The sequence below is a fragment of the Dendropsophus ebraccatus genome, chromosome 13 (genome assembly GCF_027789765.1).
Source record: "Dendropsophus ebraccatus isolate aDenEbr1 chromosome 13, aDenEbr1.pat, whole genome shotgun sequence".
NCBI lineage: Eukaryota > Metazoa > Chordata > Amphibia > Anura > Hylidae > Dendropsophus > Dendropsophus ebraccatus.
Genome location: NC_091466.1, coordinates 10,017,211 through 10,085,243, shown reverse-complemented (window position 1 = coordinate 10,085,243; position 68,033 = coordinate 10,017,211). Strand labels below are relative to the sequence as shown.

Below are 68,033 nucleotides of genomic sequence, written 5' to 3'. Positions count from 1 at the left end.
GCTGAGAACTCCTGGATGAGAAGGATCCAGGCCTCGCACCCGCTCCCCGCATTATTACATTATTTATCGGGGCAGATTGCTCCCGGCTCAGCTGTTCGGCTTTCCCAGGATATATATATACTGGACGCTGGATGCTTGAGTGATAGCAACTTCCTATTCTCAAGATCTGGGCAGCTTTATCATATACAGATAGCATTCATAACCTGTAGCGTAAGGGTTTTATTAGCTTCATGTGCACAGTTTAGGCAGATTTCTACTTTAGTGTGGTTATGATTTACTCTTACACCTTCCCCCGCATTAAAAGTCAGAACTTTTTTTATTTTTCATAAGACAGGGTCATATGAGGAGTATTACTTTGCAGGTTAAGTTGTACAGAAGCTGCAGCAGCATGGAGGACATTATACAGAAGAGGGGGCAGCAGCATGGAGAACATTATACAGCAGCAGCATAGAGAACATTATAGAGCAGAAGCAGCATCAGCAGCAGCATCGAGTGCATAATCGAGCAGATGCTGCATCAGTATGGAGGACATTATAGAACAGAAGCAGCAGCAGCAAGCAGGACATTATATAGTGGAACCAGCAGTGACTTGGAGGATATTATACAGCAGAAGCAGCAGCAGCATGGAGAACATTATAGAGCAACAGCAACACAGAGGATATTAAAGTAGAAGTCCAGGGGAAAATATTTATTAAAGTATTGTATTGTCCCCCAAAAGTTATACAAATCACCAATATACACTTTTTTACGAGAAATGCTTATAAAGGGCTTTTTTCCCTGCACTTACTACTGCATCAAGGCTTCACTTCCTGGATAACATGGTGATGTCACTTCCTGGCTAAAATGGTGATGTCACTTCCTGGATAAAATGGTGATGTCACGACCCGACTCCCAGAGCTGTGCTGGCTGTGGCTGCTGTAGAGGATGATGGCAGAGGGATGCTCATCATCTTCTCCAGCAGCCACAGCCCGCACAGCTCTGAGAGTTGGGATGTGACATCACCATGTTATCCAGGAAGTGACATCACCATGTTATCCAGGAAGTGACATCACAATTTTATCCAGGAAGTTATCATCACCGTGTTATCCAGGAAGTGACATCACCATGTTATCCAGGAAGTGAAGCCTTGATGCAGTAGTAAGTGCAGGGAAAAAAGCACTTTATAAGCATTTCCCATAATAAGAGTACATTGGTGATTTGTATAACTTTTGGGGGACAATACGATACTTTAATAACAATTTTTGCTGGACTTCTCCTTTAAACAGCAGAAGCTGCAGCAGCCTGGAGGACATTATAGAGAAAAAGCAGCATCAACAGCATGGAAGACATTATAAAGTAGAAGCTTGGAGCAGGACATGGAGAACATTACAGAACAGAAGCAGCATCAGAATGGCGAACATTGTAGAGCAGAAGCAGCAGCAGCAGCATGGATAATATTATAGAGCAGAAGTTGCAGCAGCATGGAGGATATTATAGAACAGCACAAGAATTTATTTTTTTTTTACTAAACTGGAGGATATTTAGAGTATTCAATTCTGGAAATTTGTTTTAAAGTATTGTTAAAAATATTTTTTTAAAATTAATTAATTACACTTTTGTCATCACTTCTACAGTATACTGCAATACTAATGTATTGCATTATACTGTCGCTTTGCCTATGGAAAGAGTACAAAGCCCCTGGCTGAAATGACGACTCTGCAGTACCCCACAATCAGATTGCATTGATTGGGGGACTCCTAACTGCCTAGATGCCATGACTGCTAGTGACTGCAGCATCCACAGGGTTAAACAGCTGGGATCTAAGTGATCTCTAATCCCAGTCACTGATGTTAGGTGTAGCTACCTGCTGTATATGGAGCAGGGTGATCTCCTAGGCCTACTCCATACTCCCTTATGTACGTCTTGTCAGGTAGAGGTTACACGCATCACATGTCCATCCAGCTCCCTTAACCTTTCCCAGATGACTTGTACATTGTTCAGCGGTGAATTATTCATGGGTGTGAAGGCCGGCACGCTGCAAATGATGCTGACGCTCATGTTGGTGGCGGCTAAATCTATACAGAGAGGCAATGTTATCCTGGGGTTACGGCTTCTAACCCCTCTTGTTACACACCTAAGGATCACATGGGCCTTTGCAGCTGCTGCCTGACATTGAGCACTGCTGCTCACTCCATTGTGTTTGCAGGCTGGAATTCCAGTGCAGACGCTCTCTGGGAGGGAAGGGGTTACTGTAAGGGGTTAGTACATCCATGTACTTTATATTACACATGTGTAATAAGGTCCTCCTGTATGTTACACGGCCGTGCACATGTGTAATAAGGTCCTGTATGTTATACGGCCGTGCACATGTGTAAATAGGTCCTGTATGTTACACGGCAGTACACACGTGTAATAAGGTCCTGTATGTTACACGGCAGTGTATATATGTAATAAGGTCCTGTATGTTACACGGCAGTGCACATGTGTAATAAGGTCCTGTATGTTACACGGCAGTGCACATGTGTAATAAGGTCCTGTATGTTACACGGCAGTGCACATGTGTAATAAGGTCCTGTATGTTACACGGCCGTGCACATGTGTAATAAGGTCCTGTATGTTACACGGCAGTGTATATATGTAATAAGGTCCTGTATGTTACACGGCCGTGCACATGTGTAAATAGGTCCTGTATGTTACACGGCAGTGCACATGTGTAATAAGGTCCTGTATGTTACACGGCAGTGCATATATGTAATAAGGTCCCGTATGTTACACGGCAGTGCACATGTGTAATAAGGTCCTGTATGTTACACGGCAGTGCACATGTGTAATAAGGTCCTGTATGTTACACGGCAGTGCACATGTGTAATAAGGTCCTGTATGTTACACGGCCGTGCACATGTGTAATAAGGTCCTGTATGTTACACGGCAGTGCACATGTGTAATAAGGTCCTGTATGTTACACGGCAGTGCACATGTGTAATAAGGTCCTGTATGTTACACGGCAGTACACATGTGTAATAAGGTCCTGTATGTTACACGGCCGTGCACATGTGTAATAAGGTCCTGTATGTTACACGGCCGTGCACATGTGTAATAAGGTCCTGTATGTTACACGGCAGTGCACATGTGTAATAAGGTCCTGAATGTTACACGGCAGTGCATATATGTAATAAGGTCCTGTATGTTACACGGCCGTGCATATATGTAATAAGGTCCTGTATGTTACACGGCAGTGCATATATGTAATAAGGTCCTGTATGTTACACGGCAGTGCACATGTGTAATAAGGTCCTCCTGTATGTTACACGGCAGTGCATATATGTAATAAGGTCCTGTATGTTACACGGCCGTGCACATGTGTAATAAGGTCCTGTATGTTACACGGCAGTGCACATGTGTAATAAGGTCCTGTATGTTACACAGCAGTGCATATATGTAATAAGGTCCTGTATGTTACACGGCCGTGCATATATGTAATAAGGTCCTGTATGTTACACGGCCGTGCACATGTGTAATAAGGTCCTGTATGTTACACGGCAGTGCACATGTGTAATAAGGTCCTGTATGTTACACAGCAGTGCATATATGTAATAAGGTCCTGTATGTTACACGGCCGTGCACATGTGTAAATAGGTCCTGTATGTTACACGGCAGTGCACATGTGTAATAAGGTCCTGTATGTTACACAGCAGTACACACGTGTAAATAGGTCCTGTATGTTACACGGCCGTGCACATGTGTAAATAGGTCCTGTATGTTACACGGCCGTGCACATGTGTAATAAGGTCCTGTATGTTACACGGCAGTGCACATGTGTAATAAGGTCCTGTATGTTACACGGCAGTGCACATGTGTAATAAGGTCCTGTATGTTACACGGCCGTGCACATGTGTAATAAGGTCCTGTATGTTACACGGCAGTGTATATATGTAATAAGGTCCTGTATGTTACACGGCCGTGCACATGTGTAATAAGGTCCTGTATGTTACACGGCAGTACACATCTGTAATAAGGTCCTGTATGTTACACGGCAGTACACACGTGTAATAAGGTCCTGTATGTTACACGGCCGTGCACATGTGTAATAAGGTCCTGTATGTTACACGGCAGTACACATCTGTAATAAGGTCCTGTATGTTACACGGCCGTGCACATGTGTAATAAGGTCCTGTATGTTACACGGCCGTGCACATGTGTAATAAGGTCCTGTATGTTACACGGCCGTGCACATGTGTAATAAGGTCCTGTATGTTACACGGCAGTATCAGGAGAGGTTTTCTATGGAGATTCGCTGCTGCTCTGGACAGAGGATTTTTCTAAAGTGTCAGAAAGAACTTCAGATTGGACTTTATGGGGGGGGGGGGGGGGGGGTGTTTGCATCTATTCTGTAGAGTAATAACAGTATTATAAAAGTAAGCCATTACTAGACTCCTCAGGCGGTGGCTTATCTCCCCGAGAACAATAATGTCCACTTATTGATAAAGCTGCCCTATAGAATACAATGATCCCGACATTCACGAGAACAATGTCGGTGCTGGTTGTCAGCTGCCATTCGTCTAGACTTCTCGTCCTGCAATGTTCTATAGACGGCAAAACATCATTCAGGATACAAATCCATTTGTGGCGAGTGGATACACCGTTCTTTCCTGTAAACTTCTACAGAAGAATTAGTGGGAATGCAGTTTTTGCTTCCTATTTGCTTTTTTTTTACAAAGCCACAGGAAAAGCAACAGGAAAACAAGCCCCCCCCCCCCCCCCCCCCCCCCCCCCCCCGCGTCCCCCCCCCCCCCCCCCCCGCGTCCCCCTCCTCCCCCCGCCACTACCCCAAACATGCTAATTTTATCAAGTGCAACAAGTGTATTTTAGGCTGAAAGTGCAGAGCGGTTTATAATACGTTCACTTAACTCCCTCACATCCACAGTCAGATATTACCGCAATTATTTTCTTATTATTACTGCATTGTGCTTATAATGGTGCAACATATATATAGCTTCCTTCCTGCAACCTGCAAGTCCTCACACCTTGTACACTTTGCTTTATCATGGTTGGTTTGGTCTCCAGCACTAATCTCTGCTTTCCTGAATGATGAACTGAGATGTGGTTGAAATTAAACTTAGAACAGGGGCAGGGACCCCTTGGCTATACAGCTGTTGTAAAACTACAACTCCCATGATGCCTGGGCAGCCAAAGCCATATCTTTGGTTCTTCAGGCATTATGGGAGTTGTAGTTTTGCTGGAGTGTCAAGGTTAGCCATCACTGATATATGATGTCTTAAATTTTTGTCTGTAATGCGCAAATAAATTAATCCATAATCCATATTTCTTGCAGATCAGCAAAGAAGAGGAAGCTGAAGATAAATAAGCATAAAATGGCTTACAATGATTACTCATCCATAACGTGTATACATTTATGGACGTGCTAAAATTACGGACATTCCCATAGACTTCTATGGAACTATCCATGCTGCAGTTATGGTTTGTATTACAGCTTGTCAGTAATTTTTGTGGATCTGAAAGTCGTTGGACAGTGGGAAAAGCTCAATAGAAATCAATGGGCTCTGGGATGAGAAGTCCCTTAAATCTGGGCCCCATGGGATGCTTCCTATGAGTTGTCCCATTCCATCTAAGCCGTGTTGTTCATCCTACTATAGCTTAATCCTATTGTGTCTGTCCAAGCTCTAAATGTGTCTCTAATTGTGGATCCACTTACGGACCGTGTGAATGTATCCTAAATCAGTACGTACATTGATGGGTAATCGGTTTGTGGATGCCACGGACACGTTTGCTCAAAATGTGCAACTTTTTGATTTGTTCAGATTTTCTATACTATGAATGAAGATCCAGAAACAGCGCCACCCTTGTCCTCAGTTTGGGTCAGGTTTAGCAGCTCAGGTCTATTGAATGGAGCTGAACTATAATACTACACACAACCCGAGGACAGGGGCGGTGGTGTTTTTGAGAAACCTTAGGGTCCATTTACACAGAAAGATTAGCTGACAGATTATCTGCCAAAGATCTAAAGCCAAAGCCAGGAATGGATTGGACAAGAGGAGAAATCTCAGGCTTTCCTTTATGACCTGATCTCTGCTTATAGTCTGTTTCTGGCTTTGGCTTCAAATCTTTGGCAGATAATTTGTCAGATAATCTTTCTGTGTAAATCGACCCTTATGGTGACAGATTTAGGAAGCCAAAGCCAGGAATGGATTTGAAAAGAGGAGAAATCTCAGTCTTTCCTTTATGACCCGTTCCCTGTTTATGGTCTGCTCCTGGCTTTGGCTTAAAAAAATCTGTCAGATAAATCTGCCTGTGTAAACGCACCATTAGTAACCAGTTTAAGGTCCTTTTGCACTGGGCAATTATTGGCTGAAAAGACCGGCGTAGCCCTGTGCAATAGACCAAAAAAACAGGAACTGGTTGTCCTGTCTAAAAAAGCCCATATAGGGGGGCAAATGTATCCCCCCACATGCTGTTACTATGAGCTGGAAGTCAGTAAAAAAAGGGGTGCACGACCTGCATCCCTCAAACTGTGGCAGAACTACAATACCCATCATGCCTGGACACCTTTTAGTTATGCAGGCATGAGAATTGTTGGAGGGTCCCTGCAAGAAAGAAAAATAATACACACTTAAAGGGGTCGTTAGGCTTAGAAAAACATGTCCGCTTTCTTCCAGAAACAGCACCGCTCCTGTCCTCAGTTTGGGTGTGGTGGTTTTGCAGCTCTGTTCCATTGAGGAGAATGGAGCTGAACTATAAATACCACACACAACCTAAGGACAGGGGTGGCGCTGTTTCTGCATGAAAGTATCTCTGTTTATTCTAATCCTACATAGCCCCTTTAAAACAACAATTTTTGTTTTATTGCCTCTCTACTTTCTGGGTTAGTGGCAGACGGGTCATTGTTCTCCCATAGACCCCCATTGTTGTATTTTGTATTTAATGTGTTGTTTTTTGTGGTGGTTTGAATCAAAACACCATAAAAAATAACTATTCTGCAAAAAAAAAAAAAAATTAGATAAAAAAAAAAAAGAAAAAAAAAAAAAAAGGAGTGTGCGAATGAGGCCTAAAAAAGTACACCCAAAGTCGATCAACAGCTTAGAGGAAATAAGAAGGAAACACTAAAAATAAGAATTAAGGACAGGAAACGACAAGTAGTTGGAAGAATTTTTGTTTTGAAAAATAAAAAATAAAAATAAAATAAAACTCAAACTTTGTTGGTTAAAACAGGACGGTAAATATTTACATTTGTTTTGATTATAAATATACATTATATACAAAACAAAGATATAAAAAAAAACTTCAGTGCTTTTGATTCCATGTTAAATTATTGAAATGATAGATTTAAAGAATTAAAAAAAACAAAAAAACAATCCAGAAGTTTCCCCTCAGGCTCTGTGGTCTCAAGGTGAGAAAAGCTGCAGGCGACATCTGGGACTAATGGTGCGTTTAGATTTATCTGACAGATTTTGGAAGCCAAAGCCAGGAATGGATTTAAAAAAAAGAGAAGAAATCTCAGTCTTTCCTTTATGACCTGATCCCTGTTTATAGTCTGTTCCTGGCTTTGGCTTCAAAGATCTGTCAGATAAATCTGTCTGTGTAAATGCACCATTACAGGAGCCTGGTACGAGCTGGCTTGAGCAGAACTGATTGGTACGGATCACTGGAGGGGGCTTGCAGCCTAGGGCTGTGTTCACACATCAGAATTTTTTTTTTTTCAACCAAAACTGACAGGGCAAAATTATAATGGAAAGATTTGCACATCTTCTGTGTTTTTAATCCACTCCTGGTTTTGGCTGAAAAAAGACTGACAGAAATGCTATGTGTGAACAAAGCCTTAAAGGGGGTTATCCAGGACTGGGACAACCATAGCTGTATTCTTCCAAAAAGCAGCGCCACTCTTGTCCCCTGTCTGTGTATGATATTGAAGCTCAGTTCTACTGAAGTGAATGGAGCAGGATGTAATACCACACACAGCCTGAAGAGAGGTGTGGTGCTGTTTTGGGAACCTTAGGGTGCCTTTACACAGACAGATTTATCTGACAGATTATTGAAGCCAAAGCCGGGAAGGGACTATAAACAGAACAGGTTATAAAGGAAAGACTTCTCTTTTCAGAAACATTCCTGGCTTTGGCTTCACTAATCTGTATGTGTAAAGGCAGCCTTAAAGGGGTTATCCAGTGCTACAAAAACATGGCCACTTTTGACTCACTCTTGTCTCCAGATTGGGTGGGGTTTCAAACTCAGTTCCATTGAAGTAAATGGAGCTTAATTGCAAACCACACCTGACCAAGAGAGGGGGAAAAGTGGCCATGTTTTTGTAGCGCTGGATAACCCCTTTAAATATGGAAAAAGAATTGCACCCACATTGCTCTCATCTGAACCTCATTCTTACGTTGCGCTCTGCATCGAAATGCAGAAGCCTGAGGACTGGTGTGAACACACTCCTACTGAATTCCAGTCTCTGGTCTATAGTGTTCTTGAAGGCCGGAGTGTAATATTCAGGGGATAACAGGTACAAGATGGGGAACTGGGGGGGGGGGGGTGTCAGGTGTGTCACGGTCACAGTTCAGTAGTTGTAGTTCACCATTATGACATATGACAAAAGGCCGCTACAGACAAGATGAATGAACATGAATTCTGGGTGTATACAGTGTATAACATATATACACCTACATTCACATCTCTGAAATGGTTTAAAGTAGTTAAAATTTTTCTGCAGAAATCAATAGTCCAGGCGATTTTACGAAACTTTGTAATTGGGTTTATTAGCTGAAAAATGCTTTTTTATCATGAAAAAGCAGTTTGAAGCTCTCCCCCCTGTCTTTATGGTTCTCTATGGAGAGGGGAGGGGTGGAGGGAGATGAGGCACCAAAACAGAACAAAGAGTTAATTTACAGCTACATCACCGGGCTATCTCCTCTGACAGTCAGCACTGACCTCTCAGATTTCTGAATAACGGCTTTCACACAGTTTCCGCTGTGTAATCCTTTGTTCTCTGCTGCCGACTAATCTCCTCCCCCCTCCCCTCTCCATAGGTTACACAGGGCTTGACTGATGTAAAAAAGTCGAGATTTCCTGATAATGAGCAGTGGATAAGAGAGAGGAGGAGGGGGACCTGGGGAAAGGCTTTGTGAATGCAGATAATGGCATATTTGCCTAATAAACCCAATTACAAAGTTTCTTAAAATCGCCTGGACTATTGATTTCTGCAAAAAACAAAACGAAACAGTGACACTTTAAGAAAACCCGCTAGCCCTTTAACTTTAAATTCAGAGCAGTCAATGAGCTAGAATTAGGTTATCCGACTTCCCCATTATGCACAATACGCCAATATGACCCAATCTGCGGCTGCAAACTACAACTCCTATCATGCCCTGACAGCCTTCGGCTGTCAGGGCATGATGGGAGTTGTAGTTTTGCAGCCGCAGGTTGGGTCACATTGCAACACACCATATATATATATATATATATATATATATATATATATATATATATATATATATATATATATATATATATATATAGATAGAACGCACTTAAATGGAATAACCTTACATTTACATACGTCAGGACGGACATCTGATGCCTTTATATAAATTACTAAGTCTGTGTAAAACCACGATAGCAAAAATTATTAAAGTCTGTGTTCTGGATAAAAAAAAAAAACGATTCTCAGTAGTGCAAAATGAATTATTACTAAAAAATAAAATAAAATAAAAATCGGAATGGCCGTCTGTATTAGGTTGTCATGCAGTGTAAGGCTGTGACTAGTCGCTGGGATTCGTAGAAAGTCCCCCACATTCGCTTTAGAAAAAAAAACCGAGTCTGGGACAAATCCTAGCTTAATACTGTTCCGGTATGACGTAGAATCAGAGCAGTGATCGGCCAAGGCTCAGCCTCTCTCTCTCTCGGGAAGGCTTTTAGGCACTTCTAAGACGTAGGACGATATCGTAAGTCATCGTTCTGCATAGCAAACCAGTAATCCCATCCGCTTTGTAGGAGTGTGTATTCTAAGGCAGGAATAGTCGATGGCCATCGCTGGATAAAGGACACTTGTCATTGCGGAAGTCTCTTTAACGTTTCCCGTTCGCTCCGGTTTCTTCCAGTATTGTTACATTCAGTCGATCGGACGCTAGAGCTGGTGCTCGGAGTCTATTGCCTTTCTGGCTGAGCCACAATCCATTCCCTCCGCGCGGGGTGGTTTGATCTCTCGGAAGCAGCGAGTTTCACCGTTTGTGCTCAGATTCCCTCTCCAGTCATTGTAAACATAGGTACATGGCATGCCTTCCACGTGTGGCCGGTGAGGAAACATTCACGTTCTGGAGGCTTCAGCTTTACACCTGCGGGAGAGAACAGAAGGGTATGAGGGTGAGTATAACGTGAGACAATATCGCACATATACAATACAGGTCCGTCTAGCCGCACTGAATGGTCACTGTATTAGAGCCCGCTGCCCTCTCATGTCCGGTCCTCCCTGTATGGAAATCTGTGACCCCGGAGGGCAACATAAAATCCAGTGATCAGAGGGATTGGTGTGAGGACTGGTCATCGAGGTTAGGTTAGCCGGGGTCAGGAGGTCACTAGGGTTTTATCATGTAGCAGAGAATAGCGAGATACAGGAAAGACTTCCAGAGAAAGGAGATCCAGATCCAGGGATACTGAAAGGCGAAACTATCGCTGAGCAGAGGAGAAACATGGCGGTCAGATGGATCCAGATCTGTGGGGTGAAACATGGCCGATCAGATGGATCCAGATCTCTATGAAGAAACATGGCCGGTCAGATGGATCCAGATCTCTGTGGAGAAACATGGTCGGTCAGATGGATCCAGATCTCTGTGGAGAAACATGGCCAGTCAGATGGATCCAGACCTCTGTGGAGAAACATGGCCGGTCAGATGGATCCAGATCTCTGTGGAGAAACATGGCCGGTCAGATGGATCCTGATATTTGTGGAGAAACATGGCCGGTCAGATGGATCCTGATCTCTGGGGTGAAACATGGACGGTCAGATGGATCCAGACCTCTGTGGAGAAACATGGCCCGTCAGATGGATCCAGATCTCCGTGGAGAAACATGGCCGGTCGGATGGATCCAGATCTCTGGGGTGAAACATGGCCGGTCAGATGGATCCAGATCTCTGGGGTGAAACATGGACGGTCAGATGGATCCAGATCTCTGTGGAGAAACATGGCCGGTCAGATGGATCCAGATCTCTGTGGAGAAACATGGACGGTCAGATGGATCCAGATCTCCGTGGAGAAACATGGACGGTCAGATGGATCCAGATCTCCGTGGAGAAACATGGCCGGTCAGATGGATCCAGATCTCCATGGAGAAACATGGCCGGTCAGATGGATCCAGATCTCCGTGGAGAAACATGGCCGGTCAGATGGATCCAGATCTCTGTGGAGAAACATGGCCGGTCAGATGGATCCAGATCTCTGTGGAGAAACATGGCCGGTCAGATGGATCCAGATTTCTGGGGAGGAACATGGCCGGTCAGATGGATCCAGACCTCTGTGGAGAAACATCGCCGGTCAGATGGATCCAGATCTCTGTGGAGAAACATGGCCAGTCAGATGGATCCAGACCTCTGTGGAGAAACATGGCCGGTCAGATGGATCCAGATCTCTGTGGAGAAACATGGCCGGTCAGATGGATCCTGATATTTGTGGAGAAACATGGCCGGTCAGATGGATCCTGATCTCTGGGGTGAAACATGGACGGTCAGATGGATCCAGACCTCTGTGGAGAAACATGGCCCGTCAGATGGATCCAGATCTCCGTGGAGAAACATGGCCGGTCGGATGGATCCAGATCTCTGGGGTGAAACATGGCCGTTCAGATGGATCCAGATCTCTGGGGTGAAACATGGACGGTCAGATGGATCCAGATCTCTGTGGAGAAACATGGCCGGTCAGATGGATCCAGATCTCTGTGGAGAAACATGGACGGTCAGATGGATCCAGATCTCCGTGGAGAAACATGGACGGTCAGATGGATCCAGATCTCCGTGGAGAAACATGGCCGGTCAGATGGATCCAGATCTCCATGGAGAAACATGGCCGGTCAGATGGATCCAGATCTCCGTGGAGAAACATGGCCGGTCAGATGGATCCAGATCTCTGTGGAGAAACATGGCCGGTCAGATGGATCCAGATCTCTGGGGAGAAACATGGCCGGTCAGATGGATCCAGATCTCTGTGGAGAAACATGGCCGGTCAGATGGATCCAGATCTCTGTGGAGAAACATGGCCAGTCAGATGGATCCGGATCTCTGTGGAGAAACATGGCCGGTCAGATGGATCCAGATCTCCATGGAGAAACATGGCCGGTCAGATGGATCCAGATCTCCATGGGGAAAATGGCCGGTCAGATGGATCCAGATCTCTGTGGAGAAACATGGCCGGTCAGATGGATCCAGATCTCCATGGAGAAACATGGCCGGTCAGATGGATCCAGATCTCTGTGGAGAAACATGGCCGGTCAGATGGATCCAGATCTCTGTGGAGAAACATGGCCGGTCAGATGGATCCAGATCTCTGGGGAGAAACATGGCCGGTCAGATGGATCCAGATCTCTGTGGAGAAACATGGCCCAGGCATAAGCCGTGTGAATTGGTGACCCCCTTGTCAGGTGAGAACACTTCCGGCTGGTGGAGGAGATGCAATGGGGGGGTGTTTTCTTGGCTTTCCCCCGTCCTCTGATATCAGTGTATAGATGTTTGGACAGTAGAAATTATCTAAGCAAGTTCATTCCTCCATGGCAGCTGTTTCCTCTGGGGCAGGAGGAGACAGTCAGCAGGACAATGCACTGTCCACAATAGTCGTATTGTCATAGATTGGGAACAATCATGGATTTCCTTCCTTGGCCATCGCAGTCTCCAGGTCTTAATCCTATAGACGTCTCTGGGATAAGGTACAGGACCTCCATGTAATGTGCAGTGACTGTGGGGAGTGATCCTGTCCACGTGGGCCGATATTCCTGCAGAGCCGTCTCATCACCTGGTGGAGTTTGTGCCAGGACGAATCGCTGCCGTTCTGATGGCCAATAGACGTCCAATGTGCTTGTAGATGGCGGCTCTAATAAAGTGGTCATCCCGTGTATTATAGATAAAGCTACTTATGTTACGTACATCACACTATGCCTAATGCAGAGGTCTGCTGCGGATCTAGAATATAAGGGAAACTCCCAGCAATAACCCATCTCTTATATGTGGACGGTTACTATTAGATCTCCAGGTGACCTGGTTGTGGCCGTGATCCATGGAGAAGCTATAACCCATCTCATTGCTTATATGTGGACGGTTACTATTAGATCTCCAGGTGACCTGGTCGTGGCCGTGATCCATGGAGAAGCTATACATTACAATCTAAGAGCATCATCTGTGGCATTAGAAAAAGGATCGGCCTGCTGAAATTCTAGCCGTCGGCGGTGACGTCCTTACCTCTGTAGCTATCACACATTCGTTCCGTTCTTCTGCTATCACATAAATAGACTGGTACATTGAATCTCTCGGGGAACATATAGTGGATATTCTACATTGTGGCTTTTCACTGTATTAGAAAAGATAATTGGGGGAAAAAAAAATATATATATAAGCATAAAAGAAAGACTGGTTTAAAGTTCATGATGTTACTGGTCGAATATAACACATGTCAAGATACAGCCCTATTCACACACACATAATGGACTTACCATAACACAAGGCCACTAACACACAAGCTTAATATGGCTGCTGTTGTGCATCCTTATTATAGCTGCAGATCCCATATCCCAAACTGATATAGTTCCCTATGATTCTTTCAGATTAGCTGATCTGCACCTGCAGTAAGGATGCACACACATGGCCATATCCAGCCTGTATGAACCTGGCCTTACAATGTTTAACACAACTGAGTATAGCATGGTCACCCTACTCCAGTATACATGGCTTAAAACATGGCCGCTTTCTCCCACAAGCATTACCCCTTCTGTCCTCAGTTTGGCTGAGGGTTTTGCAGTTTACTTCCATAGTGAATAGAGCTGGACTGTCATACCACACACAACCTGAGGACAAGGGTGGCGCTGTTTTTGCAAGATAATACTTTTTTTCTAATGCTGGATAACTCCTTTAAGTCCTGGCATCATCACATGACCCCAACTTTTCTTCACTATGCCATATAATGTGTTCAGATGAACAGACAACATTTCTTTTAAAGCCACATAGACTGATGGTGTCCTATAAATGGCCGCCTCTGTAGAGAACTCAGTTCGGCCAACAAACTTAGAGCGGGAACATATAGAGCGGGAAAGATGGTGGCCCAAAAGGGTCTTACAATGAATCATTGGGAGCAGTGTTCCCCAGCCTGGAGCTGTTGTAGAACTACATCTCCCATCATGCTAAGAGTTGTAGTTTTGCAACAGCTGCTGAGTGGCAGGTTGGAGAACACTGCACCGAGGGAGTCTAGGTGGCAATTGGACAATTGGACCAGTCAACCATCCAACGTGCATGTGGCCTCCCAGATCTTTCCTGGTGGCAGATGTCAGACTTCAATGGCCCAATCCTTTTATTCTTAAGGCGTAAGCCGCCATTAGAGTCTGACAGCAGCTTTCTCTCCCCACTGAGAACATATGCACACTCAGCCAAACTGAGTGTGTATGAAGACTGGGAGAGATGGCCGTCTTGTGTATAATGGGGGGTTGGGAGGGATAGAAGTCTAGTGTATATTGGAGGATTGGGAGAGATGGCCGTCCTGTTGTTGGGGGATATACTGTATATTGGAGGATTGGAAGGGATGGCTGTCCTGTGTATATTGTGGAAGGACTGGGAGAGATAGAAGTCTAGTGTGTATTGGAGGATTGGGAGAGATGGCCGTCTAGTGTATATTGGGGGGTTGGGAGAGATAAAAGTCTAGTGTGTATTGGAGGATTGGTAGGGATGGCCGTCTAGTGTATATTGGGGGGTTGGGAGAGATAGAAGTCTAGTGTGTATTGGAGGATTGGGAGAGATGGCCGTCCTGTGTATTGGGGGATATACTGTATATTGGAGGATTGGAAGAGATGGCTGTCCTGTGTATATTGTGGAAGGACTGGGAGAGATGGCCGTCTAGTGTATATTGGAGGATTGGAAGGGATGGCCGTCTAGTGTATATTGGAGGATTGGAAGGGATGGCCGTCTAGTGTATATTGGGGGGGTTGGGAGAGATAGAAGTCTAGTGTATATTGGAGGACTGTGAGAGATGGCTGTCCTGTGTATATTGGGGGGGGGGGGGTTGGGAGAGATAGAAGTCTAGTGTATATTGGAGGACTGTGAGAGATGGCCGTCCTGTGTATTGGGGGATATACTGTATATTGGAGGACTGGGAGAGATGGCCGTCCCATCCGTGGCTTGCTAAGCTTCTGCCATGACAGTGCAGCGTGTCTCACCTGTGTAGACGGAGAGGGAACTTTTCTTCCTCTAAGCACTTTTCACTATTGTGAAACTTGTCGGCCTTCCCCACCCCGTAGATGACCCCCCCGATGAGGCCATTGGCGAGGTTACAGTCTAACGGGTGGTTTTTCAGCTTATAGTTGGATTTCTCTAGGCCGCAGTCCACCTCCAGCTCCTTCTTTTTGTTAATGTTTTTGAGCTGTGAAGCCGGGATTAAGTTATCTTTCTGGAAATCCGATAAGTTATTCATCGTCCTCGTGTCCTCCATCGGCTTCTGGCGGAAATGCCTCACCACGATAAAGATCATACACAACAAGACCAGGAGCCCCACCATCCCGGCCCCCAAGAAGACCGCCAACCAAGGGAAGTCCCAGTCCTTCTGACGCTTCTCCACTGGAAACTCGCAGTGGCTTCCCATGAAGCCGGACGCACAATGACAGGCGATGTTATTCTCGTAAGGCGTAACGCTGCACGATCCTCCGTTCTTGCAGGGGTTGGCGCCACATTGGTCGGTGATTTTGATGTTGCACGTATTCCCGGTGAAGCCTTGAGGACAGATGCAGCCGTAGTTGCCGCTGTCGTCGTAGCAGGTCCCTCCATTGGAGCAGGGATTCCTCGCGCATACGTTCATATTGGTTGCACACGTCGGGCCGGTGTATCCTGAGCGACAGCGGCAAAACTGCTTGTAATTTAGGATTTGGCACTGACCCCCTGTATGGAGAAACAGATGTATTAATGGACAGTTCTGTGCTCTGAACGACAGAAGATCTGCTGTGAAATAAAAGGTATATTAAAGTACATTACGATTACATTTTTTCTTTTTGCAGAAACCACTAGTCCAGGCGATTTTAAGAAACTTTGTAATTGGGTTTATTAGCGGAAACATGTATTTTTATCATGAAAAAGCAGTTTGAAGTTCTCCCCCTGTCTTCATGGTTCTCTATGGAGAGGAGAGGGGTTGAGGGAGATGAGGCACCAAAACAGGACAACAAAGAGTTAATTTACAGCTACATCACCGGCTATCTCCTCTGATGTCAGCACTGACCTCTCTGACCTCTGAATACCGGCTTTCACACAGGTCCCGCTGTGTAATTCTTTGTTCTCTGCTGGCGACTAATCTCCCCCCTCCCCTTTCCATAGGTTACACAGGGCTCGACTGATGTAAAAGAGTCGAGATTTCCTGATAATGAGCAGTGAATGAGAGAGGGGGGGAGGGGGGGGGACACCTGGGGAAAGTGTTTTTAAATGCAGATAATGGCATATTTGCCTAATAAACTCAATTACAACGTTTCTTAAAATCGCCTGAACTATTGATTTCTGAGAAAACAAACAAAAAGACAACAGTGACACTTCCAGTACTTATCAGCTGCTGTATGTCCTGCAGGAGGTAGTGTATTCTTTCCAGTCTGGAGAGCAGGAGAGGTTTTTTATGGGGATTTGCTGCTGCTCTGGACAGTTCCTGACATGGACAGAGGTGGCAGGAGAGAGCACCTAGTCAGACTGGAGAGAATAAACCACTTCCTGCAGGACATACAGCAGCTTATAAGTACAAGACAACGGGAGATTTTTAAAGTAGAAGTAATTTACACATCTAATTTTCTGAAACCAGGTAATTTGAAAGAAAAGAAAAAAAAAAGTACCCCTTTAAGAACACAAACCAAATGCAATGTAGCATGCTGTCTTATAGGCCCATATGGATCAATGTATATCAGGGATGGGGAACCTTTAGCATTTTAGCTGTTGCAAAACTCCAATTCTCATCATAACCATAACTCGGGAATTGTAGTTCTGCAGCAGCTGGCGGGCCGCAGGTTCCCTGATGTGATGGTATATGAGCAGTACAATGTGAGTACGTACCGTTCAGACAGGGATTGCTGATACACCGGTCCATTTTCTTTTCGCAGTTAGAACCTGTATACCCCAGCGGGCACTGACAGGCATAGCTGGCCCCCATTTCCCGCTCTCTGCATGTGCCGCCATTAAAGCAGGGGGAATCGGCACAATTCAATACGCTGTGCTCGCAGTGGGTTCCGTAGTATCCTTGGGGACATTCGCAGACGTAGCCGCTTTCTCCATCCTAGGAAGGAGTGAGGAGGATTTCATGTATGAGTGTGGGGGAAACACTATCAGTAAGGTTCAATAGGAATCACAGCGCAGTGAGGCAATAGCTCAGAGGGTATAAACACACCAGACTTACCCATACATCACACAGGCCAAGTGTTGTGAGTGCAAACACAAGCAAAAGAATTTCTAGTTCTAACAAGCTGACGGTATATGGAGCCAAATAAACAGGCGAGGGAGAGAGCAAGGACAATAACCCCTATCCGTAGTTTATTGTTCCGTAACAAGTGACGTTACCCGAACAATCGCTGAAAGTTGATTGCAGATACTAGGGAATAGGTTCGTGACTCCATGCTGGTGTGAAGATCATTGTCGCAGGGGGTGCAGCAAAGGGTTGACTGCTGCCAGTGTCTCTGGACTATATATGTGGCCTCAGGTGGCCGTTCTAGTTGACTATCATGACAGAGCAGACAGCCACTGGCTCCCAGCACTGTTATATGGTCTTCTATGCTGCTTTGTTATTGCGATCACCTAAACACATAACCTTTCCAGGACATGAGGAGGGGGATCTACTACAGTGTGGGGGCTCATAAGGGGCCTACTACTCTGTGGGGGCACAAAGAGCAAACTACTACAGTGTGGGGGCACAAAGAGGGAGCTACTACTGTGCGGAGGCACAAAGAGGGAACGACTACTGTGTGGTGGCACAAAGAGGGAACGACTACTGTGTGGTGGCACAAAGAGGGAACGACTACTGTGTGGTGGCACAAAGAGGGAGCTACTACTCTGTGGGGGCACAAAGAGGGAACTACTACTGTGTGGTGGCACAAAGAGGGAACGACTACTGTGTGGGGGCACAAAGAGGGAACTACTACTGTGTGGTGGCACAAAGAGGGAACGACTACTGTGTGGGGGCACAAAGAGGGAACTACTACCGTGTGGTGGCACAAAGAGGGAGCTACTACTGTGTGGGGGCACCAAACGGGTACTACTACTAGTGTATGGAGGCACAAAGAGGCAACTACTACTATGCAGAGGCACAAGGAGGCCACTACTACTATGCGGAGACACAAAGAGGGTACTACTACTGTGTGGTGGCACAAGGAAGGAACTACTACTGTGTGATGGCACAAAGAGGGAACTATTACTGTGTGGTGGCACAAAGAGGGAGCTATTACTGTATGGAGGCAAAATAAGGGAACTACTACTGTGCAGGGGTGCAAACTGGGGCTTACTACAGTGAAAGGGGAACATGGGGGTACTAATCTGGAGACGCCAGTTTGCCCTAGGGACCAGGAGTCTAGTAGTGCCCATCTCTCAGCTCTTATCTATTGTGAGCTCTAAAGTCACAATCCCCAAACTAGCTCTGTCCCCCTGGACTGCTTAGACCTTGTCCTTGCTGTCACCTTACATATAGTTTACTGTATATTGTATATGAAGGATGTCTGTGGCCACTTCTTACCGTGCAGCTGCCACCATTTCTGCAGGGATTACTGTCACATTCATTGATCTTCTCATCACAATTCACCCCGGTGTATCCAGGCCGGCAGGAGCAGGTGTAACTCCCCTGGCCGGTGTTCATACAGGTGGCTCCGTTTTTGCAGGGCTTATGGTGGGTGCAGTAGTTTAGATCTGCGAGGAATAAAATCAGTCATTTATCAGTATTAATAAATGGACACGACCCACGTATAGGAAGCTACAAAGTACATATTCCATATAACCATGCCACGTTACTGGAGCCTACTCACCCTGGTCGCAGAAGAGACCCCCCCAGCCTTCATCACAGGTGCACTGCCATGGGACTTGGCACGTTCCATGTCTACAGCCATTATGGGGAATACACTCATTGCAGTATCGGCCCTGCCATCCTGGGCGGCAACTAGAAATTGTAATCAGATTAGAAAACAGGTCAACAACATGCGGAAAAGCAGATGCCAGGGTATTGTAACTTTGTACTACAATTGTACTACAGGGTATGGTTACTGCTGGTTACTACAGGGTATGGTTACTGCTGGTTACTACAGGGTATGGTTACTACAGGGTATGGTTACTGCTGGTTACTACAGGGTATGGTTACTGCTGGTTACTACAGGGTATGGTTACTACAGGGTATGGTTACTGCTGGTTACTACAGGGTATGGTTACTGCTGGTTACTACAGGGTATGGTTACTGCTGGTTACTACAGGTCACTGTGGGGTATGGTTACTGCAGGGTATGGTTACTGCTGGTTACTACAGGGTATGGTTACTGCAGGGTATGGTTACTGCTGGTTACTGCAGGGTACGGTTACTGCAGGGTATGGTTACTGCTGGTTACTACAGGGTATGGTTACTGCTGGTTACTACAGGTCACTGTGGGGTATGGTTACTGCAGGGTATTGTAACTAAAGGTCACTGGTATTGTTACCACAGGTTCCTGCCGTACTAATACAGCTGTGGATTGCCTATAGCACATTTATCTATAGCACCTGTAGCCCTCCAGCTGCACAGCATGATGGGAATTGTAGTTCTGCAGCAGCTGGGAGGTGGCCGCTCTGACACTTGTGGCCTATAGGATACATCAGTGACATGTGAGATGGATGGGGGTCCGGGTGCTGAGACCCCCCTGATGGCAGAAGGCAATGTATCCTCTGGAGATACTCACGAGCATTCCCCGGGGCTGTTGCAGAAACCATTTTGCTCGCTGCAGCCGTCCAGACAGATTGCTGTGGAGACATAATGCATTGGACATTGTGAGCGGATTACAGATAATCAACACGTGAGGACGTCGTACATCACCAAGTACTGTGCGGACGTCATAGAGAGTCCAGGAGACGAGTTATCGCCACATCTGGACCCACTAATTGTGGGGGTGCAGGAGGAGCGGTCACACAGAGGTCACACGGCCCCTTTAAGGAAACATGGTCGGGGGAGGGGCAGTGACCTGTTACAATACGCCATTACCACGTTTATGGTTCACAAATCACTATAGTCTTGAAAAAGAAAAGAGCTTTTCTCATTGGTTGCTATGGACATGTTTCTTACATAGCAACCAATCAGCACAGCTTTTCTATTTAAAAAACTGCGAACAGTTGCTATGGGCAACAGACTGAAGCGAAAAACTGCCGCATTTATCATGTGTTCTAATAGGTTGCTATGGGCAACAGTTTCTTAGTTTTCTAACCAATAGCAACCCAAGTTCTAGTGTAGACCACAAGGTGAAAGCTGATTGGTTGCTATGGGCAAGGAAGCCTGGAGCCACTTAGAAGAAAGCTCTGTTGCCCATAGCAACCAATCAGCGTGAAGCTTTCACTTTGTATTCTGGGCTGTGATTGGTTGCTATGGACAACAGAGACACTGGCGTCACTTAGAACGGTCACCCTAAGTGTCGCACGTTGTCGCTCCGTGTCTGGGGTTCTCATCCCCGGCCAACAAGGCCTCATTTAACGCCTGGATGACTCGGAACAAGGAGGCCGGCCGCCCAGAGAGAGGGAGCAGCTGCCGCCCCCTCCTCCCTACAGCTGTTCTCTGCACTTTGTCCCCTGGAGCTAAAGCCAAGGATAACAATTAGGACGCGTGCCGCCCCCCCTGCCTGCGACATTACACTTGACCCCGGAGCGCGACAGAAGCGCGCGGCACCGCATCAAAGTCGCAGCTAACCACGCAGCACAACTACCGAGGAGGCCGTAGTGGAAAGGCGTCCAATCAGAGCGCAGCTTACATGCTGGTGCGCCACGCACTCGGGAGAGCTGCAATCTGATTGGTTGTCTTTCTCCGAGTTCACCTGTTGCACGACGGGAAGTGTAGTTTCATCAAAGAGGGGGGAAGCCGTAAGTTGTGTAACCAGGGAGCTATGAACAGGCCTGACTGATGAAATATATATATATTTATTATGAGCTCTATATTGGGAGTTGTAGTTTGGGGCCAGCAGGAGGGTCCAGGTTGGCGGATGTGTGCTGTAGGGTATGCTGGGAGTTGTAGTTCCCTCTCCAGCACGGTCCGTCCTCTATCCTCCCAGCACTCTCCTTCCTGTTTGTTGGCTGTGATTACGTGGGAGACCTGGGAGCCTTCGGAAGCCCTGGAATGCTTTACGTCCCGCAGCACAATGTGTTTGGTGTTTTTTACGCTTTTCCTTTGTTGTTGGAGCCTAAACTTATAAAAAAAATGCCTTGTGTCCCTTATAAAAGCCAGAAAACCATGGCGCGGGGCCACAGTCATCCCAGCCAGGTCCTGAAGGGGTTAAAGTGACATAACAGCAGGTGTCCTGTACGGGCTCCTGTAGCGCATTAACCCCTTGTGGCCGCTGGGTGCGAGGGTTACACTGCTTTCCCAGATTGCTTCACCGCACATCATTCCTCTGTTGTGACAAAAACATGTTTGTAGCTAACAAAGCGTATTGCGTATTCTCTGCCCGGAGACCTGGAGACGAGATTTACCCCGAAACACCATCCTCCGCGTCCAAGCCGCAACGGCCAAGGACAACGCTTCTCCTATCTATCCATACAGGTATATTCACACCAGGTACGAAACTACAACTCCCTAAGGCTAAAGCTTTGGCTGTCCAGGGATTATGGGAGTTGTAGTTCTGCAACAGCTCGAGGGCCAAGGTTCCCCCTACCTCTGCAATACACTGAAGCTACCATGGGCCTCAATGGAACGCACCTATGACTTCTCTGTCATTGGTTACCTAGGCATAGAAAAACATGGCTGCTTTCCTACAGAAACAGCGCCACTTCTGTCCTCAGGTTGGGTGCCGTATTGCAGCTCAGTTCTATTGAAGTTAATGGAGCTAAATTGTAATACCACACACAACCTGAGGACAGGGGTGGCGCTGCTTTTGCAAGAAATTAACTGTGCTTTTTCTAATTCTGGATAACACTTTTGAAGTTTAAGTGTTTTCACCGTAAAATTTTAGTCTTTTCTTCATACTCCCCCATTATTACCCTGCTAAAAATCCTGAACCTGTGAACACACCCTTCATGGGTGTCACTGCATCATCTATTGCCATAGCACTTTTAATAGCATAGTCCTCTAGCAAACACACCTAGGATCCCCTTAAAGACCTAGAACAATCAGAAACAGCACCACTCTTGTTCTCAGTTTGGGTGCAGTATTGCACCTCAGTTCCATCAAAGTGAATAGAGCAGAGTTGTAATACCGGACACAATCTGAGGACAGGGGTGGTGCTATTTTACTATGTTTTTATAAGCCTGGCTAAGGGTCCATTTACACAGAAAGATTATCTGACAGATTATCTGCCAAAGATTTGAAGCCAAAGCCAGGAATGGATGTGAAAAGAGGAGAAATCTCAGGCTTTCCTTTATGACCTGATCTCTGTTTATAGTCCGTTCCTGGCTTTGGCTTCAGATAATCTTTCTGTGTAAATGGACCCTTACCCCTTTCAATGAATAGAGCAGTGTTGTAATACCAGACACAACCTGAGGAGAGGTGTGGTGCTGTCCTTAAGAAAGGGGGGGGGGGGGGTAAAATACCCCTTCAACATCCACCGAAGAGCAAAAACACCATGCAAAAATAGTTCGGCCCCAAAACAAAGGTCAGAAGTTTCCCCTATACACCATGGAGATATTAGGACAAGCACTGCCCTCTCGGCTATAAGCGGCACCAAAAATCAAAACACGCGGGGGATCATCCCAGAAGGATTGAAATCAGATCATTGACGCTAAGCGGTATAGAGCTCCCTGTAGCTGTCGGGGTTAATGAAGCCTCCTTCTCATCAGTCAATAGGAGGACTGCGCTGCGATCACACACACTCTCCCCATCCCTAGCCCCGGCCTCATTACCCTTTCATTTTTTTTGGCTGAATGAGCTACAGATTGGAGCCGTATCATGGGACTAATGACACGCTTCCAGAGTTGGCAGGTGTTCCCCGGGCATGAAAGGAGGCTCAATTGGCTGCTTAATTGGACGACGGAGTCGGAAACTGGCAGAGGATGAGCCGCAGCTGGAAGCAATGAAGGGGTTAAAGGGGGAGTCCCCCCCCCCCCCAATTTTTTTTTTCTTTCAAATCAACTGGTGCTAGAGTTTTGCAGTTTACTTCTAATAAAAAATCTCCAGCCTTCCAGTACTTATTAGTTGCTGTATGTCCTGCAGGAAGTGCTGTATTCTTTCCAGTCTGGAGAGCAGGAAGGAGAGGTTTTCTATAGGATTTGCTGCTGCTCTGGACAGTTCCTGACATGGTCAAAGGTGGCAGCAAAGAGCACTGTGTCAGACTGGAGAGAATACACCTCTTCCTGCAGGACATACAGCAGCTGATAAATACTGGGAGACTTGAGACTTTTAAATAGAATAATAATGATATAAATGATATAATTTGGAAGAAAAAAACACATTTCGCCGTAGGCCCCCTTTAAGTGGGAATATAAAGGATTTCACCAATACTGAATTGGAGGGTGCAATGCTAAGTGTGGGTCCTTAGGGGGCACCAATACTAGTGGGGGCCACTAAGCGACATTATCACCTAGAAGGGGCACTATGGGAAATTACTGCTGTGTGGTGGCACTAACAGAGCTCCATCACTATGTAGAAGGGCACTAAGAAGGACCCCAATACTGTGGGGGTAGGGGGCACTAAGAGGGACCCTAAATACTGTGGGGGTAGGGGGCAGTAAGAGGGACCCCAATACTGTGGGGGTAGGGGGCACTAAGAGGGACCCTAAATACTGTGGGGGTAGGGGGCAGTAAGAGGGACCCCAATACTGTGGGGGTAGGGGGCAGTAAAAGGGACCCCAATACTGTGGGGGTAGGGGGCAGTAAGAGGGACCCTAAATACTATGGGGGTAGGGGGCAGTAAGAGGGACCCTAAATACTGTGGGGGTAGGAGGCAGTAAGAGGGACCCTAAATACTGTGGGGGTAGGAGGCACTAAGAGGGACCCCAATACTGTGGGGGTAAGGGGCAGTAAGAGGGACCCTAAATACTGTGGGGGTAGGGGGCAGTAAAAGGGACCCTAAATACTGTGGGGGTAGGGGGCACTAAGAGGGACCCCAATACTGTGGGGGTAGGGGGCAGTAAAAGGGACCCCAATACTGTGGGGGTAGGGGGCAGTAAGAGGGACCCTAAATACTGTGGGGGTAGGAGGCAGTAAGAGGGACCCCAATACTATGGGGGTAGGGGGCAGTAAGAGGGACCCTAAATACCTGTCTAGACTTGAGGGTTTTTTTTTTTTTAAATAGAAGTAAATTCCAAATCTATATAACTTTCTGGCACCAGTTGATTTAAAATATTTTTTTTTTTTTTGGGGGGGGGGGGGGGGGGGGTGAACAATCCTTTTAAATCTAAAAATTTTTACATTGTTTGTTTACAAATACAAGTGAGCTGCAACAATGTAACATTCTATGTATTCTGCAACACAGCTGGGGGCAAAACTACAACTCCCATCATGAGCCGCTAATCTTCCTGTGCAAAACTACAACTCCCATCATGAGCCGCTAATCTTCCTGTGCAAAACTACAACTCCCATCATGAACCGCTAATCTTCCTGTGCAAAACTACAACTCCCAGCATGCCCTGACAGCGAGGATTAGCAGTATAGGTAGCATTATTGAGCAGCCTTACGTTTTGTGCAGTATTCTCCTTTCCATCCCTTCAGACAGGCAATGACGCCATCAGATTGGCAGACATAGTGTCCGAACCGGTCGTCGCGGGGCTTGCAGAGCCTAGAACAGCTCTCTCCGTAGTAGTTCTCGCTGCAGACCACACGATAGGAGTATTTCAGCTGGGTGTTCCTTTTCCCCGTCTTGGTATCGCTGGACCAGGCTTCACCCACATTAAGGGGTTTCTGGATGACAAAATCGCTGATCAATACTTCCCCTTGGCCGGAACCTGCGGAAAAAACAGAAACGCGGCCATGAATTTCCATGAAAAACAAAGAAACCAAAAAAATGTCAGTAAATCATGCAGAGCGTTTTAAGGAAGTCCCCCGGCCTTACTGGAGTGGAAGTTTTACACTGTCCCTATTTTGCAACAGTCAGGGTTTCCTGGTCTGTAGTTGGTGAGTTTACACAGACAGATTGTTGAAGCCAAAGCCAGGAATGGATGTGAGAAGAGGAGATGACCTGTTCTCTGTTTGTAGTCTATTCCTGGCTTTGGCTTCAAAAATCTGTCAGATAATCTGTCCCTTAGGGACTGAAGTGCTAGGCGTGATAGGAAATGGGCAAAAACAATGGCGCAAGAATATAAATGTTTAATAAAACATTCAGATTCTGTAAATGTGTGGCTCACTCTTGACTTAATTTCACGTGGATTCTGCTGATATGAATCCGTGGCGTCCCACTGTGTTCAATCTGGACATCGGACATGGATTTGATAAAAATGTAATAAGGACGTGTTCACACAGCAGATTTTCTGTGGGAAAAACCAACCCTGGGATCTGCAACAGATATCTGAACATTCTCGGGTAGAGGGCTGGGAATTGTTCACACTTAAAGGGGTTCTCCAGCGTTAGAAAAACATGGCCGCTTTCTTCCAGAGACAGCACCGCTCTTGTCTCCAGTTTGGGTGCAGGATTTGTAACTCAGTTCTATTGAAGTGAATGGAGCTTAAAGGGGTTATCCAGCGCTACAAAAACGTGGGCACTTTTCCCCCTCTCTTGTCTCCAGTTCAGGTGCGGTTTGCAATTAAGCTCCATTTACTTCAATGGAACCGAGTTCCAAACCCCACCCAATCTGGAGACGAGAGAGGGAAACAGTGGCCATGCTTTTTGTAGCGCTGGATAACCCCTTTAATTTCAAACTGCACCTGACCTGGAGACAAGAGTGGTGCTGTCCCTGGAAGAAAGCGGCCATGTTTTTCTAATGCTGGATAACCCCTTTAATTTGAGCCTTAAAGTGATACTCCAGCGATTCCCCCCCCCCCCCAAATCAACTAGTGTTGGATAATTATATACAGATTTGTAATTTATTTCTATATAAAAATCTCCAGTCTTCCAGTACTTATCAGCTGCTGTATGTTCTGCAGGAAGAGGTGTATTCTCTCCAGTCTGACACAGTGCTCTCTGCTGCCACCTCTGTCCATGTCAGGAACTGACCAGAGCAGGAGAGGTTTTCTATGGGGATTTACTGCTGTGTCAGACTGGAAAAAATACAGCACTTCCTGCAGGACATGCAGCAGCTGATAACTACTGGAAGACTGGAGATTTTTTATATAGAAGTAAATTACTAATCTATATAACTTTCTGATACAAGTTAAGCTAAAAATATTTTTTTTTCCTGCTGGAGTAACCCTTAAAAAAAAATACTGAAAAAAAATAAAATAATAATCATAATAATAATAATAATAATAATAATAATAATAAATAATCTGCATAAAAACGCTCCTATATGCGACATGTTGCTTAGGCCCTGTTCACACTGGTGGGAAATGAATGCCGCCATCCATGTGAATTCCACTTATATTCCCGTAACCAGAATGGGATTAGATGAGATTTTTCCAATTTATTTTTTTTTCTGACCCAGAAGTTTCCAAATCAGATGAATAATGATAGAGCAATCTGCTGTGTGAACATGCCCCTATAGACTAGCAGATTTCAGTGGATAGATCAGTGCTTGGACTCCCACCATGTCTGGGCAGTCGGAGAACATGGAGCATATTCCCATTTAAGTTAATGGTTCCCCATGAGAGGTGACTGTGGGGCGGTGTATAGCATAGCCCTCCCTGGCTGAGGTGAGGCGGGGGGCCCGCTCTGTGGGGCAGTGTATAGCATAGCCCTCCCTGGCTGAGGCGGGGGGCCCGCTCTGTGGGGCAGTGTATAGCATAGCCCTCCCTGGCTGAGGCGGGGGGCCCCCTCTGTGGGGCGGTGTATAGCATAGCCCTCCCTGGCTGAGGCGGGGGGCCCGCTCTGTGGGGCGGTGTATAGCATAGCCCTCCCTGGCTGAGGCGGGGGGCCCGCTCTGTGGGGCGGTGTATAGCATAGCCCTCCCTGGCTGAGGCGGGGGGCCCGCTCTGTGGGGCGGTGTATAGCATAGCCCTCCCTGGCTGAGGTGAGGCGGGGGGCCCGCTCTGTGGGGCGGTGTATAGCATAGCCCTCCCTGGCTGAGGCGGGGGGCCCGCTCTGTGGGGCGGTGTATAGCATAGCCCTCCCTGGCTGAGGCGGGGGGCCCGCTCTGTGGGGCGGTGTATAGCATAGCCCTCCCTGGCTGAGGCGGGGGGCCCGCTCTGTGGGGCGGTGTATAGCATAGCCCTCCCTGGCTGAGGCGGGGGGCCCGCTCTGTGGGGCGGTGTATAGCATAGCCCTCCCTGGCTGAGGCGGGGGGCCCGCTCTGTGGGGCGGTGTATAGCATAGCCCTCCCTGGCTGAGGCGGGGGGCCCGCTCTGTGGGGCGGTGTATAGCATAGCCCTCCCTGGCTGAGGCGGGGGGCCCGCTCTGTGGGGCGGTGTATAGCATAGCCCTCCCTGGCTGAGGCGGGGGGCCCGCTCTGTGGGGCGGTGTATAGCATAGCCCTCCCTGGCTGAGGCGGGGGGCCCGCTCTGTGGGGCGGTGTATAGCATAGCCCTCCCTGGCTGAGGCGGGGGGCCCGCTCTGTGGGGCGGTGTATAGCATAGCCCTCCCTGGCTGAGGCGGGGGGCCCGCTCTGTGGGGCGGTGTATAGCATAGCCCTCCCTGGCTGAGGTGAGGCGGGGGGCCCGCTCTGTGGGGCGGTGTATAGCATAGCCCTCCCTGGCTGAGGCGGGGGGCCCGCTCTGTGGGGCGGTGTGTAGCATAGCCCTCCCTGGCTGAGGCGGGGGGCCCACTCTGTGGGGCGGTGTGTAGCATAGCCCTCCCTGGCTGAGGCGGGGGGCCCGCTCTGTGGCCCCCAGCACACGGCTGCAATGTGAGAATTGTTTTGTTGAGATCTTCTCTTCCTCTATATCAGCAAAACATCCACAAGCCATTATTTCTTTTCCAAAGGGCGGAATCTGAGAAAGGTGTAAAATACAGGAAAAGGCGGTCGGCCATTTGGCAGACTTCTGGTTTTCTCACCACAGAGCGCACTTCTTTCCCACGCCAAAAATAAACCGGAGGAAGTGCAATTGTTTTGGAGATTAGGTACGTAAGGCCACGAAGAAGAAAAAAAAATCCAGCGCTCCGACAGCAGCTTGTTTTGAAAGTCGAAACGGTAATTTAAGAGAAGGCAAGGTTAAGCGCTGAGCGCCCCTATACATAGTGCTGGAGGAAGGACAAGGGCGCCCTCTGGAGGACAGCTGCAGAAGCACCGGCTCATTTACCTGTTGGTTTGTGGAACGCTTCAATGATCAGAGAGAAGGTTTTCTGAAGGGGAAAAAAAACAACAAAAAAGAAAAAAAAAACTATGAATAAACATGATAGAAGAATAAGCAGCCTGTAATATAGAAGGACGAGCGTTATAACAGGGAGGTTCACGGCCAGCACCGGGGCGGCTTCATTAATCTAATAGCGTCTAGTGTTACCGCACAGGGCTCCGGTATACGGGGGGGGGGGGGGGGGGGGACAGATATATCCACATACAAGGTGTGACAGGTGACACGACCTGGGACATGGCTATAGAGGGTGGGTTCCCCTTTAAGGTGGGGGTTAGGCGATCTCTCCTCGGTTACAGGCTGCGCTGTGTTTAGTATATAGATCATCTCCCTGGATTGTAGTGCGGCTCATTGTGCTGCGGCTGTGTACACACTGGATATTTACCCATAAATATAACCTGGTGTGGGGGGGGGGGCGGGGCACAGGCTGTACTACCCTGGGTATATATATATATATGTGTGTGTGCGGAGAGAGAGGGGGGGGGGGGGGGGGGGGGGGGGAGAGAAGGAAATATATATAGAGAAGGGGGTGCGGAGATAGATACAGGTAATAGATACCGTATATATACATGTGTGTGCGGAGAGGGGGGGAGAGAGAGAAGGAAATATATAGAGAGAGAAGGGGGTGCGGAGATAGATACAGGTAATAGATAACTATATATATATATATGTGTGTGCGGAGAGGGGGGGGGAGAGGGAGAAGGAAATATATATAGAGAGAAGGGGTGCGGAGATAGATACAGGTAATAGATAACTATATATATATATAGGTATGACAAGAATAGATATAGATAGATAACTTTATATATATATATACACACACAGATTATAGATAGGAGAGAGATAGAGAGGAGATAGATAGATAGATAGATAGATAGATAGGAGATAGATAGATAGGAGATAGATAGGAGATAGATAGATAGGAGATAGATAGGAGATCGATAGATAGATAGATAGATAGATAGGAGATAGATAGATAGATAGATAGATAGATAGGAGATAGATAGGAGATCGATAGATAGATAGATAGATAGGAGATATATAGATAGATAGGAGATAGATAGATAGGAGATAGATAGATATATAGATAGATAGGAGATAGATAGATAGATAGATAGATAGATAGATAGATAGATAGATAGGAGATAGATAGATAGATAGATAGATAGATAGATAAATAGATAGATAGGAGATAGATAGATAGATAGATAGATAGGAGATAGATAGATAGATAGATAGATAGATAGATAGATAGATAGGATAGATAGGAGATAGATAGGAGATAGATAGATAGAATATAGATAGGAGATAGGAGATAGATAGATAGGAGATAGATAGATAGGAGATAGATAGATAGATAGATAGATAGATAGATAGATAGATAGATAGATAGATAGGAGATAGATAGATAGAGAGATAGATAGATAGATAGGAGATATAGATAGATAGATAGATAGATAGATAGATAGATAGATAGATAGATAGATAGATAGATAGATAGATAGATAGGAGATATAGATAGATAGATAGATAGATAGATAGATAGATAGATAGATAGATAGATAGATAGATAGGAGATAGATAGATAGATAGATAGATAGATAGATAGATAGATAGGAGATAGATAGATAGATAGATAGGAGATAGATAGATAGATAGATAGATAGATAGATAGATAGGAGATAGATAGATAGATAGATAGATAGATAGATAGATAGATAGATAGGAGATAGATAGATAGATAGATAGATAGGAGATAGATAGATAGATAGATAGGAGATAGATAGGAGATAGATAGATAGGAGATAGATATATAGATAGATAGATAGATAGATAGATAGATAGATAGATAGATAGGAGATAGATAGATAGATAGATAGATAGATAGATAGATAGGAGATAGATAGATAGATAGATAGATAGATAGATAGATAGATAGACTATGGGTACCTATAACCTATATAACCTATATCTATCTGTCGCCATCCATCAGTCCCCTCTGGGCTGTGCGGATTAGATACCCGGGCAGCAGGTTAGATACCCGGGCAGGCAGGTTAGATACCCGGGCAGGCAGGTTAGATACCCGGGCAGGCAGGTTAGATACCCCGGCAGGCAGGTTAGATACCCGGGCAGGCAGGTTAGATACCCCGGCAGGTAGGTTAGATACCCCGGCAAGCAGGTTAGATACCCCGGCAGGTAGGTTAGATACCCCGGCAGGCAGGTTAGATACCCCGGCAGGCAGGTTAGATACCCGGGCAGCAGGTTAGATACCCCGGCAGGCAGGTGATACCCGGGCAGCAGGTTAGATACCCCGACAGGCAGGTTAGATACCCCGGCAGGCAGGTGATACCCGGGCAGCAGGTTAGATACCCGGGCAGGCAGGTTAGATACCCCGACAGGCAGGTTAGATACCCCAGCAGGCAGGTTAGATACCCGGGCAGCAGGTAGGTTAGTTACCCGGGCAGACAGGTTAGATACCCCGGCAGGCAGGTTAGATACCCCGGCAGGTAGGTTAGATACCCCGGCAGGCAGGTTAGATACCCCGCAGGTAGGTTAGATACCCCGGCAGGCAGGTGATACCATGTGACCCCCCCGGTGCCCTCTTACCGGCCAGGTGAAGTTGAAGGGCAGGCTGATGAGGCGCTCCGGTATGGCGGGGGTCTCCAGCACCGGGGTGATGACGCTGCCGAAGGTGCACGGTCCCGGGGACAGCACGGACTGGTAATGCTTCAGGCACACCTTGAAGAAGGTCCGGCAGCCCGGTAGACACGACCCCCCGTCCGCCAGGCTCCCGTTACTGTTCACAAAGCCGTCCAGTCTGAGCTGGAAGACCCCGGAGCCGCCGACCTTAGGGAGAAATACAGAGCGATCAGATCGGCCGATCCAGCCTGAGAGGGAACAAGCGACACATATCGGCTCCATTACCTGCTGCAAGCCCAGGAGCACCACAGCCCATACAACACTGCGCTCCATCCTCACAACCGCTGCGGTAACGCAGGAGAACGCGCTGACAACTCCGGAGACAAGAGCGGCGCTTCCAGCCCCCTGTCCTGCACAGGTAGTATCCCCGGAGGCCGCTGCTGCCGATCACACACCCCTCCTGCCCATAAATCCAAGCACGGATATGTCGCCTGATGTCGCGATACAAGCGCAGCCGAGCGGTCCGTGTGTAGCGCCGGGAATACTGGAGCCGCGCTGCCCTGGAGCCTCTTATATAGATGTCAGTGCTCCGCCCCGCCCCCTGCTGTCCGAGCGGCTGCCTGCAGGCCGGGGACACCGGGACACACCGCCGCTAGCTGCCTGTATAGGACCCCACTAGGTGCCTGTATAGTACCCCCACTAGGTGCCCATATAGTACCCCCACTAGGTGCCCGTATAGTACCCCCACTAGGTGCCTGTATAGGACCCCCACTAGGTGCCTGTATAGTACCCCCACTAGGTGCCCATATAGTACCCCCACTAGGTGCCCCTGTACCACTATGTGCCCATATAGTACCCCCACTAGGTGCCCATATAGGACCCCCACTATGTGCCCATATAGGACCCCCACTATGTGCCCCTGTACCACTAGGTGCCCATATAGTACCCCCACTAGGTGCCCATATAGTACCCCCACTATGTGCCCATATAGTACCCCCACTATGTGCCCATATAGTACCCCTACTATGTGCCCATATAGTACCCCCACTAGGTGCCCCTGTACCACTAGGTGCCTATATAGTACCCCCACTAGGTGCCCATATTGTACCCCCACTAGGTGCCCATATAGTACCCCCACTAGGTGCCCATATAGTACCCCCACTAGGTGCCCATATAGTACCCCCACTAGGTGCCCATATAGTACCCCCACTAGGTGCCCATATAGTACCCCCACTATGTGCCCCTGTACCACTAGGTGCCCATATAGTACCCCCACTAGGTGCCCCTGTACCACTATGTGCCCATATAGTACCCCCACTAGGTGCCCCTGTACTACCACCCCCACTAGGTGCCCATATAGTACCCCCAGTATGTGCCCATATAGGACCCCCACTATGTGCCCCTGTACTACTACCACCACCACTATGTGCCCATATAGTACCCCCACTATGTGCCCCTGTACTACTACCCACACTATGTGCCCATATAGTACCCCCACTATGTGCCCCTGTACTACTACCCACACTATGTGCCCCTGTACTACTACCACCACTATGTACCCATATAGTACCCCCACTATGTGCCCCTGTACTACTACTACCCCCACTATGTGCCCATATACTGTACTACTACCCCCACTATCTTCCCCTATACTACCCCCATTATATGCCCCTATACTACCCCCACTATCTGCCCCTATACTACCCCCACTATCTGCCCCTATACTACCCCCACTATGTGCCCCTGTACTACTACCCCTACTATATGCCCCTATACTACCCCCATTATGTGCCCCTATACTACCCCCACTATCTGCCCCTATACTACCCCCATTATCTGCCCCTATACTACCCCCACTAGGTGCCCATATAGTACCCCCACTATGTGCCCCTGTACTACTATGTGCCCATATAGGACCCCCACTATGTGCCCCTGTACTACTATGTGCCCGTATAAGACCCCCACTAGGTGCCCCTGTACCACTACCCCCAATATGTGCCCATATAGTACCCCCACTATGTGCCCCTGTACTACTACACCCACTAGGTGCCCATATAGTACCCCCCACTAGGTGCCCATATAGTACCCCCCACTAGGTGCCCCTGTACCACTACCCCCACTATGTGCCCATATAGTACCCCCACTAGGTGCCCCTGTACTACCACCCCCACTAGTTGCCCATATAGTACCCCCACTATGTGCTCATATAGTACCCCCAGTATGTGCCCATATAGGACCCCCACTATGTTCCCCTGTACTACTACCACCACTATGTGCCCATATAGTACCCCCACTATGTGCCCCTGTACTACTACCCACACTATGTGCCCCTGTACTACTACCACCACTATGTACCCATATAGTACCCCTACTATGTGCCCCTGTACTACTACTACCCCCACTATGTGCCCATATAGTACCCCCACTATGTGCCCCTGTACTTCTACTACCCCCACTATGTGCCCATATACTGTACTACTACCCCCACTATCTTCCCCTATACTACCCCCATTATATGCCCCTATACTACCCCCACTATGTGCCACTATATTACCACCACTATATGCCGCTATACTATCCCCACTATCTGCCCCTATACTACCCCCACTATGTGCCCCTATACTACCCCCACTATCTTCCCCTATACTACCCCCATTATATGCCCCTATACTACCCCCACTATCTGCCCCTATACTACCCCCACTATCTGCCCCTATACTACCCCCACTATCTGCCCCTATACTACCCCCACTAGGTGCCCATATAGTACCCCCACTATGTGCCCCTGTACTACTATGTGCCCATACTATGTGCCCCTGTACTACTACACCCACTATGTACCCATATAGTACCCCCACTAGGTGCCCCTGTACTACTACACCCACTATGTGCCCATATAGTACCCCCACTAGGTGCCCCTATACTACTACCCCCACTATGAGCCCATATAGTACCCCCACTAGGTACCCCTGTACTACCACCACCACTATGTGCCCATATAGTACCCCTACTAGGTGCCCCTGTACCACTATGTGCCCATATAGTACCCCTACTAGGTGCCCCTGTACCACTATGTGCCCATATAGTACCCCTACTATGTGCCCATATAGTACCCCTACTAGGTGCCCCTGTACCACTATGTGCCCATATAGTACCCCTACTAGGTGCCCCTGTACTACTACCACCACTAGGTGCCCATATAGTACCCCCACTATGTGCCCCTGTACTACTACCTCCACTATGTGCCCCTGTACTACTACCACCACTATGTGCCCATATAGTACCCCCACAAGGTGCCCCTGTACTACTACCCCCATATGTGCCCTTATAGTACCCCCACTATCTGCCCCTGTACTACTACCCCCACTATGTGCCCATATAGTACCCCCACTATGTGCCCCTGTACTAATACCCCCACTATGTGCCCATATAGTACCCCCACTATGTGCCCCTGTACTACTACCCCCACTATGTGCCCCTGTACTACTACCTCCACTATGTGCCCCTGTACTACTACCTCCACTATGTGCCCCTATACTACCACCACTATCTGCCCCTATACTACTCCCACTATGTGCCCATATACTACCACTACTATATGCCCCATTACTACCCCCACTATGTGCCGCTATACTATCCCCACTATCTGCCCCTATACTACCCCCACTATGTGCCCCTATACTACCCCCACTATGTGCCCCTATACTACTCCCACTATGTGCCCATATACTACCACTACTATATGCCCCATTACTACCCCCACTATATGCCGCTATACTACCCTCACTATCTGCCCCTATACTACCCCCACTATCTGCCCCTATACTACCCCCACTATCTGCCCCTATACTACCCCCACTATATGCCGCTATACTACCCCCACTATGTGCCACTATATTACCACCACTATATGCCGCTATACTATCCCCACTATCTGCCCCTATACTACCCCCACTATCTGCCCCTATACTACCCCCATTATCTGCCCCTATACTACCCCCACTAGGTGCCCATATAGTACCCCCACTATGTGCCCCTGTACTACTATGTGCCCATATAGGACCCCCACTATGTGCCCCTGTACTACTATGTGCCCGTATAAGACCCCCACTAGGTGCCCCTGTACCACTACCCCCAATATGTGCCCATATAGTACCCCCACTATGTGCCCCTGTACTACTACACCCACTAGGTGCCCATATAGTACCCCCCACTAGGTGCCCCTGTACCACTACCCCCACTATGTGCCCATATAGTACCCCCACTAGGTGCCCCTGTACTACCACCCCCACTAGTTGACCATATAGTACCCCCACTATGTGCTCATATAGTACCCCCAGTATGTGCCCATATAGGACCCCCACTATGTTCCCCTGTACTACTACCACCACTATGTGCCCATATAGTACCCCCACTATGTGCCCCTGTACTACTACCCACACTATGTGCCCCTGTACTACTACCACCACTATGTACCCATATAGTACCCCTACTATGTGCCCCTGTACTACTACTACCCCCACTATGTGCCCATATAGTACCCCCACTATGTGCCCCTGTACTTCTACTACCCCCACTATGTGCCCATATACTGTACTACTACCCCCACTATCTTCCCCTATACTACCCCCATTATATGCCCCTATACTACCCCCACTATGTGCCACTATATTACCACCACTATATGCCGCTATACTATCCCCACTATCTGCCCCTATACTACCCCCACTATGTGCCCCTATACTACCCCCACTATCTTCCCCTATACTACCCCCATTATATGCCCCTATACTACCCCCACTATCTGCCCCTATACTACCCCCACTATCTGCCCCTATACTACCCCCACTATCTGCCCCTATACTACCCCCACTAGGTGCCCATATAGTACCCCCACTATGTGCCCCTGTACTACTATGTGCCCATACTATGTGCCCCTGTACTACTACACCCACTATGTACCCATATAGTACCCCCACTAGGTGCCCCTGTACTACTACACCCACTATGTGCCCATATAGTACCCCCACTAGGTGCCCCTATACTACTACCCCCACTATGAGCCCATATAGTACCCCCACTAGGTACCCCTGTACTACCACCACCACTATGTGCCCATATAGTACCCCTACTAGGTGCCCCTGTACCACTATGTGCCCATATAGTACCCCTACTAGGTGCCCCTGTACCACTATGTGCCCATATAGTACCCCTACTATGTGCCCATATAGTACCCCTACTAGGTGCCCCTGTACCACTATGTGCCCATATAGTACCCCTACTAGGTGCCCCTGTACTACTACCACCACTAGGTGCCCATATAGTACCCCCACTATGTGCCCCTGTACTACTACCTCCACTATGTGCCCCTGTACTACTACCACCACTATGTGCCCATATAGTACCCCCACAAGGTGCCCCTGTACTACTACCCCCCTATGTGCCCTTATAGTACCCCCACTATCTGCCCCTGTACTACTACCCCCACTATGTGCCCATATAGTACCCCCACTATGTGCCCCTGTACTAATACCCCCACTATGTGCCCATATAGTACCCCCACTATGTGCCCCTGTACTACTACCCCCACTATGTGCCCCTGTACTACTACCTCCACTATGTGCCCCTGTACTACTACCTCCACTATGTGCCCCTATACTACCACCACTATCTGCCCCTATACTACTCCCACTATGTGCCCATATACTACCACTACTATATGCCCCATTACTACCCCCACTATGTGCCGCTATACTATCCCCACTATCTGCCCCTATACTACCCCCACTATGTGCCCCTATACTACCCCCACTATGTGCCCCTATACTACTCCCACTATGTGCCCATATACTACCACTACTATATGCCCCATTACTACCCCCACTATATGCCGCTATACTACCCTCACTATCTGCCCCTATACTACCCCCACTATCTGCCCCTATACTACCCCCACTATCTGCCCCTATACTACCCCCACTATATGCCGCTATACTACCCCCACTATGTGCCACTATATTACCACCACTATATGCCGCTATACTATCCCCACTATCTGCCCCTATACTACCCCCACTATGTGCCCCTATACTACCCCCACTATGTGCCCCTATACTACCCCCACTATGTGCCCCTATACTACCCCCACTATGTGCCCCTATACTACCCCCACTATGTGCCCCTATACTACCCCCACTATGTGCCCCTATACTACCCCCACTATCTGCCCCTATCATTCTGCAGTGATGTTTGCAGCTGTCCCAGCACACATCATCTCAGGTGCTATTGGCTTATACTGGTCCCCATGTTCCCTCCTGTTAGTTGTCACCTTAAAGGGATATTCTGGGAGCTTGTAAGACTTTTCTACAAGCTTCACGAGTTATAGATCACATATCCATAGGTATTCAGGTTTTTATATCTGTAAAGCAGAGTAAAGACCCTATTACACAGTGCGATTATCGGCCATATTCAGCCTTTACGGCCGATAATCGTCCCGTGCAATAGAAGGCATCGATCACCCAACATGAACAATGATAGCATCGATCTGCTGCAAATGAGAGCTGTCAGCACTTGTTTGCTCCTCGTTCCCTACTCGCTGCCAACACGGGCAATAACGGCGGGAGCGAGCGGGGAAAAAGGAGCAAACGAGCGCCAGGTAAGTGCCCGATACAGATGCCCAGGGGGTGCCTGATACAGATGCCCAGGTGAGTGCCTGATACAGATGCCCAGGTAATGCCTGATACAGATGCCCAGGTAATGCCTGATACAGATGCCCAGGTAAGTGTCTGATACAGATGCCCAGGTAATTGCCTGATACAGATGCCCAGGTAATTGCCTGATACAGATGCCCAGGTAAGTGCCTGATACAGATGCCCAGGTAAGTGCCTGATACAGATGCCCAGGTAATTGCCTGATACAGATGCCCAGGTAATTGCCTGATACAGATGCCCAGGTAATGCCTGATACAGATGCCCAGGTAAGTGTCTGATACAGATGCCCAGGTAATTGCCTGATACAGATGCCCAGGTAATTGCCTGATACAGATGCCCAGGTAATTGCCTGATACAGATGCCCAGGTAAGTAACTGATACAGATGCCCAGGTAATTGCCTGATACAGATACCCAGGTAATGGCTGATACAGATGCCCAGGTAATGCCTTCTACAGACCCCCAGGTAAGTACCTGATACATACAGACCCCCAGGTAATGCCTGATACAGACCCCCAGGTAAGTACCTGATACATACAGACCCCCAGGTAATGCCTGATACATACAGACCCCCAGGTAATGCCTGATACATACAGACCCCCAGGTAAGTACATGATACATACAGACCCCCAGGTAATGCCTGATACAGACAGACCCCCAGGTAAGTACCAGATACATACAGACCCCCAGGTAAGTACCAGATACATACAGACCCCCAGGTAAGTACCTGATACATACAGACCCCCAGGTAATGCCTGATACATACAGACCCCCAGGTAATGCCTGATACATACAGACCCCCAGGTAAGTACCTGATACATACAGACCCCCAGGTAATGCCTGATACATACAGACCCCCAGGTAAGTACCAGATACATACAGACCCCCAGGTAAATACCTGATACATACAGACCCCCAGGGCAGTGCCTGATACATACAGACCCCCAGGTAAGTACCTGATACATACAGATCCCCAGGTGATGCCTGATACATACAGACCCCCAGGTGATGCCTGATACATACAGACCCCCAGGTAAGTACCTGATACATACAGACCCCCAGGTAAGTAACTGATACATACAGACCCCCAGGTGATGCCTGATACATACAGACCCCCAGGTAAGTACCTGATACATACAGACCCCCAGGTGATGCCTGATACATACAGACCCCAGGTAAGTACCTGATACATACAGACCCCCAGGTCAGTGCCTGATACATACAGACCCCCAGGTAAGTACCTGATACATACAGACCCCCAGGTGATGCCTGATACATACAGACCCCCAGGTAAGTGCCTGATACATACAGACCCCCAGGTGATGCCTGATACATACAGACCCCCAGGTAAGTGCCTGATACATACAGACCCCCAGGTGATGCCTGATACATACAGACCCCCAGGTAAGTACCTGATACATACAGACCCCCAGGTCAGTGCCTGATACATACAGACCCCCAGGTAAGTACCTGATACATACAGACCCCCAGGTGATGCCTGATACATACAGACCCCCAGGTAAGTACCTGATACATACAGACCCCCAGGTCAGTGCCTGATACATACAGACCCCCAGGTGATGCCTGATACATACAGACCCCCAGGTAAGTGCCTGATACATACAGACCCCCAGGTACAATAATCTGTTACTTCTCATTCATCCTGATCTAGTCTTTCAATAATAATTCGCTAATCTGTTTGTGTAATAAAAAATATTTCAGTCAATCGTTAAAAAAAACCTACTTGACCGGCCAGTTCTCTCTCACACGAACGATTTAAGCGACTGTGACACATTACAGTGAACCTATATGACAATCGCTCGGTGTCATAGTCACAGATGAGACCACACGGGCCTGAAAACTCCACTGGACAGGTCACGGCCAGGTCTCCTGGATGCTGTCTATATATCGCTGTCTCCCATATACTGTCTATATATTGCTGTCTCCTGTCTATATATTGCTGTCTCCTGGGTGCTGTCTATATATTGCTGTCTCCTGGGTGCTGTCTATATATTGCTGTCTCCTGGGTGCTGTCTATATATTAGTCTCCTGGATGCTATCTATATATTGCTGTCTCCTGGGTGCTGTCTATATATCGCTGTCTCCTGGATGCTGTCTATATATTGCTGTCTCCTGGATGCTGTCTATATATTGCTGTCTCCTGGGTCCTGTCTATATATCACTGTCTCCTGGATGCTGTCTATATATCGCTGTCTCCCATATACTGTCTTTATATTGCTGTCTCCTGTCTATATATTGCTGTCTCCTGGGTCCTGTCTATATATTGCTGTCTCCTGGGTGCTGTCTATATATTGCTGTCTCCTGAATGCTGTCTATATATTGCTGTCTCCTGGGTGCTGTCTATATATTGCTGTCACTAGGTCTCTCTCCCTGTCAGTAGGCCGCTGTGTCCTGTATGGGCCTGCGCTCTGGCTCTCCCGCCTGGACGTTGCGCGCTGATCCGTTTACGTTAATAAGGCGGATGCAGGCCGGCTTCTGGAGTGGCGTGTGCCAGTAAAAACTCCTGGCTGATTGCAATATGGACTTATTGTTGAGTCGCGTGTCTCTCATTAAATCCAGGCACATAGAGGGCCTTTCATGTGCTTGTAAAAGTGGGGAGGGGAGGTAGTTTGGGCAGATAAAGCTTCAGCTGTATGGTAATGAGCCCTCGCCTGCTCCCTATCTCTCCCCATAGCTCATAAAGCACTAAAGCTATTGATTTACCTGGGCAAAACAACAGGCCCTATGTGACAGCCAACCGCCCCTTCTTATCACTACTGACAGTAATTCACGTAGGATTTCCTCCTCAGGTAACATTATGACTTGTGGCTTCTCTATATACCTATATACACCATGACTTGTGGCTTCTCCCTATATACCTACATACACCATGACTTGTGGCTTCTCTCTATATACCTACATACACCATGACTTGTGGCTTCTCTATATACCTACATACACCATGACTTGTGGCTTCTCTCTATATACCTACATACACCATGACTTGTGGCTTCTCTCTATATACCTATATACACCATGACTTGTGGCTTCTCCCTATATACCTACATACACCATGACTTGTGGCTTCTCTCTATATACCTACATACACCATGACTTGTGGCTTCTCTATATACCTACATACACCATGACTTGTGGCTTCTCCCTATATACCTATATACACCATGACTTGTGGCTTCTCTATATACCTACATACACCATGACTTGTGGCTTCTCCCTATATACCTATATACACCATGACTTGTGGCTTCTCTCTATATACACCATGACTTGTGGCTTCTCTCTATATACCTACATACACCATGACTTGTGGCTTCTCTCTATATACCTATATACATAACGTGGCCAACGTCATTCTATAAAGTGCGTAGACTACCGGTATATTGCTGGAAAACGGAACATTTCTTCTCATTGTAAAGACTGTACAGAGACGCAGCACTATATGGCAGTGCCCAGGGATGCAGCGGTTACTATGTGACTGTACAGAGACGCAGCACTATATGGCAGTGCCCAGGGATGCAGCGGTTACTATGTGACTGTACAGAGACGCAGCACTATATGGCAGTGCCCAGGGATGCAGCGGTTACTATGTGACTGTACAGAGACGCAGCACTATATGGCAGTGCCCAGGGATGCAGCGGTTACTATGTGACTGTACAGAGATGCAGCGGTTACTATGTGGCTGTGCCCGGAGATGCAGAGGTTACTATGTGACTGTACAGAGATGCAGCGGTTACTATGTGACTGTACAGAGATGCAGCGGTTACTATGTGGCTGTACAGAGATGCAGCGGTTACTATGTGGCAGTGCCCAGGGATGCAGCGGTTACTATGTGGCTGTACAGAGATGCAGCGGTTACTATGTGGCTGTACAGAGATGCAGCGGTTACCATGTGGCTGTACAGAGATGCAGCGGTTACTATGTGGCTGTACAGAGATGCAGCGGTTACTATGTGGCTGTACAGAGATGCAGCGGTTACTATGTGGCTGTACAGAGATGCAGCGGTTACCATGTGGCTGTACAGAGATGCAGCGGTTACTATGTGGCAGTGCCCGGAGATGCAGTGGTTACCATGTGACTGTACAGAGATGCAGCGGTTACTATGTGGCAGTGCCCGGAGATGCAGAGGTTACTATGTGACTGTACAGAGATGCAGCGGTTACCATGTGGCAGTGGCCAGGGATGCAGCGGTTACCATGTGGCAGTGCCCGGAGATGCAGCGGTTACCATGTGGCAGTGCCCGGAGATGCAGCGGTTACCATGTGGCAGTGCCCAGGGATGCAGCGGTTACCATGTGGCAGTGCCCGGAGATGCTGCAGTTACCAGTCCTCCTCCTCATTGTCTGCCTGGTACACCTCTGTGCTGCTGTGCCTCCTATTACACTTTGCTATAGCTTGAACCTATTGAAATGAAATAATGGACTATTCTGAGATCCTTATTAGATTGAAGGGCCCGACCCTCAGCCACCCCGCCAGTCAGCCATTTACAGGGGTCACAGCATACACAATGCCCCTTCACTATATACCATGCAGAGCTCTGTACGGCTGTGCCTGCTATCACAGTTGCAACGGCTTCTACCCATTCAAATGCATTGGTGGTCTGTCCTTAGATCCTTATTAGATTGATTGGAGTCTGACTCTTGGCACCCAATAAGCTGTGGCGTTCATCAAGCCTCTTCATTATATACCAAGCAGAGCTCTGTACGGCTGTGCCTGCTATCAGTTAAAGGGGTTGTTCACTAGTGATGAGCGAGCATGCTGGTCCGAGCTTGGTACTCGATCGAGTATTAGGGTACTTGATGGGACTCGTTACTCGGACAAGCTACTCGCGATACTCGAGGAAATCTCATCATCCGTTTCCTGTAAGTTTGGGCGCTATTTCTCAGCCGATAAACATGCAGGAGACTCTTTGGTACATCCTGCGATCACGTGGGACCCCTACATGTCGATAGCAGTGATTGGTTGGCCAGACCAGATGACCCTGCCATATAAAGCTGTGCACTATTGTTCACCAAAACTTATTTTCTTTCAGATCAACTGGTGTCAGAAAGCAATAGAGATTTGTAATTTACTTCTTTAAAAAAAAAATAATCTCCAGACTTCCAGTACTTATCAGCTGCTGTATGTCCTGCAGGAAGTGGTATTTGTTTCCACTCTGGAGAGCAGGAAAGGTTTTCTATAGAATTTGTTGCTGCTCTGAACAGTTCCTGACATGAACAGAGATGGCAGTAGAGAGCGCTGTGTCAGACTGGAGAGAGTACGCCACTTCATGCAGGACATACAGCAGCTGATAAGTACTGGAAGACTGGAGACTTTTTATAAAAATAAATTACAAATCTCTGGCACTTTCTGGCACCAGTTGATTTGAAAGAAAAAAACAACAACCCCTTTAACCATAGGTTTGAGCTATTCAGGGTAATGGGACTGAGCTGTAATCCCGGGCACAGCCACTACTCGTTGTACATTGAGAGCCGTTTCCAGGCGTAATATCAGGAAATCTTTCAATATGTTGCGTTAGGCGTTGTGTACTGTAAACCTCATAAATTGCTGTTTTACAATCGGAAACTGATGCGTCTAGTAGGAATTTGCCTCGATTTGACTCCTGGAATATGGCAATGATGGACAACGCTTTTTATTACTGTAGGGTTCTGTGTAATAGGAGCTATAGGAAGCTGGAGGCGTATGGGGGCTCAGTCTAAGACGTCTATGGGGGGCTATGTTATGTCTCCATACAAGGAGGAGTAATATGCAAGAGCCTTTGTGATGTGCCACCCCCACGTTAGTATGGAGGTGGGACGGCCGGTCACTTGCTAGGTGGTGTAGTGTGATGCCAGCTCTATGGTGGTTGGCTGAGATGTAGCCGGACCCTAGGGGGACCTGCCAGGCTGCTACAGGGTCCCTTTGGGTTATAGTCACGGTGGTCCGGAGTGGAGTAATGACCCACCCGGACTATCGGTACTGCCACCCACAGAAAGGGGAAATGTCCCAAGGAGTGTGTGTGTGTGTGTGTGTGTATACTGTGTTGGTGTGGTACGAAGAATTACAGAGTCTCTTTATCATAAATAAAATCGTGTTTACTCTGAAGATACTTGTGTGCAGCAGAACATACAGCTTTAGGCTATGTTCACACTACATATATGTCCGGCCGCATATTTTTCGTGTCCGGACATATACGTGTAAAACTCCGTCCGGGTTTTACGCAAGTTGCGGCCGGCTACGTACGGTCCGTGAACTTACGCCCGTAGTCTACTTACGCTTCCCGAGCGCCCTACGTAGCGATCTGACAGCGGTCTTTTACTTGGAAATCTTTTGGATCGGCAAATCAAAGAGTAAAAATGAAGATATCACCACTCCGTACGGGACCGCATGTTACGCTACGGGCGTAAGTTACAGCATTTCCGTCCCGAAACAATGGGCTGGTTCATTTTTTAAGGCGCCGCATACGATCCGGGCGTAAGTTCGTACGTAGTGTGAATTGTGCAGCCGTAGATCGTATACTTTCCATTGTACGCAAACTATGTAAATCTCCGGCCGCTTATTCACGGAGCGCGCTACAGCCGGAAACGTACGTAGTGTGAACATAGCCTTACCTTGACAGAATACTTTACACTTGATAAAACACTTAATAGTTCAGGATCCAGATCTGTGATAGGAGTATAGCGAGGTGTACAGTCGTGCTGACTGAGTTGCGAGGTATAAAGAAGAACCAGAGGAGCAGAGAGGAGGATGTTAGGAGAGTCCCAACCCAAGTAGTACTGTGCTCTGCCGGGATGTTGGAGGATGAGGTAGAGATAGAAGAACACTTGTGCCCGTGCATCGACTCTGTCGGAATGAACCCCCTGTTGCCCTACCAGTGTCGGGGGACCCATCCTAGAGGTTGACACAAGCCCCAGACCCTGTTACCTGGGATGAGCGGAATGCTGAGGGTTCCCTGCTGACAACTGTGCTGCGAGATAGAGTTCATAGGCATCTAGCAACTTTGCTCTATTTGGATCAGTTCCTAGCTTTCTGCCTTTTTTGGATACTGTCCTGCTCTGTGACTCTCCTAGTCCACGGTGTGGGTTGAGATGATCTCTAATTTGTCCTCTATTGTAAAGGTTTTAACACTGCATAGTGCTGAGTAAGGTTACTTGAAGAGAAACTGTTAGGTGCGTCCTAGCTCGACAGGGTCTAGTGACCAAAGAGCTCTACACTTCCTCTACCCACGTGATTTCCTGTCTACAGCTCCCTGTAAGGTGCACTGTAAATGGGTGACGAGTGCATAAAGAAGAAGTAAGGAAAGAGATGATAGGACAGAAGAAGAAGGAGATACTCTCATTGAGTACACGTACAATAGCGACACCTTGTGGCAAAACTTTATCACTACTGCATCACCACTTACAATAAGTACAGTCTTTTGTGAGGGGTGTAACCAATAGCAACACCCGTGGTGGGACACCACACCTTTATGCTTTATTCACACTTCAGATACATATATTGAGAACAACAGCCTGTTGTTCTTATGGTATTAAAGGGGTACTCCAGCAATCTTTTTTTTTCTTTTAAATCAACTGGTGTCAGAAAGTTTTATAGATTTGTAATTTACTTCTACTGTTTTTAAAAATTTCCAGTCTTCCAGTACTTATCAGCTGCTGGATGTCCTGCAGGAAGTGGTGTATTCTTTCCAGTCTGTTACAGTGCTCTGTGCTGCCACCTCTGTCCATGTCAGGAACTGTCCAGAGCAGGAGAGGTTTTCTATGGGGATTTGCTGCTGCTCTGGACAAGTTCCTGACATGGGACAGAGGTGGCAGCAGAGAGCACTGTGTCAGACTGGAGAGAATAAACCACTTCCTCAGGTTACATGCCACCTATAGAATTTTATGGAGAAAGAAGTGGGTCAAAGTGCCAGTGCTTAGAGCTTTTTCTCTATAATGTCCTCTATGCTGCTGCTGATTGTGAGGGTGTTCTATAGAGATATAGGGGAGCAGGATCCCCTCTCCTGTATGTGTAGTGTATAGGAGACATCACAGAGGATAATGCTGAGATCAGCTATCTGTGTCTTACAGGGTGATCGCTGGGATCAGTTATCTGTGTATCTTACAGGCATATGTCCTAGACTAATTTTAAAGGGAACCTGTCACCATGAAAATGCTGCCTAAGCTATCTGCACCATGTTATAGAGCAGAAGGTACTGAGCGGATTGATATGTATCTTTATGGGAAAAGATTCCGTATAAATGGTAAATTATTCATTGAAATCTCTGATGCTTCCAGGCTAAAGAGTCCAGTCCATAGAGTGACCCCGCCCACTGGACTCTATCCCAGAATGAGCAGGGATTTTAACCAACAAATAACAGGTTATATAGAATCTTTCAAAAACCTCCTTCCTTTGCTATATATATAGAATCTTTACCCATATATATATATATATATATATATATATATATATATATATATATATATTATATCCGCTCAGCTCCTCCTGCTCTATAACATGATGGTGATAGGTTAGAGAACGTTGTCTTGGTGACAGGCTCCCTTTGTATCTGTGTATGTTTAATTATAGGTGGGTGCCATCAACCATAGGCAATTATTACATCCATTCATGTTGTATATCTCTTTTGGCCTCCATCTGGCTGGTGTGACCCTATAGACACCCCAAGCCCTAATGGCCACAAAGTGGGCATTGCAGTTAAAGGAGAAGTCCAGTGAGGAGGGGGCGGGGGGGGGGTCTAAGTTTACCTGTCATTGTGCTGCATGGCCGGGCTCCCATACCCCACCAGGTGTCATTTTCTGCCGGGTCCCAGGTACGCCACAGCCTGGATGAAACCTCACAAGCTGGTGCCTGTTCAGCCAATCAGTGACTGCAGTGGTTTCCTGCCCCAGTCACTGATTGGCCGAGCAGGGAATCCATCAACCGGGTCGATATGTAGCTGGAAGGGACAGCCGTCTGGGGCCCAGGAGCAAGATGCAGTGTCGGGACAGGGGAATACGACCTCTTCTTTTTATTCTCAACCAATCACCCCTGCTGGGCATATACCAGTTCTTTACCCCCTTTGGGTTCCATCTCAATGCCGCCTTATATAGAGCTAAAACACCTGCTGTCTCAATGTGTCGCACTTTACGAGGAGCAGGGATTCTGCTCTGACAGGTGTCCCTGCTCCATGCAAAGTGCAACCGATGTTACCTGCCAATAAAGTCGGCCAAAATGAGTAACATAGTGAGGGACATTCATTAAGAGCCTTGCGCCTATTTTTAGCGAAATAATTGGATTTTGTTCTGTCAATGAACCAGTATTCGAGGGGTCAGAATTTTTTAGATGTAACCTTTTTTTTTAAATTAATCTGCCTGTTTTGAGTATTTACTCAAAAATCTGCATAATCCAAGATTAGCACCCAATTTGTCATTAGTGACTTCTCAAAAAGTCGCATAAACTGGCGCAGGCCAACGTCTGGTCAGTACCAGGGGAATGTGTTCGGGATTTTTTTTCTCCTTAGACTTAGGGCCCTATTATACGGAGTGAGAATCGGCCGAATTGGCCCTATACGGCCGATTATCACTCAGTGTAATAAACACAACGATCAGCCGATAACAACGATCATTGGCTGATCATTGATCTAGGTTTGGACATATAATTGCAGGGCACTGACAGCGCATCGCTACTTGTAACAGCGGCGCGCGGCCGGCGGCTATTTCCAAACTGTATACATTACCTATCCATGCTGCAGGGCTCCTCTTTCACTCTGCGTCTCCCCGGGTCCCACATGATCCACCTTTAGAACGGGCTGTCTGAGCTGACAGGCCGGTCAGCCAATCACTGGGACCGCTGCGGCTAGTGATTGGCTGAGCGCCTGTCAGCTGAGACAGGCCGCTCTGAAGCTGGATCATGTGGGACCCGGGGAGACGCAGAGCGCAAGAGGAGCCCTGCAGCATGGATAGGTAATGTATACAGTTTAATCAAGGGCTGCAAGGACATTGGTAACGATGTCCCTGCAGCCCTCATTAAACGATTATTGGGCCGTGTAATAGGCCCAGTAAACGAGCGCTGATCTAGCAGATCGGCGCTCGTTTACAGTTATCGGGCAGTCATCGGCCCGTGGAATAGGACCCTTATTTACTAAGCCAATGCGACTTCATAATTAATAACACACAACCTATTGTCACTAATTATCCACCGATCTCCGTTAGAAGAGTCGCACAAACGAGACTCCTCAGTAAATGTCGCCCATTGAGTATTCCCCATGGAAATAGTTTGGGAATCCAAGATCTGCAGCTCCGGGGGCCACCATTAGCATTGGTGGCCAATATTGTGCTTTAAAAAGCAACAAACCCGAACCATATCTGATCCGCCGGCCCCATCCTGTAGTGTATAGCGGCTGTGAGAGTCGTATCTGGTGATCGGCACGTTGGGGGGAGCTGACCCGTCGCAGAGTCTTTCCTTACAAGCCAAGCCATGGTGTGCAGAGGCGTGAAGCATGACCATCACATATCCGGCTGCAGAACATTCACACCTAACATAAGCCGCATCTACTTTACGTGTTTTAGCTGATTTCACTGGTTTTAGTTGCTTTACACTTTATAGGGGGAGATTTATCAAACATGGTGTAAAGTGAACCTGGCTCAGTTGCCCCTAGCAACCAATCAGATTCCACCTTTCATTTTCCAAAGAGTCTGTGAGGAATGAAAGGTGGAATCTGATTGGTTGCTAGGGGCGACTGAGCCAGTATCACTTTACACCATGTTTGATAAATCTCCCCCTATATATGCAGTTGGGCACATGCCTCCTGTATAGCGGCCATCATGATTACTGAAAATGCCGAATGAGAGAGGATGACTATGGGAGCCAATATATATGTCACATACAGTAATAGTCCCCAGTCCAGTGATGATGTCATGTGGAGGATGACATCATAAGGAAGCCTGGCTCCAGTTATGACTGGTTAACGTCATCCCCTTCACTTATGGCCGCTGCTTTATGTACATCATACATATTTCACTATAAAATTTCATATAATATTTGGCTGCAGTGAAAAAATATAGGAAAACCCTGTGGGCGTCTCCTAGGCATCATTGTACAATAGAGATGAGGGCACCTTTACTGAGAGGGGGACCCCAATACTGTGAAGAGACATTATTATTAATGGAGTACTCCGGATTTTTTTCTTTTTTTATTCACAGGTACCGGTTATACATTTGTACTTTACTTCGATTAAAAAAATCTCCAGGCTTCCAGTACTTATCAGCTGCTGTATGTCCTGCAGGAAGTGGTGTATTCTCTCCAGTCTGACACAGTGCTCTCAGCTGCCACCTCTGTCCATGTCAGGAACTGTCCAGAGCAGCAGCAAATCGCCATAGAAAACCTCTCCTGCTCTGGACAGTACCTGACATGGGACAGAGGTGGCAGCAGAGAGCGCTGTGTCAGACTGGAGAGAATACACTGGAGGACATACAGCAGCTGATAAGTACTGGAAGACTTGAGACTTAGTGGTAAATTATATAACTTGAAAGAAAAATCATTTCACCGTAGGCCCCCTTTTAAGTGGGAGTACTAAGGATTTCAGCAATACTGAATTGGAGGGTGCAATGCTAAACGTGGGTCCTTAGGGGGCACCAATACTCAGTGGGGGCCACTAAGGGACATTATCACCTAGAAGGGGCACTATGGGAAATTACTGCTGTGCGGTGCCACTAACAGAGCTCCATCACTATGTAGAAGGGCACTAAGAGGGACCCCAATACTGTTGGGGTAGGGGGCAGTAAGAGGCATTATTACTCAATGGGGGTACTAAGAGTGACACCAATACTGACTGTAGGTTCTAAGAGAGCACCAATGCTGAGTGAGAGCCCCAAAGGGACAGTATTACTGATAAGGGGCATTACGGAGGGGGACACAATAACTGTGTGTGGGGCACAAAAAACACTACTTCTTTGGGGGGCACTTAGAGAAAATATTAGCATATGGTACACTTAGACTAGCACCAAACTTCAGAGACTGGTCGTGGCTGGAGACATGTCATGTTGGTCTGGACTAGATAGAGTGAAAAAGGAAAAGTAAAGGAACGATCAGAGAAATGCCCCCTATAGTCACTGCATGTAACTGCACTGTAATCACTTGCATCATGTCTACAGTGTTATACCCTACGCAAGTGTAGTGCTGGTATCTGTCACTATGTGATGGCATTACTAGTTAAATTAGTCTTTAGGGTGTAAACCCACACACCGTATATGCAGCGTATTTACTGCTGCGATACACAGCAAACTCGCAGCAAACTCGCAGCAGATTAGATCTAAATAACTGAACACGGCATCAAATCTGTACCAACAAATCTGCTGCGTATTTGTTGCGTATCTGCTGCGTATACGGTGTGTGGGTTTATACCCTTAGGTTACAAACACACTTGCCGGATCTGCAGCGAGTCTCCTTGCTGCGTTTTTGCAGGGAGACTCGCTGCAGATCCCGGCCCTATACTTTCAATAGCAGAGAAACTCGCAGCAGGGATGTACATCCCTGCTGCGATTTTGTCTGCAGCCCGCCCCATTAACCCCCCGGCCGCCGGACATTATACATTACCCGGTCCCCGTTCCTGCTTGCTTCGGGGCTCCCGGTGTCTTCACGGCCCGCCCGGCCAATCAGTGCGCTGCGGCGGGGCAGCGCACTGATTGGCCGGGCGGAACGTGCCGGGAGCCGCTGAAGCAAGCAGGAGCCGGGATCAGGTAATGTATATCCTGCCCGCCCCCTTGCAGCCCCGATCGCCCCCGGCCGCACGATCGCCCCCAGCCCCGCAGCCCCCGGCCGCACGATCGCCCCCAGCCCCCGGCCGCACAATCGCCCCCAGCCCCCGGCCGCACGATCGCCCCCAGCCCCCGGCCGCACGATCGCCCCCAGCCCCTCAGCCCCCGGCCGCACGATCGCCCCCAGCCCCGCAGCCCCTTGCCGCACGATCGCCCCCAGCCCCCGGCCGCACGATCGCCCCCAGCCCCGCAGCCCCTTGCCGCACGATCGCCCCCAGCCCCCGGCCGCATGATCGCCCGCAGCTCGCAGCCCCCGGCTGCACGATCGCCCGCTGGGGGCGATCGTGCGGTCGGGGGCTGCAGGGCTGCAGGCGATCGTGCGGCCGGGGGCTGCGGGGCGATCGTGCGGCTGGGGGCGATCGTTCGGCCGGGGGCTGCGGGCGATCGTGGGGCTGGGGGCGATCGTGCGGCGGGGGGCTGCGGGGCTGGGGGCGGCCGGGGGCTGGGGGCGATCATGCGGTCGGGGGCTGCAGGGCTGGGGGCGATCGTGCGGCCGGGGGCTGGGGGCGATCGTGCGGCCGGGGGCTAGGGGCAATATACATAACCAGGTCCCCGTTCCTGCTTGCTTCGGCGGCTCCCGGCACGTTTTGCCTGGCCAATCAGTGCGCTGCCCTGCCGAAGCGCGCTGATTGGCCGGGCGGGCCGTGAAGACACCGGGAGCCCCGAAGCAAGCAGGAACGGGGACCGGGTAATGTATAATGGCCAGGGGGTTAATGGGGCGGGCTGCAGACAAAATCGCAGTAGGGATGTACATCCCTGCTGCGAGTTTCTCTGCTATTGAAAGTATAGGGCCGGGATCTGCAGCGAGTCTCGCTGCAAAAACGCAGCAAGGAGACTCGCTGCAGATCCGGCAAGTGTGTTTGTAACCTTATAGTAGATATGAGGTGACGGTGGGGTTATTTGATGCATGACTATTATTCAGACGTATACAGTTATATATACATTAGTGTTTCAGGTTGGGTAAGTATTCAGGGGTAGGGGGATAGGTGATAGTCGGGGGCAGTGTAGCCATGATAGGGTATATCTATGCCTGTCGTGTTACCTTGATGGTTTGGTATCTTGACAATGCCCCTGCCCTGGCACATCCCTCCAATATACACCATATAGCGCCATCCATCGTACATAGGGTCACGTATAAGATACACAAAGTGGGTAATATAGATATACAGTAATTGAGCAAAAACATTGGGAATTTTGGGGAAATTTAATACAAAGTAGCTCTTGCTGTAAAACCATTACCAAGAAAAACACACTTCTAATAATCCAAACATAGAGAGTGTCCCGGCACGTCAACCATAAATCTCAGCCTCGAAAACATTTGTGGTGTTTCATAAGGAGCCGAATACTTTCAGTTCTGCTGAGCGGATTCCTCTCGGTCGGACGTTCACCATAGGCCGTTGTCATTCATTTCCAGGCAGATCCGGGAGACCACTTAAAGGGATAAACAGAGGGCAGTTCTGGAGTAATGGTGACTGAGCGTGCTGTGGGAGTATACCGCCCGCTGATTGTATACAGCTCTACAGCGTGTATACACACATATATACCAAACGTCATCCCTGTATAAATATGTACAGAAGATTTCAAAAGCAAATAGTTTTGACTCCTAGTTTCAATTTCGAGTGGTTGTAAAGGGGTTTTCCAGGAATTCGAAACGTTTTTGGGGCCCAAAGACTAAAACAACAAATAAACTTCTCATTAACCCCTTCCTGACAGTGATTTTTGACTGTTGTGTTGGTTGCTTTCTAACTCGCCTATGGAAAGCCATAACTATATTTTTATCCTTCTATTAGATGTATGGGGCTTATTATGTTCTGCAGGGTGAGTTGTACTACTTATACTCTATGAGAAACATAGTAAAACTTGGAGCGGACAAAAAAAGCAATCACTCTGCAATATAAATGGTATCCAGCAGGTCGATGATGATTACAGTGATAAAGAGTTTAAAGGGATGCATCTATTATGATTGAATAATCCCTCCCCACTGTGATGTCATATATCTATTATAAAGCCTGATTTAACTAATAATGCCATCACATAGTGACAGATACCAGCACCACACTGGCATAGGGTATAACACTGTAGATATGATTTAAGTGATTACAGTGCAGTTACATACAGTGACTACACGGGGGCATCTCCTCTGATTGTTCCTTCACTTTCCTTTTATCACTGCTGATTACTTCTTATTGCACATGGGGCACATATGACGAAGGTAAGTTTCTCACCTTCATCCTTGCTCCCTTCTGTGCTTTTAGGAGTTTATTCGTTTTGCAAATTAGGCATTTTGATGCACTGGGGGGGGGGGGGGGGGGGGGAGGCTACCACCCAGAGTGCACTGATCCGAAGATTAGCGGGGCCAGCCGGGGGCGGGACGGATTGGTGCACTGGGGGTGGTAACCTATCCTTAGTCTATTAAATCACCTAACTAGCATAAATATTAAACTCCTAAGCTATACTAAGTCATCCTGAGCACCCCCTGCACAATAGGCAGTCTTCTATCCCGCTTATAGCTTCCCTTTAAGGGTTGTTTTATTATATTTTAATACTTTTAAGAACTAAAAGTCCATTTTAAAATCTGTTTAGCATCAGACAATTCTTACCCCTGTTTTTTCATTTTTTTCATTTTTCCATCCACATTGCTCTGCGAGGGCTCGTTTTGTGCGGGATGAGCTATAGTTATTATTGGTACTAAAAAACTGCATTTTTTATACATTTTTATATGTTTTTTTGTAATATTCACCGTGGATAAATCTTAAATTACAAATGTGGCAATACCAACTATAATAATATGGATTTTTTTTAACCTTTTTTTGAGTGTTTTTGTTGTTGGTGTTAAAATCTTTGCTAAACTTTTTATTTTATTATTTAGTTGCACAATGATTCTTGAGGGCATGATTGCTAGTATTATACTCTGCCAGTCTTACATGTGCAGTTACTGTTGGCTGCGTCATTTAGCTGGTTAAACGGCCGATATTGGGTTTGGATTGGGGTAACCTGTGTGTCATCTATAGAAAAGAGCTGATGCCCATTGTGTATGGATCAGACTCCATGCTTCACCCTGACATTGGATGTAGCCCTAAATCATGACCTCTGCACTAGATTCACGTTAAGTTTTTTTTAACATGTAATTTTTATTTTTTAAAAATTGTCTTGAGCTTAAATTTTTTCTTTCTAAAATTTTATGCAGGCAGGCTCAGACTTTATTCCCACATCATGTTTGTAGGTGAAATACTGGCTGTAAATAACAATGATCATTACTAACAGCAGTCATTCTAAAAAAAAAAAAAAACTGCCTTTTTTTCCCCCTTAAAAAGACGACGTGTGAGCGTAGCCTACAGCTGCAGAAAACAATGGATACAAATATTAAAATTGGTGTAAGAGGAAATAATTTCTCCCCCCCCCCTCCCCAAAAGCTCTTTCGAAAATTCAAATCGTGGCCATGGGCAACTGCTCCGCCTCTTTAAATCAGTTATGGTAAAAAAAAAAAAAACACAATCTGAGATATGCATAATGCTCTTGCTATTGATGGGTTAAATACAATTATGTCACACATCGGTGCTGGTAATAACAGGAACAGCTCCGGGATGTCCTATTATGTGATTACATGAAAAAGAGGAAGATAAAGTTCACTAAAAAAGTGAAGAGAGCAGAAGGAAAATTCTATTGACCCGATGAAATCATTCTATAAAGTACAGTGACATGTGGTCATGTGATGGAGGACGGGAATTTTGTCTATTCCAAAATACAGTGTAAAAACCCTCATTGACCGGATTATTTACACCTGAAGTCAGTGATTACACGGTCATTATGGTTTGAAGCAATTTCCAAGCATATTTGTCAGTCGCTTCATTTACCAATAACACCAGAAAAACAGCTCTAAAATCTTAGTCGGTAGATGTGTCTTCTCTGCAATCTGCAAATCTCTCTCTAGTAATAGCTAGACCAGGGCAGAACACAGGAAGCAGGGGTGGTGCTTAGCTAGTGCAGAGAGAATGGGAGAAATACTAAGTAAGCCTGGGCTGGTCCTGCTGAAGATGATCCACACACTTCCTGAAAGGTAAATCAAGGCTTTCCTCATGTCTGGTCACCTATAAAGCCAGGAGCAGTTGTCCTTTGTATTTATGGCTGGAATGCAAATGCCAGAGGGGCAAGTTTTCTGCTTGAAATTTCTCGCCTATTCAGCTCAGCCCCCATTGACTTTTATGGAATTCCGCTAGCAGAATTGGTCCAAAGAATTGACATGTCAATTCTTTTAGTGGAAAGTGGGTCTGCGGCAGAAAATTCTGCCCGGAAATTCCACTAAACACAATGGGACATTGCTCTGTCCATGTTTTACTGGAGGAATTTCAAGCGTAAATTAAGAGCGGATTCCTCATCAATTCCTCGCCTTTTGCTTAGTGTGCATGAGCCCTAAGGGTATAGTGGTATATTTAAAGAAACAATAGCTTGAAATAAAAGTGGAAAGAAAAGGGATGGTGCCTCCTAACCACAGGATAGAAATGCAGAGACTGGCTGTATCTGCAACTTTGTAGCTTCTTTGTAACTCTGGGAGGGATAATCACAATGAGATCATCAGCAACTTGACCTCAGAATAACCCTCCCAGCATTACAAAGAAGCGACAGAGTTGCAGATGAAGCCAGTCAGGGACTTGTTTACATCAGCCGTCTCAGGAGGGAGGGGGGAGGAGGGGGAGACAGAGAGAAAAGCTCACACACAGATTTTTGTGTCTTCAGCAGAAAGCAGCAGCTGAGAACTGGGGGAAGGAGACTGAATAGATAATAACAAGTAAGGAAGGAATTGTTAGTCTCACCATGGGTAGCAACATATCAGAAGTTATGTTTGAGTGGAATACCCCTTTAAGGTCTCTTCCACATTAGGGATAAAGGCTTATTGCTAATGTACAGACAGAAGAAGACCACATTGGCAGGAATAGTAAATCTATTATCTATGTTCACAGCCCGTGATCTCATTTACAGCCGACAAAGGTAACATTGTGATCAGACATGACCGGACTAATCTCCTGTGCCTGACTGTAAAGCCCCACACCTGCTCAGACACCTGTAACAATCCCATTAATTGTTTGTACCATCTCACTTCTCACCTAGCTTTTTTTTTTTTTACCTTTCTTGTGGTTTTGTTGTGTTTTTGAAACACTGCATGGGTTTCACTGTGTACCGCCCCGGTGTTGTGTTTCAGCTATAGATCCGCCGCACAGTAGTTCTATATAGTGTTTTTTTTTTTTTTTTTAACTCCACTTCAACCCTCGTCCTAAAAAAGTCCGTAGAGGGCCCGGGCCGCACTGTAAGGGTCCTATTAGATGAAGCATTTTCTTTTTTTCTCCGATTAACGTTAAACAGTTGCGAACAACTTGAATCACCGTGATACACGATACATGATACACCATCATTCACCATGATACAGTACATGGAACAGTAGTCGTTGGTTTTGATCACAATTAAAATAGTTCGCATACTAGCGTGTACAAACAATCACAATGATTTCATGGTCGGCTCAAGAAATATGATCAACGACAAATGAGCAAATTTCCATTAGTGGTTTGATAGTTGCCTGCATACACACCGAAAGATTAGGGCCTCTTTACAGCTTTCAAAATTACATACTGCTTGTTCAAAACTCTGACCCAACTTCCATCAGCATGGACAGAGATCTGGATCCATCTGACCGGCCATGTTTCTCCACAGAGATCTGGATCCATCTGACCGGCCATGTTTCTCCACAGAGATCTGGATCCATCTGACCGGCCATGTTTCTCCACAGAGATCTGGATCCATCTGACCGGCCATGTTTCTCCACAGAGATCTGGATCCATCTGACCGGCCGTGTTTCTCCATAGAGATCTGGATCCATCTGACCGGCCGTGTTTCTCCCCAGAGATCTGGATCCATCTGACCGGCCATGTTTCTCCACAGAGATCTGGATCCATCTGACCGGCCATGTTTCTTTATAGAGATCTGGATCCATCTGACCGGCCATGTTTCTCCCCAGAGATCTGGATCCATCTGACCGGCCATGTTTCTTCCCAGAGATCTGGATCCATCTGACCGGCCATGTTTCTCCATAGAGATCTGGATCCATCTGACCGGCCATGTTTCTCCATAGAGATCTGGATCCATCTGACCGGCCATGTTTCTTCACAGAGATCTAGATCCATCTGACCGGCCATGTTTCTCCCCAGAGATCTGGATCCATCTGACCGGCCATGTTTCTCCACAGAGATCTGGATCCATCTGACCGGCCATGTTTCTCCACAGAGATCTGGATCCATCTGACCGGCCATGTTTCTCCTCAGAGATCTGGATCCATCTGACCGGCCGTGTTTCTCCACAGAGATCTGGATCCATCTGACCGGCCACGTTTCTCCACAGAGATCTGGATCCATCTGACCAGCCATGTTTCTCCACAGAGATCTGGATCCATCTGACCGGCCATGTTTCTCCCCAGAGATGTCTCTCTTTCCAGCAGAGACAGTAGTATTTCCAGGACTGCAGTCGTCTGTCCCTTCAGGATGTCTGATCCTCTGGCACTGCCAGACACATGAAGCCTCGCTCCTCTGTAACTACATTGTACATGTATAAATCACATATACTCCGACAGTACGCTGGCCTACCTCGATGTTTCTAGGATTAGAAATAAAGCCGCCAGGATTTGCCTCCTGCAGATTTTAATTATCTACCACAGGATTATACAAACTTGTCTGGATTAAAAAAAAATAAAAAATAGAAAAACTCCTCATACAATAAAACACCAAAAGATAAAGAAAATGAAAGAAGTGATGAAGAAATGTGAAGAGCTGAATGAATAAGCAGTATACAAACCCTACACCGTGCCAACCTCCCCGCCAACTTAAGCACCCTACAAAACTTTACCAAAATGTATACACCATACCAGGGAAATAATAAAACTGAAGGCCAGACCATTGGGACAACACATAATGATAAAGTGCCAGTGTGGTGTCCCACCACGGCTGTTGCTATTGGTTACACCCTTTGTAAACGCCTGTACTTTTTGTGTGTAAGTGGTGATGTAGTAGTGTTAAAGTTTCGACACAAGATGTTGCTATTGCAAGTATGTGTATTCAGTATTGAACAGCTGTAGTATCGAAAGGGTTATGGTTTGTTTATATGTCACATGGATCTGTGGACCAATGAGAGTACACTCTTCTATCCTATAATTTCTTACATATGCACTCCTCACTCACTCACAGCACACCTTACAAAGGCTGTAGATGGGAAGTCACATGGTAGAGGAAGAGTAGTGTCTTTTGTCGCTAGACTCTGTAGAGACAGGACGCAACCTACAGTTTCTTCTCAAGTAACTCCACTCAACACTATGTAGCGTTAAGCTTCCACTAGAGAGGACAATTCAGAGATCATCTAAACCCATGCTGTGGAAAAGGAGAGACACAGTGCAGGACAGTATCCATAAGCAAGTAAAGGAACTGATCTGGATAGACCAAAGTTGCTAGAAGCCTATGAACTCTAGCGTGGGTGTAAACAGGGAATCCTCAGCATTCTGCTCATCCCAGGTAACAAGGTCTGGGGCTTGTGTCACCTACTAGGACGGGTCCCCCGACACTGGTAGGGCAATAGGTGGTGCAAAGACCAAAGAGTCAAAACACGGGCACAAGTATTCTCTCTCTCTTCTCAAGTATTCTTCTATTTCTACCTCTAACATCCCGGCAGAGCACAGTACTACTTGGGTTGGGACTCTCACGATATCCTCTCTGCTGTTCTGATTCTCTACTCTCAGCACGAACTCCGTCCACACGACTGTGCCACTGTCTATACTTTCACCACAGATCAGGATCCGAAGCTATCAAGTGTCTTATCAAGTCTAACGTATTATATCCATGCAAAGCTGTATGTTCTGCTGCATACAAGTATTTTCAGAGTAAACCAGATTCTATTTATGATAAAGAGACTCTGTGATTCCTCATCAAGCACTAACACAGTACACACACTCCTTGGGTTATCTCCCCTTTCTGTGGGTGGCAGTACCAAGAGTCCGGGTGGGTCACTACTCCACTCTGGCCCACCGTGATAAGTACCCAAGGGACCCCGCAACAACCCAGCAGGACACTGTCAACAAGGGAACAACGTATATCCGACCATACCTGTGTGCCCAACCGACACTGGCATCACAACATAACATCAATGGGCCCGGCTGTATCTCGGCCAACCACCATAGAACTGGCGTCACACTTCACCACCTAGCACAAAAACGGCCGTACCTCCACACTGGGGGTTACCACACCAGCAGTACATCACTAACACAAGTCACCACTACAACCTACAACAAATCACATGTACTACAGCCCTCAACTGGCAGTAGCGGTAATTTGCACAGGTCTTAGTATTGCCGAACATGGGGCCATAAAGTGTCAGTAAAAAGTACAGCTATCGCTGTGTCAGTGCTGCAGGTCCCACACAAGTCCAATGTTGTTTTGCCACCTTTGCTTTCTCAGGAAAGGGGTACGCTCATAAAGCGAATTCCGCTAGGCGGCCTCTGATTAAAGTCCCGCCCATTCCATAGACTCAATTATATTTGCCAGCGGATTCCGTCATCCGCTCTAAGAATTGACATGTCATACAGGACTTCTGCCTGGCAAAATACGATTGAAGTCTCCATGTGCATTTGGCAGTGTGAACGTACCCTTATGCATTACCTCTCCAAGCTCCTGGTCTCCTTCTGTGCTTAGCTTTCACTCCCGACCCCATGGCTGCAGCTTTACAGCAGCCTGTCTTAGCTGACAGGCCGCTGCTCAGCCAATCACTGGCCAAGATGGGACAGGACAGTGAGCAGCGATTGGCTGAGCGGCCTGTCACTGCAGAGACCGGCTTAGAAGTTCCACTGGTGGCTGCGGTGACTGGGGAGAAGCGGGAAAAACTCTGGGGATTGTGGAGAGGTAAGTATACAGTTTTTTTTTTTTTTTACATCTCTATTACATGTAGCCATGTGTGCCTGGTAACCAATGAATTTTAGGCTGAAATAAACAACAATGATCAGCCAATCGCTTTATCGACTGATCGTTGTCTTTATCGGCCTGATCTTGCAGATTATCACCCCATGTAATAGGGCCCATACCTCTTTACAGCAAATAGGGGATAAGTTAATTTAAGCCAGAATCCCCTTTTAAAGCAAGGGGAGCAATCCTTTTAGAATTGTTTTAGTCCAATAAAATATTGTGTTAAAAATGTGAATGTTAAAATTTATAACAAAATTTAAGGTGTTTGGAGAATTATTTAAAAAAAAAAATGGTGAATGTAAATTTATTGAGGATTTTGCTCTTGGTCTCCTAAGTGCATCTATCATTAAAAAGAATGTCTTTACGTGTGGAGACTTGTCAAAAGTTTTGATCGATTGGTGTCTGTGTGTTCCGACCAATCTCTAAAACAGGGAGAATCGTACGGCTGAGCTCTTCTCTCTCCAAGTTGCTGCCTTTTCTGTTGTGGTGCAAGTTCAATAGACTTATAGGGGGAAATTTATCAAACATGGTGTAAAGTAAAACTGGCTCAGTCGCCCCTAGCAACCAATCAGATTCCACCTTTCATTCCTCACAGAATCTTTGGAAAATGAAAGGTGGAATCTGATTGGTTTCTAGGGGCGACTGAGCCAGTTTCACTTTACACCATGTTTGATAAATCTCCCCCATAATGCCTGAGAATGATAGTAGACGGACACAGCACTCACCATAGACAGGCTCCTGGCCCGGACACACATGATGCAGCCTCATGCAGCATGCACATTTGCAGTGGTCTCGTGTCCAGTCCTTCCTTTTTGGCACAGTTCACATTTTCCAGCGATTCGCACGGCTTCCAGTGAGCGGCCGAGGCTCTGAGCCAGATGGAATATTTGCATCTATATAGGTAATTACCGCAGCAAATAAAACTCTTATCTGAATCTGAGCACACGTCCCAGAAGCCTACACGCCGTCCGGATATCGGAGCAAACACATGTGCTGCTTAAAGGGTGGCTGACAAGGATCCTCGAATAAATCTAAAGAAAATGGCTCCTGAGCCGAGGAGAGAGCGATCAGATTCCTAACAAGACGTCAGCAATGCGGGCAAATAGACAAGGCTCATTTAGTCAAATGAAGACAAATCCCATCCGACTGGCAAATTTAAAGTAATAAGTGATTGATTATCTAACAGTTTTTATGTATAATTGTTTTTTCTTTCAAATTTTCATAAAACTGTTTATCTATCTATCTCTATCTATCTCCTATCTATCTATCTATCTATCTATCTATCTATCTATCTATCTATCTATCTATCTATCTATCTATCTATCTATATGTGTGTGTATGTGTGTATATAATATACACTCACCGGCCACTTTATTAGGTACACCATGCTAGTAACGGGTTGGACCCCCTTTTGCCTTCAGAACTGCCTCAATTCTTGGTGGCATAGATACAACAAGGTGCTGGAAGCTTCCTCAGAGATGTGGGTCCATAGTGACATGATGGCATCACACAGTTGCCGCAGATTTGTCGGCTGCACATCCATGATGCCAATCTCCCGTTCCACCACATCCCAAAGATGCTCTATTGGAGTGAGATCTGGTGACTGTGGAGGCCATTGGAGTACAGTGACCTCATTGTCATGTTCAAGAGACCAGTCTGAGATGATTCTAGCTTTATGACATGGCGCATTATCCTGCTGAAAGTAGCCATCAGATGTTGGGTACATTGTGGTCATAAAGGGATGGACATGGTCAGCAACAATACTCAGGTAGGCTGTGGCGTTCCAACCATGCTCAATTGGTACCAAGGGGCCCAAAGAGTGCCAAGAAAATATTCCCCACACCATGACACCACCACCACCAGCCTGAACCATTGATACAAGGCAGGATGGATCCATGCTTTCATGTTGTTGACGCCAAATTCTGACCCTACCATCCGAATGTCGCAGCAGAAATCGAGACTCATCAGACCAGGCAACGTTTTTCCAATCTTCTACTGTCCAATTTTGATGAGCTTGTGCAAATTGTAGCCTCAGTTTCCTGTTCTTAGCTGAGCGGAGTGGCACCCGGTGTGGTCTTCTGCTGCTGTAGCCCATCTGCCTCAAAGTTGGCCGTACTGTGCATTCAGAGATGCTCTTCTGCCTACCTTGGTTGTAACGGTTGGCTATTTGAGTCACTGTTGCCTTTCTATCAGCTGGAACCAGTCTGCCCATTCTCCTCTGACCTCTGGCATCAACAAGGCATTTCCGCCCACAGAACTGCCGCTCACTGGATGGTTTTTCTTTTTCGGACCATTCTCTGTAAACCCTAGAGATGGTTGTGAGTGGACCATGTCTACATGCCTAAATGCACTGAGTTGCCGCCATGTGATTGGCTGATTAGAAATTAAGTGGTAACGTGCAGTTGGACAGGTGTACCTAATAAAGTGGCCAATGAGTGTATATAATGTGTGTGTGTGTGTGTGTGTAATATAATATTTTATATTTACCTGCAGTATTACTACTTACTTAAATTTAAAGAGGTACTGCTGGTTTTGCAACATACTGACAGCCATTCCTGAGTCTTCACTGAGCATATGTACAGCTGCTTTGTGTCCACATTAAATAGTAGAGAATCCGGGGGATGCTTGCATTGTATGGTCAGCTCTCCTGTCACACAGCACCAAAACCATTGTAACTACACAGTGACATTAATTATTTAATCTCAACAAAACAGGATCCCAGCACTACACAAACAAACATGTACTCCGATCCAGACATCAGCACAGTACCCGTGGCTGTAAACCCGGCAAGTGACCGCGTTGCTCACCAACAGTGGTAATAGTCAATTGAACAGTTCACTTGAAGAAAGGTGGCACTCACCGGACGTCTTACTTGCAAAAGATAAATTTTATTCCATGAAACGTGAGGTCATGGACTCTAACAAGAATGGCTACAGCTGTTTCAGGCGCAGTGTGTTTCTTCTGGTACTCATATTCCTCCTCGGGGTCAGAGGAAGTGCGCTGCGCATGCGTGTGAAACTGCTGTAGCCATTCTTGTCAGCATCCATGACCCCATATTTACATAGGTACATAGTTAATACGGTTGAAAAAAGACACGTCCATCAAGTTCAACCAAGGAGGGGATGGATACAGGGAAGGGGGGTATACAAGGAGGCGATGGATACAGGGAAGGGGGGTATACAAGGAGAGGATGGATGCAAGAAAGGGGGATGGATCATGATAGACCAAAATAACATAAATGCAAATGTATAGAACCTAAGAACGTGTCTCTCCCTGTTTTGAAGCCCTCTACTGTTATTGCTGTATCCTGGGGTGACTGCTCCACAGATTCACAGTTCTCATGGTAAAGAAGGTTTGCCGCCTCCGGAGAGTGAACCTTTTTTTCTCCAGGCGGAGGCAGCGCTCCCTTGTCTCTTTGGGCGGAGGCAGCGCCCCCTTGTCTCTTCAGGTGGAGACAGTGCTCCCTTGTCTCTTCGGGCGGAGGCAGCGCCCCCTTGTCTCTTCGGGCGGAGGCAGCGCTCCCTTGTCTCTTCGGGCGGAGGCAGCGCCCCCTTGTCTCTCCGGGCGGAGGCAGCGCCACCTTGTCTCTCCGGGCGGAGGCAGAGCCCCCTTGTCTCTCCGGGCGGAGGCAGCGCCCCCTTATCTCTCCGGGCGGAGGCAGCGCCCCCTTGTCTCTCCGGGCGGAGGCAGCGCCCCCTTGTCTCTCCGGGCGGAGGCAGCGCCCCCTTGTCTCTCCGGGCGGAGGCAGCGCCCCCTTGTCTCTCCGGGCGGAGGCAGCGCCCCCTAGTCTCTCCGAGCGGAGGCAGTGCCCCCTTGTCTCTCCGGGTGGAGGCAGTGCCCCCTTGTCCTTTGAGGGGGTTTTATCTGGAACATCTTTTCCCCATATTTCTTGTAGGTGCCATTTATATATGTAAATAAATTAATCCTATCTCCCCTTAAACGTCTCTTCTCCAGACTAAACAAATTTTTTTAATCTCTCCTCATAACTAAGATGCTCCATTCCCCTTATTAGTTTAGTTGCCCGTCTTTGTACCCTCTCCAGCTCTAGAACGTCCTTTTTATGAATCGGGTTCCAAAACTGGACGGCATACTCCAGATGAGGCCGCACCAAAGCTTTATAAAGCGGTAATATTATATCCCTGTCCCGTGAGTCCAGGCTGTTTTATACAGGACAATATCCTGCTGGCCTTAGAAGCAGCTGCCTGACATTGTGTGCTGTTCTGTAGTCTATTATCTACAAGTACCCCCAGATCCTTCTCCATCAGCGACTCTCCCAGAGTAACTCCCCCCAGGACATATAATGCTGCAGGTTATTACTCCCCCCAGGACATATGATGCTGCTGGTTATTACTCCCCCCAGGACATATGATGCTGTAGGTTATTACTCCCCAGGGGCGTAGCTAGGGGTTCAGCCTAGGGGGGGCGAGCAAGTCTGAGTGGGCCCCCAACCGATTATGTTACCCAAAGGGAACCTCACTTAACAACAATGCTTTCTAAATAATAAAGGGTATATTCTGCTCCATTACTCATAGTGAATTAAGATAAAGAGCAGTGTTAGAGGCTTCTACATTTACATATATAGACACATAAAATGAAAGAGGTTCTTCAGGATAAGAAAAACATGATTGCTCTCTTCTAGAAAAAAAAAAAACACCACCCCTGTCTTTATCTTGTGTGTGTGTGTGTGTGTGTGTGTGTGTGGTATTGAAGCTCGGTTGCTTTCCACATGTTTCCACATGTCCAGCTCCCCCTGTTTCCACATGTCCAGCTCCCCCTGTTTCCACATGTCCAGCTCCCCCTGTTTCCACATGTCCAGCTCCCCCTGTTTCCACATGTCCAGCTCCCCCTGTTTCCACATGTCCAGCTCCCCCTGTTTCCACATGTCCAGCTCCCCCTGTTTCCACATGTCCAGCTCCCCCTGTTTCCACATGTCCAGCCCCCCCTGTTTCCACATGTCCAGCCCCCCCAGTTTTCCACATGTCCAGCTCCCCCTGTTTCCACATGTCCAGCTCCCCCAGTTTACACATGTCCAGCTCCCCCAGTTTCCACATGTCCAGCTCCCTCAGTTTCCACATGTCCAGCTCCCCCTGTTTTCACATGTCCAGCTCCCCCTGTTTCCACATGTCCAGCTCCCCCAGTTTTCCACATGTCCAGCTCCCCCAGTTTTCCACATGTCCAGCTCCCCCAGTTTTCCACATGTCCAGCTCCCCCTGTTTCCACATGTCCAGCTCCCCCTGTTTCCACATGTCCAGCCCCCCCAGTTTCCACATGTTCAGCTCCCCCCTTTTCCACATGTCCAGCTCCCCCAGTTTTCCACATGTCCAGCTCCCCCTGTTTCCACATGTCCAGCTCCCCCAGTTTTCCACATGTCCAGCTCCCCCTGTTTCCACATGTCCAGCTCCCCCTGTTTCCACATGTTCAGCTCCCCCCTTTTCCACATGTTCAGCACCCCCCCTTTTCCACATGTCCAGCACCCCACCCCCCTTTTCCACATGTCCAGCACCACCCCCCCTTTTCCACATGTCCAGCACACCTCTGTTTTCCACATGTCCAGCCTCACCCCGTTTTCCACATGTCCAGGTCGGCCTTCCCCTGTTCTGTGTGCAGCAGCAGCAGTCATAGGCGGCCGTCCGGCTCCTATGCTGTTCAGCAAGTGACTGACCTGGTGCGAACGCGGGAGACGGAACCCAGAGGGACAGCGCCGCGCCGGAGGTGATTGACAGGTGGGCGGCGCACGTACCAGCAGTGGTGTGCTGAGGCCATACGCAACCTCAGTGCACCCGATCAGCTTAAGATGGCGGCGGCCGCGGCGGAGTGACATGGGGGGGCAGGGCCGGACTGGGACTGAAAATCAGCCCTGGCACTCACACCCCTCCAGCCCACATACCATAACACACTTAGGTCGTGTTGTGTTGTATTTCAACTCATTTTTATTTACAGAAATGGTGCCAAGTCTATCCATCTCCTATCTATCTCCTATCTATCTCCTATCTATCTCCTATCTATCTATCTATCTATCTATCTATCTCCTATCTATCTATCTATCTATCTATCTATCTATCTCCTATCTATCTATCATCTATCTATCTATCCATCTATCTATCTCCTATCTATCTCCTATCTATCTATCTATCATCTATCTATCTATCTATCTCCTATCTATCTCCTATCTATCTATCTATCTATCTATCTATCTATCTCCTATCTATCTATCTATCTATCTATCTATCTATCTATCTATCTATCTATCTATCTATCTCCTATCTATCTATCTATCTATCTATCTCCTATCTATCTATCATCCATCTATCTATCTCCTATCTATCTATCTATTATCTATCTATCTATCTACTGTATCTATCTATCTTCTATCTATCTATCTATCTATCTATCTCCTATCTATCTATCTATCTATCTATCTATCTATCTATCTATCTATCTATCTATCTATCTCCTATCTATCTATCTATCTCCTATCTATCTATCTCCTATCTATCCATCTATCTATCTCCTATCTATCTATCTATTATCTATCTATCTATCTATCTATCTACTGTATCTATCTATCTTCTATCTATCTATCTATCTATCTATCTATCTCCTATCTATCTATCTACTGTATCTATCTATCTCCTATCTATCTATCTATCTATCTATCTATCTATCTATCTATTATCTATCTATCTATCTACTGTATCTATCTATCTTCTATCTATCTATCTATCTATCTATCTCCTATCTATCTATCTATCTATCTATCTATCTATCTATCTATCTATCTCCTATCTATCTATCTACTGTATCTATCTATCTCCTATCTATCTATCTATCTATCTATCTATCTATCTATCTATTATGCAACAACAGGTTACAGCAGTGATAATATATATAAGTAGGGTCCTAGGGAAATTTGTAGGATATGTAAAATAATATTACACTTATCCTGTATAATGTTAGCACTGGTAAGACAATTTTCTATGCATGATAATACTGTATATCTCTAAATAGCTATTATAGTTACCAAAAAACACCAGTATACAGGAAGCGAATATCATCATTACTGTTACTGGCCAATCTATTATAAAGAGACTGATACTACCATTATTACAGTATACAAGTAACAGATAATACCTCAACACTATGGCCACTACCATCATTACAACAACATGACTAATACCACTATACTGTCACTGAATAAAATGCACTACACGAACACAAGTAATACCAATAAAAGGAGTATACACAGGACAAATAATACCATGACCACTGCCGTCATCACCATACAGTGACTGGATAATACTGCTGTACTGTCTATAAATAATATTCCCTTTATAGCACCAGTATATAAAATGCAATATTCTACCTCAGCATTGACTAGAGATGAAGTTCAGAGAATTTGGGTTCATGTGAACCTGAACTTACTGTAAGGTCACTCATCTCTAGCAGTGACCAAATAGAGGTAGAGATCCAGCTATACAAAGGATCTACAGACCTTAAAGGGGCAGTCCACCAAAAAATAATTTCTTTCAAATCAACTGGTGCCATGAAGTGCCAGAGATTTGTAATTCACTTCTATTAAAAAATCTTAAGTCTTCCAGTACTTATCAGCTGCTGTGTGTCCAGCACGAAGTGGTGTTTTCTTTCCTGTCTGACAAAGTGCTCTCTGTTGCCTCCTCTGTCCATGTCAGGAAATGTCCAGAGCAGCAGCAAATCCCCATAGAAAACATCTCCTGCTCTCCAGACTGGAAATAATACAACTTCCTGTTGGGCATACAGCAGCTGATAAGTACTGGAAGGCTTGAGATTTTTTAATAGAAGTAACTAACAAATCTCTGGCACTTCATGGCAGCAGTTGATTTGAAAGAAAAATTTTTTGGGTGAACTACCCCTTTAAAAGTGTGTTCACACATAAAGGATATGCACCAGATTTGATGCTGCAGATAGCTTTGTTACTCAATGACGGAAAAAATGTGTTCATCCGCAGCTTCATAAAATTCAATGGCTTTATTCAACGTCACAAAACATAAAATAACAGGTGATTTAAAAGACACGCCGACGCGTTGCAGGGTGAGAACCCCTTAATCATCCCCATGATTAAGGGGTTCTCACCCTGCAACGCGTCGGCGTGTCTTTTAAATCACCTGTTATTTTATGTTTTGTGACGTTGAATAAAGCCATTGAATTTTATGAAGCTGCGGATGAACACAT

General features: G+C 47.1%; 1 protein-coding gene across 1 annotated transcript; it reads right to left on the bottom strand.

Moving 5' to 3' along the window:
* Positions 1-9,488: 9,488 nt before the first annotated feature.
* On the bottom strand, positions 9,489-31,870 carry DLL4 (delta like canonical Notch ligand 4). The gene is made up of 11 exons (XM_069951366.1): positions 31,629-31,870; positions 31,311-31,550; positions 28,653-28,695; positions 25,005-25,271; positions 20,097-20,157; positions 19,201-19,331; positions 18,915-19,084; positions 17,249-17,468; positions 15,388-16,102; positions 13,427-13,535; positions 9,489-10,319 (listed from the first exon to the last, which is right to left on the bottom strand). The coding sequence occupies exons 1-11, from the start codon at positions 31,674-31,676 to the stop codon at positions 10,314-10,316; spliced, it is 2,010 nt and encodes a 669-aa protein (XP_069807467.1). The 5' UTR covers positions 31,677-31,870; the 3' UTR covers positions 9,489-10,313.
* Between the last annotated feature and the right edge of the window lie 36,163 nt (positions 31,871-68,033).

Excerpts from the sequence above, each read along its gene's own strand:
- DLL4 (XM_069951366.1), bottom strand. The coding sequence starts at position 31,676 with ATGGAGCGCAGTGTTGTATGGGCTGTGGTGCTCCTGGGCTTGCAGCAG. Across the intron at positions 31,551-31,628 it reads TGCTCCTGGGCTTGCAGCAG|GTCGGCGGCTCCGGGGTCTT; the intron begins GTAATGGAGCCG and ends TTTCTCCCTAAG. Across the intron at positions 17,469-18,914 it reads GAAATGGTGGCAGCTGCACG|GATGGAGAAAGCGGCTACGT; the intron begins GTAAGAAGTGGC and ends ACTCCTTCCTAG.